Source organism: Onychostruthus taczanowskii, unplaced genomic scaffold, assembly GCF_017590055.1.
Source record: "Onychostruthus taczanowskii isolate IOZ18803 unplaced genomic scaffold, ASM1759005v1 scaffold7, whole genome shotgun sequence".
In the NCBI taxonomy this organism is placed as follows: domain Eukaryota; kingdom Metazoa; phylum Chordata; class Aves; order Passeriformes; family Passeridae; genus Onychostruthus; species Onychostruthus taczanowskii.
In genome coordinates this window covers 17,992,290-18,064,378 of record NW_024504786.1, presented here as the reverse complement: position 1 = coordinate 18,064,378, position 72,089 = coordinate 17,992,290, and the positions used below count along the sequence as shown (strand labels likewise).

The following is a 72,089-nucleotide window of genomic DNA, read 5'->3' as shown; positions in this document are numbered from 1 at the left end:
TTCCCCACAGGAATTCATAGGCCCTAGCAGACCCATACTAGCCCACTCCTTTAGTGATTCATACACAGGGCAGTTGGAACAGGTAATAGATATGAAGTGATTCATGAGCTAATGCCCTGGGGCCATTAAATTTCTACAAGAGAGTGAAAAATTATATGGATTTTGACATATTTATTAACATAAAAACCCTAATACTATATGCTTACACTTATGGATACCTTTTGTGCTTTCCATTTTTTCTTGTGGTTTTTCTTTTTGCTTAGTTTTCATTTGCTGTTGACATTTCCAGTATTTAATCTGGCACGGAATTAACTCCTAGTCTGTACAAGACCATATGCCACACTTAGAGAGTAGAGCAAATACAAAGAAGGACTTTCATCTAATCTCTATTTTAATTTGCAATGATCTAGACCACTGTAATATGAAGGAGTACCATACCAACACCAACATATAAAATCAGTAAAATACTCCAGACAGCACATCTGCTACACCAAGTAAATTGTGCCTGACCTCACCCACGTATAAATTGTGACTGGGTACAATGTGGGTAGCTTATCACGGGGTTCATAGGAAATCTATTTTTCCAGCAATTACACCTCTGAAACCTATAGAAGAAACAAAATGATACCCAGGATCTGTGCACTCCACCATTTTTAATTGGCAACAACAGTTAGACACAGTCTCAATGTTTCCAGTATTTGCTTGATAGCTCCTGGTCTGAGCCTAGTAGAGAAACCAGAAGGCAAAACTGCACTAGTTTTTATAAACACAATTAAAAATAGAGAGATAAAATCACTGAGTTTGGCACCACAGGAAAAAAGTAAGAATTGAGTAAACTTTGCATTGTCCAAGTAGACATGGGTAAATTCCAGTTAGCTGGGCTCATTCTTTGCTACACCTAACTGAGGTTTAGCTCACACATTTCATGACGCTACTTTGTGATAGCAAGGCAGCAGTGTGCACTCTTCAAGAGTTCTTCTTGAGAGGAAAAGACAGTGTTCCTTCAATTCTGACTGTGACTCAGATATTGAGATATAAAAGGGACAACAAAAACATCAACACAAATATTTTCCAGTATAAGGGACACTTCATCATCTCAGCAATTAAACTACATTTTAAGATCACTGTACCTTATACAAGGGGGAAAAAACCAAACTACTGTAACAACCATATCCTAAGGGTTTGCTTTCTTCTGCCTGAAAGTTAAGTGACATTAAATATTTCTAAGGCTCTGTGTTACACAACAGAAACAGCTTTCTTAGCCATGTATGCATGTTATATATGTCATTTACACTGACTGACAGTGACTTAAAGGTCAGCATCCAGGCAAACCAAGACTCTTGGGAACAGCATATTGCAAACTAATGAAGAGTAAATTTCAAAATGTTCCTCAATTTCAAGTCAGCTCCCCCTCTAAGTATGGAATGCCATATCCATAAAAAGAACGAAGTCTATGACACAGGGTTGTATCACAAGTCCTCACTGACTGAGAGTTGATTATAAATATTACAAATAAGGGATTTTTTTTTCATTTTCAGTTTTAATTAGTTGAAACTCAAACTTTATAACATAACTCAAAATAAGACAACTTCAGTAAAACACATGTTTTTACATGTGCTTAAGGTTGGTGCTTTTCAGCCTAAGTAGGGAATCAGAAATTAAGATAAAAATAATTTTTTAATTCGTTTCAGTTTCTGTTTTGCTTTGTCACTCAATATTTTTGTTTCAGTCCTTTCCCTCTTTTTTTACCTCTGTTCACAGCCGTTCTCCCTCTGTTACCTTCATTTCCCTTCTACAGCTATGTGTATAATAAATATCTGCACTGCACAAACATTGTCTAGAACATGACACCAAACTTTTTTTAAAAAAATCTCTAACTAATGAGGCCAGAAAACATCAAGACTAATCAAGAAGATTTCCTTCTACTTTGTACCCTCTAAGTTACCAAAACCCACCATTTTTCCTCACAAATAATGAAAACTGTTTAAAAACCCAGAAATACTATTTCAGTTCGTCTTCCCTCTGTGTACATAAGTTGTATACATATAAAAACAAATTAATATAAACAGTTTCATATGCAACTTTTCAATCAACCCACCTGAAGACTGCAGCTGAAATTCTGAAATACAAATAGCAGAATTTTATGCAAGTATTTCTAACATCTTCTACTAGCCTGGAGAGCTGTGCCATCTTTACAAATTTTTGTTGTGTCATGCAAAGCTTCTTGGGAAAGCACCTACTGTTTGTATCGGGTTTTGTTTTTTACAAATGCCTTTGATCTTGTTTCAGTCAATCTCACAGAATGGGAGACCAAAGTTGCATTAAAATCCTTAGCATGTTTCTAAAAGCCATCATTTAACATTTAGGAAAAAGTGAGACCATTATAAATGTTTCAGCAAGATTTCTATAGAGCTTTGATTGAAAAAGGTAGTTTTTAATTCTTAGATTAACAGCAATATAATTCATAGAATTAATATGCTAAATCTAGTTAGGCAACACATTTTCTCAATTTAAAATGAATAATAAAATCAAGATCCACTAGTTCAATGCTTGTGAACAATCAAAATATGCAGAATGTTTTTAATTTTATTTAGGTGAAGGCGACTAACTGGGAAATTACATTTTAGAACATAGCTAACCACATTCCTACAGAATCTAACAAGGAAATTTCAGTAACAATGGCCTCCTGCCAGCCAAGAGAGCCTGCTCTTTCAAAGGTAATTGTACTTCTCTATCCAACACATAACTCAAAAATGTTTGAATACAGTGGTAGTTACAGGTCTATAAGATAATACCATTTTGTACTATTCTAATATATTTTGTCACAGACCCATATAGTTTACAGACACGTATTGATCAATCTGAAAAGTGATATAACCCAGATATTCTTTTTCTAAGCATTTGTACACAGAAACTGGATTATTTAACAAGAAACCATCAAACCAATGTCATCGACTCCAACAGAATATTAATAATAAAAGATTAGGAATACTTCTCATTCAAAATGTTCTTGTTCAAGGACTGCTCAATATCAAATGCATAAGAGATTCCTTTGGCCCGTGACTGCTTCAGAAGTAAAGATATGCTGATCACCTTGCTAGCAAACAGAACACTGAAATGTAAGATCTCTCTGCAAGTAGTGCTCATGTAGGTCTCTCCTCACTTAGGAGAGACCTATACTAGGAGTACTTCTTAGTACCACCACGAATACTTTTCTCCAAAATTCTAATATTAAAATAATTTCTTTGACACATCTATCCCTTTCTGAAAATTGAATTAAATTAGCCAACATTTCATTTCAAAAAATTAAGGGGAAGATGAAGGATGGAAAAAACAAAGTGTTTACTTTTTTCTCCTGTAGGAAACAGGATCAAAAAACTCTGAGCTAGTCAACCCAAACACTTTCTAACATTGTTCATGCCATGCCAGTCTGCTACTGTTCAAACAGACCCCCAAAAAGAATCACATTATTTTTCCTCTTCTGGACAATTGTTTTCAAGTATTTAATATTCTTTTGAACTTAAGCCTCATACCTTAGCAAAGAAATCCTACACCTTGGCAGAAGGAAAAAGCATCTTCTCAACTAAAAGATACAGGGATTTGATGATTTCTCAGCCTCTGTCAGAAGTTTGTCTGGAGCCACTGTGTGCCTTCTTTGTGATTTCTAGTATCCAGTTATTTGTTATATAAATTTGTTATATAAATTTATATAAAATATAAATTAAACAGTTGTTTAATTATTATATAAACTGACAGATGTCCATAGAAAATATATTATTAAGGCAGTTAAGGGCTTCAGTAACTTTCCAAGTAACTAATTCACACAGAGAATTTAGAAGTCATTAAAAATTTACAAGCTGTTATCATTCTCTTCCTGGTTCACACTGCAGATCTGCCCATTCAGAAATTTTCCTTCTTTTTCATATTATGCTTAACTGCATTAAAATATGAAAGTCTATACACAAAAACTGACTACAGTCATTTGGACAGTTTTGATGATTTTTACAAGGCAAACAGAATTTCCACTGCAATGGATGTACATGTAAACTACTCAGCAGAGGCTAGACAGTGCTGATAACTTCTAACTCGATTGCAGGCGTCTCAGCACAGCAGAGTGACAGCTATAAAGGAATGAAACAAAGCTTACAGTGGTCCAAACTGTTGGCTTTCTTGGCTGAATGAATTAATCAAAACTAATGTTCATAGCCTGTCTGCAAAAAACCTTTAAAGCCTTCCTACACTAGAGGTAATTATTTTTCTTCGTTCATCTCATTCTTTCAATGTTACATTAATATTCTGAGCAGTGGTTTTATATGGGCATTTATTTTGTAACAAGATCAAACATGAGAAATCAAATATTTCCCTTTAAATGCAAACCAAAGAAAAATAGATGTTATTATGCGAATAAAGCTTTTCTTTCTCTCCAGTCCTCTTTAATCAGTTGAGAAATGAATACACCTGAACAAAGACAGGAACACTGATTTATGTATTGTGTTCCCTACATCCTGTCAAATATATTATAATAGTTTGTTCTTGACTTTTACAGAAGATCCACCTGACTCACACTCCATATTAACTGCAAAAATCAATTAGCTGGGGAATGAACCCACTATGTCCTATATTACAGGAACTAAATTTTCCACGGATGGGTGTAGAAGGGGAGCCTCTGTAATATGAAACATAGGGTGGAAACCCAATGTGGTTTCTTTACGGTTTGACTGGAAAGCTCTCTGAAGGTTATGCACATCCCTAGATCTCCATAAAAAATTTGAATAAGGCATCAAAAAAGTTTCAGAATTCTGCATCCAAAATTAACAAAAAAATCTGCAAAAAAATGGTTAGTTTAGAACTTAGTTCTAAGAGTCGGGGAGAAAAAAAATAACCTCAACAAACCTAGTTAAATGAAGATCCTATTTTTATAAATCCCTACACACACATTTCATCTGAATTGTAATAAATGCTTCACTTCATAGTGATGGAAATACAGACAGGCAACATTCTTATTAACTTCACTAACTGATGTTCCTACTAACATTATCTACGATTATAACTATGCATATAAACCTCTTCAGGATCAGGAGCTTACACTGCTTCAGAGAGAACATCAATTGTAATGAATGATTTTTTCATTAAATCAGTGAGCAAAAACAGCATGTTCCTTTATTGGCAATTATCTGTAACTAGATAAGAAATATCTACTCATTGGGAAATTTTCACAGTTTTCTGAACAAATTTTACTTGTAAGGTTTCTTGTGAGATATGCAGGACTTGGTACAAATCAGCAATTAGCACTCATAAATTAAGAGTAGTCTGTGTGATTGATTCTTTTGGGTCACAATATAATGATTCTTTTATGTTAGGTGACTCCAATATCTCACTAACCTTTTTTAAGTAAATGGAAGATAGCGAGATACCGATTTCTTGTCATATCTACACAAATGCCATCAGCAGGCTTTAAAATTCACTTTATACAAACACACAAACAGAAGAAATGTTTCTTGAACAGCTAAAAAGGAATATTTACAATATTCTGCAACAGTCAAAGTCTACAGCATTTTTCACACAGAAGAGTTCACCTTGACAGCCTTGGGCAAAATTCAGCATAGTGGAAAAATAAGACAGCATTTTAGATTTTTGTCTTAAATATCCCATTATTCCTGTTTCTGCAAATCTGACAAGATTACAATGAAAAACACTATGTCGATTGTAAAAACCAAGGGGGTTTTTCTACCTAATATGGCAATTTGTTTTACATAGTTATCATATGCCTTCATTATTTATTTTCAGAGTTTGATAAAACGTCATTTACTCCACACCTATGATCTGCTATTATAAAACAGGACCAGCCAAATACAAATGACATGAGTACTGGCATTAAATAATCACATTATTATTTGCTGACCAAACATTTGCTTGGTCATCCCCTTTATTTTTCCCTTCCTTTTTGCATGACCATTCATGGCCTAATCCCAGGCCCTGATCCTGGTGCCACTCAGATACACATTTGTGGAAATGTCATATTTGTGTTTTAATGTTTGAAACACTGGGCTTCTGAATTGTACTCTACTGGTTTTATATATTTCCTTCTTTTCAACATGGTTGTATTCTAGGAAGAAAATGATCTAATTTCACAATTAATTTCTACCTGCTGTGACAGTGCACCCTCAGGGTAAATATGATACTTTATATTAACACACTGAAAGCTTCCACTGTGATTGACCTTAAAGACACTCACAAATTAATTACTTTGCTCATCAATATGGCGTGGCAGCTAAAAGATTTGAGCAGATACCCAGCCAGTTAACATGCATGCTGCCATCTGCTGAATATGACAACAAGGGATTTGTACTACTCTCTCTGCAAGAAAAGCTGTCCTGCTTTCCAAGAACTATGTTATCAAACTCCTCATTCCCAAGTCAAATAATAACTGTTCGTGTTCTATAAAAGAATTGGTAGTGTTCTCATGGGTTTTTTCACCCATGGGTTTAAAACTAAAAAGGAGACTATCTCAGCAAATTCATTTAAACTTTGGGGTTGAGTCCACTGCTTAACAGCTGAAGCTAGGTTATATTCAAAAACATTATCAGATTTAAATGAACCCTCAAGCAATGCAGATGTGAAAAAGGAATTTCACAATTTATGTACCTCATTGTCCACTCTCAGTACTACTCTGACTTAAAATGCTGTCCTCTCACTTGGGACAAAAAAAAATTGTATTAATGTGTAAGCTGAAGTTCCTGTAAAACAATGATCAGGGGCCAGCACAGAGAAGCAACTTTTCAAAATAGTTAATTATGAGAGAGTTTGACATCATTCATACAAAGACTACAGCCAGCTTCTGAAAAAAAGCAGAAGTGTTGCAAAAACACACACATTTTCAACTTGTACAGTACCATTCCTGTAATTAAAATTCAACTCACACTGATCTACATAGCAATATATAAATATATATACACATATAAAACTATGTAATAGACATCATATTGGTCAAAAAATCCATACTGATGGGAAACGCAGCACTTTCTCAGACATGCTGAGGAGTAAGATAGGTGGCTGGCTCCAAGTCCTGCTCACAGCATGAGAGACAAGGCAGTTGTGCTCATCACCACCATACACATTGTTACAGGATAATTCAGGGTGGAGGACACCTCAGGAGGCCCCAGCTCAAACTACTGCTCAAAGCAGAGTCAGTTGTGAAGTCAGACTCAAAGTTACTCAAAGTTTTATTCAGTCTGGTCTAGGAAACCTCCACAGATGCAGATGGTATGGCCTTGCTGGGCAACCTGTTCCACTGCTTGGCTTAATAGTGAAAAAGTTTCCTTAATGCCTTAAAATGTGATGTATTTATAGTTTTTATACTTCCTGAGTATTAAATATTGTAGGTATTATTCACTCTTTAGACACACTAATTAGGGGTAGTTTTATAAAAGATAAAAATACTGGAATGGAAACCACAGTTTCAAGGAGAAACATGACGTTTTGCTCCAAAGCACAGCTTCATTACGATTATTTTTTATGGATTATTTAATACAGTTATTCCCTCTACCATTTACAAATGGGTTGATAGCTTACAGAAAACTGAGTAAAATCTTTATAAACTTTTTTCTCTAAAGAAGTGATCCTGTGTTTACTTTGACCGAGTATGATAGCCAGAGCTATGAGTGGAACTGGAACGAATGGAATCATCGTATCTGTCCTTCTGTGGCTGCTGAGCAACAGGATAGGAGAAAAATCAAAACTATGTAAGAGCCAACTCTCAAGCCTTGAGCTTGAGAATGCAGCTGGACATTGTGGAATGCAGAAGTAGCTGAGCTGTTCAGCCCAGCCAGCACAACTCTCCATTAGCTCACTGCACTGCTTTGAGACCCGGATGGAGCCACCTTTCTAAAGTATTTCTCTTCCTAACATTTACCTCCTGAAAAGCTGCCTACCTACTTAAACTGACCTCAGAGAGCACACTGACAGCTTCCTTCCACTGCACCCACATCAGTATTCAAAACCTCATCCTAAAGAAGCACCCGGGGGATTCCAGTAAGCATCATCTTGAAAAATTACTTTTTTTCCAAATTAATTATTCTAACATCTACCTGGAATTAAAATATCAAATATGTGTCAATTTACAAAAAGTACCCTAACAGTGCTTGAGTTTATGTCATCAGCTATAACAAGCCCTTGGCTATATGGGACAGAATCATGAATATTGTAATAGTACCACAAATAGCACCACACTGGTAGGTTCTTTTAAAAACTGAAACTTATTAAAAAATCAAAACAATGAACTACTGTATTACAGAAAACACCCACCTCTTAACCCACTTGTCTTTGCAACAGGTTCTTATGCAAACTTTTCTTTCTCCATTCCAGCAGAAATTTCTGCACTCAAGAAAGATTCTACATAGACTGATTCTTCATTTGGGGTAATATATCAGGTATGGTTAATTCAAAACCTTAAAAAAAAACAGAACACAAATTCCATCAGAATGTTTGCACCATCATTTGTAACCATTACCTAATCTTTCCCTTAATATTTAATGCATCCTTAAGTGATTATGACAAAGACTGGTATTGCAACTGAACTTTTAGTAGCAATTCCTTATTATTAGTTTATTACTTTGAGATCCAGTCCTGCAAGATGCTGAGTCCCAAGAACTCTACAATGATCAATAGTTGAGGATACTCTGGCCTTTCAATTCCCATAAACTTCATGCTACTAGACCAGAATATTGCAAGCAGCCTCTTTACTACGACTCTTTGGTCAATAAATATTCATATAAATGCTATGAGACACAAACTAGTTTTGCCTGCATATAAATATTTAGAGAATATACCAAAATAAATTCATTCACATCTCATCATACAGAACACTGCTCTTCGTTACTTCTGCAGTTGTATTTGCAAAGTACATTAAAAGTACATAAATTATAAGAGGTATTTAATATTAAACATTCTACAGATTCCTGAGACTGATAGGGAGACTTAATCAGCTACTTAACCCAACTTTAATTGTGACTTGACAGGCTAAAACTTATGTGTTTTTAGAGATAATAGTCAATTTTAAATATTGCCAAGTGAGTATTACAGCATTTAAAAACAATTTTATTCCTACTCATATCGAGTTGGACAAGCCATATTCTATCAAAAAACATCTAGATTTTTTCTATCTGCATTCTATTCTAAAATAAAAAGGATTTTAATCATAATTCTCCAAGTTTCATTTATTCTACGGGATCATACTTTTTTGTAATCTTGTAGAAGAGAATCTTAATCCTTAAATTTTACAATACTAAACATTATAGAAGTCATGCATAACCAACAATACAATTAAAGGCTACTCTGATGGGATGTGTTGTAAAGTACTTGTCCATACTGGAAGGGGAAAATGCCAGAAGACTTGTGAGCAGAAGACTTGTAGCCTTCTAGGTAAAGCATTTTTGGTGGAGGTACATTCTTTACAGATGCTGTCACTTTTACAAAGAATGTCCTTCCTACATGTCACACTGATGAAATCTTTAATGACATTTCCTCATTTCTATTCATAGTGATTAAAATATAACTGAACTATAAATCTGAGTATCCTATAGCTATATTTTACTCTAAAGATTATGTTAACTCCTAAAAGGCCAGAAAGAGGATTTATTTTATAGATTTGTTTTTGATGCATTAATGAAGCCCTGGATTTAAAAGTAAATAAATAAGGATGGTGTTTGAAAGAAAAAGCAAGCTAAATCACAGAAATGTTTAAAAATATTAATCTTAGATTTATATACAATTTAACCTTCCACAGAGTTAAGTCTTTCTTGTACTTCATAGGAAGTGTAAATATATGTGAATACTTTACTAAGGCCATTTCTTCTCCAATGAAAATTAAGGTCAAACTTAAACTTTGCTAAAAGTAAATTCTAGATACAGATTAGCTTTAAACAAAGAGTTAAAGAGGTGCATGACTCACTGGTTCTCTGTTAAACCTGTCCACAGCATCCAATACCTAAATATTTCTGTCCATCTCTCAGGTATTTCATGTTTGTTGAGGGAAGCAGTAACATTTCTGCTGACTCACAGCTCCTCACATCACAGCACACCTCACTACTGGCATCAGCACGAGCTCACCAGGAAATAACAGCACTGCACTTCTGCAGAAACTTGGATTTTAACTTGCAGTGCACTCTTGCACAGATATGCAAAGAAAGGACATGTTCACAAGTTCCTAAGACAACTCTGAGTAACAAAGATTCTTTTAAAAGTTTCACTTCTAAAAAGCAAGGAGTAGGAAAAAACATCAACTCCTAAATTTATTTTCAATAATTGTTTAGTCACCTTTTAATTCTGATAACATACAAAAATCAAAATACATTTTTCAGGTAATAGTAGGACTTGAAAAAATTCTGTTTAGAAAAACAGTCATCACTAGGACAGTTACACAAAACATGCTTCTAAAGCCTCATTTTGGTATTTTAACTAATATAGATGTGGATCAGAAAGCAAGGTCATAGTATTGACAGATTCCAAAAATTAGTCTCTTAATATGACTGATAATTATAAATTGTACTTCAATCTGATGCTAAAAACTATCCAAATATTAGCAAAGTTAATATTTAAAGTAGTCCCACCATGAATTTTGTGCAATATTCTTATATTTTATTTAGCATCTATATACTCTTCACTAGCTAAAATAAACTAATTTTTTACTAATTTTTATAGTAATCTGATTTTTAAAAACTTCATCTGTTCTATTTCTGTCATGTTCTTTCCAAATGCAAACAAATACACTGTGTCAAAAAAAAAAAAAAAAAAGCTTAGCTTCTGTACCACTGACAGCTTAGTTTTGATTGTACCTTTTTTTCTCTCTTTAGCTTCCTTGAGATATCAAAATCTTTCCTGCAGTGAAGAACAAATTTATCCTCTTCAAGGACACTTTAGAGCAGCTAACATCAACAAGGGTCAGTATTCAACCCTTCTTTCCAATTCCCTAAACTTTTCATTCTCACAATCAGAAAAATGCCTAAAATTCAAAATTCAGACCACCTTCTTAACCTAGTAGAAAATTCAAAACCTATGAAATATTAAGTACAAAACCAATTTAATGAAGAAGTTTCCTATTTGGAAAAAATATTTCTTACCACTGCAATTCAAAAGTTTTCAGATGTTACCTGCTACAAACCAAGACTGCCTTTCTATAGAAGCACATGTGAGGTATCCTTTTTCATAACTCCCATCACTACTTTCCAGCTGCCAAACTCAGACTGCAGAACTTCAAACTTATTTATGTGTAATTTGGCACCTAGAGCCAATTCATCAGCTTTACTTTCCGTGCTCCCAAGTGAACAAGTCTCTGTCTTGCTCCAACTGCCAGCAATACATCTTGCAATCTGCTGTGAAGGAAAGTTGCTGTAACTTCAGGCACATCCCTCCCCATCCACACAGGCTGCATTCACAGCATGCCTCCACTCTGCTAATGCTGTGTCCCTTGATGCCTGCAGGAAAGCTTTGGGTGTCTCTTTTCTTCTCTCTCACAACCAGGTATTTCACACTGACTGCAGCAGTCAGTCTCCAAACAAAGACCTCAAGAAGAAATGCCATTCACACAGAATTTCATAGGGTTTTAAGGATGATTAAAAGCTTTGCTAGAGAGAGATCTTCACTATCAGGTATCCCCTTGCCACTTCAGGCATATGGCAGAAATAAAAACTTCTCATGAGAACTTGAATTTTGTTTAATTTTTCAGATAAACTTTAACAAACAGAATTATTTCAGGTACTAATTGCTAATGATTCTCACCAGTCTTCAGTCAGTCTTTTCTGTCAAAAAAAAATTACTTGTCAGATTGCTAGAAGGTGGCAGAACAAGTCTATTACATATTTTCATTTTCTTCTGAATAAATTATTAAAATCAAGCAGAAAAGAATTGGGCCATTTTATGCTATCCTTTCGAAACTTATTTTGATGCCTCTTCATATATCAAACAAATTATTAGTTTGTAACACATAAAGGTATCTAAGAAGTTCAGGAGTTCTGAAGGCTGATGTTTTTAGGGGAACCACTGGTTTTATTTTTTTAACTTAACTCTTCAATATTTCACTGATTTCAAAGAGAGATATTCCAAGCAGCATCCGGAAGTGGAAAAACATACTGCATCACTGAGCCGCCTTAAAAAGTTTACATTCTATGATTAATTTAATAGTTCATATTCTTTGCCAACTTTGTCTATGATGAACTGAGAAAAAAAGAAGGGAAGAAAAGCATGGGGAAAGTAAAGCTAGGGAAAATTAGAGAACTAGGCACTGAGGTGCTCTAGAAAAGATTTAAATACCTTCAATCTTGCCTTGGCTTTGAATCTATTCTTCGTTCTTTTTTCATATGAAATTGTTTCTGCTGAAAGCACCATTCACTTTGTCCTTTGGACAACCTGAGGTTTTCAGTGCATTGGTACCATTACTTTTTACTGAATTCATATGAATATACATGGCTGTCCCCTTTTATATTTTTTAGTGCCATTTAATAGAAAATAAGGCTTTTACATACTTTCTACAGGAGGGAAAAAAAAAAAACTAATCTCCTTTCTGTATCTTTTATATTTTCCTGGTAAAAGGTAATTCAAAGGCAGCTGTACCAGAGGGGAGTCTCTTTCCATTGTTGACCCTGGAATGTCAATGAAAGCTCATTCATAATTTCCTTTCCATGCCATAAGGAAACATAATTTATAGATCTACCTTCCAAGGAAATGAAAAACTGTATAGCTGTAAAAGACACTGCTGATGAAAAGGGGGTGTCAAAGACATCTTAGCATAAAACATACATTTTCATTCACTCACAAAACAAAATTTAGTTACTGCAATCCTAGAAGCAATTCAAAAATGTAATGAAACACTGAAAATTACAGGAAAAGTCAGCATTTTTGATCTGGAAACATTATGCCAAAGAGGTGCAATCTTTTCAGATAGCCTGTAAGCACAAAGCTCCATTTGTCTTTTAGCAGTGGTCTTAGCTCAAGGCAAATGACACCAATCTTGTAGACTTGGAGGCAGAAAATCATGTTCTGTTCACATTTGCCCTAACACCCTCTCAAACTTGGGATTTTGTTTTGTCTGGAGTTCGGTACTTTAACACTAAAGTTTTGCTTTTTTAAGGATATTTTTTTAGCCCAGTTTTCCCTTAGTTAAGATAATATAGCACCTAAAAAAAAAAAAAAAAAAGACACAAGAGTGTTGGCCTTTCTGTACAGGATGCTTAAAAAGCACACAGTGAACCTCCAGAGAATCTAGTTAAGACCAAAAAATTCCCAACTGTAAAGTTAAAATAGATTTTTACCACACAAAGCTGAAAAACACATTCATAATAATCTTAACTGTGTCATAAATAAGATTACCCTGACCATAGGTCTTGAGTTTGAGTCTTCTAAGGGAAAATAATTGAACCATTAAGATGCTTCGCCCATGTTAACAGGATATTTACACTTGGGCCACGCTCAGCTGTGCTGAGCACACATGCCTGAGGAAGCCAAATCCCATCGTTGTGTGTCCTGTGAAATTGACTTGTGAAACTGCCCTGTGAAACTGCCCTGGGAAACTGACCTGCACAGGCGGACAGACAGCAGCCAAGCCAGAGCCCTGCCTGGCGAAACAGCACTGTCTTAACTGCAAAGATGCTGGCTGATGTAGGGAAAAGGAAAACTCCTGATTGCCCTTGGGAAGGCCTTCAAGGGTTCCTCTCAGCAAATGACCTCCACCTGCTGCACCTGCTCAGGCTTTCCCACCTCAGCTCACAGGCCAAACCAAGGAGACACGATGGTCCTTTGCTGCCCATGGGCCAGCAGGAAAGCACAGGTGGCTTTACCCTCACCAGAGCTCAGCCAAGCCCTAACTTGACTTTCTAGACGGAGATGCGAAAGGGATTCCCCTGAGGAAAAGCCTCTTCCCGCGGCTCCTCACATCAACCCACCCTTGCCATGGTGCCAGGCGCTCGTTTCGGGACAGCGGCTCCTCCCCGCTTACAGCTGAGCTCCACAGAGGAGCGGGCCGCCTCCGGCCATTGCTGGGGCGATAACCCACTGCCGGGGCGATAACCCACAGCCGAGGGCGATAACCCACAGCCGGGGCGATAACCCACAGCCGAGGGCGATAACCCGCGGCCGGGAGCGGGCTCGGCGGGGCCGCCCTCACGGGGGCACCGCGCCCCCCAGCGGCCCGGCCACGCCTCCCCTCACCCGCGGCCGCTGCCAGGGGAGGGGCGGGGTGGGACGGGGCCGCGGTGCCGCGCCGCCAGCTCGGGCAGCGCCGTCCTCGCCCGCCCTCCCCGCGCCGAGGCTGCCCACGGAATGAGCGTCCCCGGGGCGGCTGCCGCTGCCGCCTCCACTCGGGCTCCGGCGGGCGGGCAGAGAGCGCGGCTGCCGGCGCGGTCGCTGCGGCGGGAGCGGAGTGAATGACCGAGAGGAGCGGCGCGGAGAGGCAGCCCCGGGATCAGGATGCGGGCGCCCGCCAGCATCCTCAACCTCCTGCTGCTGTCCTTGCTGGCCGGGCTCGATCCCTCCAAGGTAGGAGCCGGCCGGGCGGCAAGTTCGCAGCGGCGGAGCCTGCCCGCGCACGGCTTCTGCGGTAGCGGGCGATGCGCCGGATGGCTCCGGGGAGAGGCGGGTGGTGTCCTTGGCTGTCCGAACGGCCAGGAGGGAGAGGGAGCCGGTGTCGGGAGCGGCTGGCCCCGGTTCCCGGCGCGGGCGCGGTGCCCGCCGTCAGCGGGGCCCTGGGCCCGGGCGGGCAGGGCAGGGCAGGGCGGCCCGCGGCCCCGGCACAGCCCCGCTCGCAGGAGCGCGCTGTGCCCGCCGCAGGGGGACGGGGCTGCCCAGCCCGGTCGCTGTCCAAGGCCGGTCGCTGTCCAGCGCAAGCCAGCGGCGATCCATCCCGCTCCAGGCAAAGGGGCATTTATAGCGCTGGGGGACTGCAGCAGTTCTGGGGAAGCAGCGAGGCGCTGGAAGCAGGGATCGGCAGCCTCCGACTGGAAATGCATTTGTTTAGAGTGAAACTGGAGGCGTCACGTGAAGAAGACACTGAATTTAGTACTACGGCCACGCTTCGGGCTGCTGCAGTTCTGTTATTTACAAACGTGTTCGAGTCGCCAAGAGATCGCAGCTGAAATTGAAATAGTGCTAAAAGTAAACAACAGATTTTAGCCGCACAGCCTGGCTGGTGAAGGAGATTTCAGATGAAGTCGTTTAGAAAACCGGAATTGCACTCTACCACTTACAAGCAGTAATGACTGAAAGCCCCCGGGTCTGCAGATGTCTGTAGTGCTGTATTTTATAGATGTAGAACTTGTCTCATTTGTCGGGGTTTTTTTGTGGCATACAGTCTTGTAATTGTCAGCATTATAAAAATGTGACAAGAGAAAACATTGCTATAGCATTGCAGTCTGTCACTAGCAGCACTCCATGCCATGCCACAATTTACATTGCATGGCGGTGAATGTCATTAATGGTACCAGTGAGGTACCAGACAAAGGTGTGAGGCAATGCTCAGCTCTTCTGGCAGGTTTTCCATTTGAAATAAAGATATCAATCTGTACATATACAAATATGTACTGAATGGCCAACAATATGGAAGGGATGCTCCTCTTTGAAAACAAAAACAGAACCTAAAAAGCAATTCAGTGGAAATCTGATTTACAGCTGCAGGATTCTGACTGTTTTTCAATCAGTAAGTTATAGTGACAACTTAAAAAGGCAGGAGGTGATAGAGGATTAATAACATTAACTAAGAAATTAGTTCTATCAGCTCTATTAAATAAGAGCTATTTGGAAGTCAGGTATTGCCTGTAAGGAGACTCATCAGGCAATGCACACACAGGAGTTTCACATCTGTGTGAACAGCAGCACATGGTCTCATCGTAAGTAAAGGTTTCTACACACTCATTTTTTTTTATTTTTCTGTCTTCTGTTACACTTAGCAAGATCTAATAAAGAGACTGCATAAAAGCAGGAAAAGCAAATTTATATCCTTCTCTGTCCGCACAAGAGTAAAACCACTAATGAAGCAAACAGATCTGCCAGAACAATTCTTTTTAGTTCAGACCCCAAAATAACACTGGGAAAAAATGTTCCATTTTCTGTCTGTCACCATCCAGCACTGAAAAACAGGATGAGGCTCTGGAATGAAATGACACAAATGAACTTTGGAAACTGTGCTTCTAGCCCTTTTTGCTGTGCCATGCTGTGCAAAGGGCATGAAAATGGCCTTTTATTCATCACTCTGTGTGACATTTTCAGAGATATTCAGATGTTTTTTCCAGGCTCTTTTGACTTTGTCAAGGGTCAGGAATAAAACAGCTCAAAAGTTCTTAAGATTACATTAAAATTGGAAATCTGTTTTTTATCAGAGCTCATTGGGTTTTCATAAATTAAAAAAGTGAGATCAAGTGGATCCTACACCATATTAAACATAAAAAGGTGTCACATGACAAACAGTAATTTTTGTTTACTATGAGCAATATATTTCATATTTCTGTGGAAAATTATGTATGTAAAAATTTTAACATTTTTCTAGCAGAAAAGTACAAGTTCTGAATGAACACACTTCAGAAATGAAACTAGTGCTCAATTATTTATCTTGCTTTATGCTAAATTGAAGTAAAATAATAATTTTCTGCCCTGCAGTTTGGAAAGCAAATCTATGATATGAACCTAATTAGCAGAAACAAGGGAATGGTAAACTCTTTCTTTTCTACAAAGAATTGTGCTGTATGCTCATGCCTAGAAAGACAACTTTGTACCTGCCCTTGACACTCACAATCTACTTAGCTTATGGAGATGAATCACAACAGATATTTCTAGTATACACAATACATTTCTAGTCATGTCCTACATAATTTTCAGGTTTTATTGATCAACTATTTTAAAATAATGCCTTGGGGAGAAAAAAAATCTTTATTTTAGTACCAGGCTATCACTGACTCAAGACTGCTGTCTTCAGGCACTCATATTATGACAGAGATGTTGTGCTCAACTTACTCAGTTATTTACTGATAGTAAAGTGTTTAAGTATCGCCATCTTATGGTAAAATATGTAACAAAAATGTATGTATTGTTTATTTCCCGGTCTCTGAAACATCAAGATTTTGTTTCAACCATAGTAATTTATTGTCCATGCTCTTGAATTCTTTCTTTAAAACTTGATATAAAATATTGATCACCTTTAGAAGTTCTTCTTTAACAACTGGAAGACAGCTCACTAATGATAAATTTTAACACAGTGCTAATTACTGAATTTCAGTTTAAGATACTTATTAAATGTTATATTTGTTGACTTTATTCTATTTTTTCTCTGTATTTACATAGGAATTTTTTTAATTATGCAAGATAATATATTTCATTAAAGATTTATTTCCAACAGGGTGACTAGACATTCAGCAGAAAGCCAGCTACAGTGAAAGGATTTGGATAGAAAAATCTTCCTTTCTCCTACTCATAAGTGCAGTGTCTTGAAAGAAGGAAGTATCCATAGGACACTAGAAAATTTCTAATAGTTACTGCTAGATGGCATCTCTGTGCTGCTTTTCTCCACCTGGAGTTTTCTGTAATGACCTTCATAGTATGTAAATTGGACTTCTTTTATAAGGGTTGCTTTGCTTATCATTTGATAATCACAGTGGTATAACCAAGTAAGCATTTTGTAGTGTGATAAAGCTGTTCCACATAGAAACCAAGCTCAACATTTTTTGAAGTCTAGATGGCATTTTGTAAGTTTAATTTTATAAGTCTAAATAGATCTGATAAATATCTTCATGTACCAGTACAGTTAATGACCTTTAGGCCTTTACATTTTATAATGGCTTTATATCCTACATCTATTTATTTTCTATTGTTTGAATTTTGCAAAAAATATTTCATAAAATGACTGCCAAGTACAATCCCAGACAGAAACTAAGTACAGTATTATTAAAGACAGTTACAGAAATGAACTGTGATTTATATTCATTGGATGGAATAATAGCATGCTTGGGAATATTAACATTAAAAAACAAAGGCGGGTTTGAAATCAGTCATCTGTTTTTGAATGCTTAAACTTTGCATCTTTGGAATGGCTGTGTTTCTAGATTTTAAAAACTTATGATTTTCACACATAATCAGACCATACAAATAGCCACTAAAATCTTTATTTTTTCTGGATTTCAATAACTTGTCAGTAGGAAAAGTGCATGGCTTTAACGCTGATTAGCAATACAAATTAATTGATCCCTATTGCAAGAATTTACAAAAATACTATATACAGCAAAGGGTTACCACAATAAACTGTTTTACTGAAAATATGACTCATAGGACTACAATACACTGTTAAATTAAATTTTGTTACCTACTTGGAAATTAATTTACTTTGTTTCCTACAGTATTAGTAGTTAGTCAGTATGAAAATCATTCCTATTTATTTAACCTCCAAGGTTTAAGAATGCTCTAAATCATTAATTGCTGACTGTGGTCAAGTCTCACTTGGTGTCTGCTTTACTATTTCAGAGGAGCCTGACTAGATAGCCATTGAAGAACATCCTATTACTGTCAATATGCCCTAGGGACTCTCCCAGGTGTCATTCCACACAGGTATTCACTACATCATTTTAAGTAACATATATTAAGGCATTGGAAGACAAGATGCAAAAGCACACGTTAGTGACATCTGCACGAGTGCTAACTCCCCTGTTGCTATCAGATACCACATGGTCTTTAAGGGCTTTTTAAAACTGTTGATGGGAAGAGGTCTTTTTTTTCCCTCTCTGGTTAAAAACCAATTCCTCTGTTGCTCATGGCTATTATGACTTTTACTCATTTGAATGCACTCAAAACCAATTATATGTTATACAAAATCTCCAAAATAGTTGTATGTGTATACATATACACAGACATATCCTCACAGGAAACAATTATTTCTCCAGTAGAGGCATACTGCCTTCAGGTAACCAGGCTTCCTCCTTTCTTCTATGTTTGGCCAAGTCATGAGCCAGTGAAACAGAATCAATTCACTAAGTCTGCAAAGAGGAAAAAGGTGAAGCAGAGAAGGCAACCGTCAGGAACAAGAAATGCAGTCTTGAAGCTATTAAAACAACATCAGCTCTAAAAATGGTGTTTCTAGTTGGCTGTAAATTTAACACAGTTTTGTTAAAAGTGCAAGTTCAAATATGTGAAATCCATAAGGGACCTATTAAGAAATAACAGGGAGTCTTCAGAGAGGCCCCAGTCTGTTTGGAGCACTGAAATCCCCTTTTTCAAAACTGCAGTATGGCAGAAATGGTTCAGGGCATCACTTAGGCATTCTTAGTGAATCTTGACTGAAAGCCAGGGAAAATTCAAAAGCATTCTGTAAACCTTTGCAGCAGGAGTGTGGGACAAGCCCTGTCAAGGACCATCTTCAACAAGAACAGCAATCTATCCTACTGCTTCACTCCACAAGGCAGTAGATTTCTTGTCTATGACCAAACCTAGAGAAGGCAAGGACTTTTTGTGCCTAGGTTTGAGTACAGAATTATTTTCATGAGTGAGAATTCAGAAACAGTGAAAAAGTAACCTTACTTTCAGAATTTCAGAACTTCTTAGATAATTTACATACTGAAAGGTTCATGGTGGAATACTATCATACTATGCTATGCTGCCTTCAGCTTCATGACAGAGGTTTGCACATCAGAAAAGCTAAAGAAGCAACCAGGTATATTTTTTATAATTCAGTAAACAATCTTAAATTGGAATTTGAGTAATAGCCAAAAGTAGATTGAATACCAGGCATATGGATATAGCATTTTGTAGATTCCTAGCCAGCTACTTCTGCAGCTAAGTCTTTTCAGAAGAAAAACATTTTATGTAATTACTCATAAAATATGCAGTCCTCTTTATTTAAAACATTCTTTTTCCTCAGGAGGAATTAAAGAAACTTTAATATTCTGACCTCTTCTGAGCCTTTTTAAGACTTTTAAATCACTTAAGTAACTAACCTAAAGCAGCCCCAGATAACAGAAATGCAATGTTTTTCATGCTGTGTTCCCCTGAAGACCAGTCATCTGTCTGCTGTACTGCCTTCTAACCAAACAAATCCTTATAGCTGTGATTTAATAATTCTGTTTACTTGTTTCACTGAAAAGCATGTATCAGTCAGCATAGCAACAGCCTAAGCAAATTCTGAGAGCAAGTAGCCCTCTTCACTGCTGTGCTTTTGGGAAATAGTGTTTGTACCCTCCTCAAGCTGCAAAGTAACCCATAAGGGGGCAAGCAGAACAACTGGAAAAAACTAACTCCATTCTGAGTGAGAACTGAATGAACTCTCTTATTAAGTGCCATTCATAGTAAGGTGAATATTATTCTTAAATTATTGGGGCATGTTATTAAAATATAGTTTGTAGAGATTTTCATGGATTTGCTTTCTTAGAACCACAGCTAGAGGAATATACTTCAAAATTTGTGTGTCCCTTTGAAGGACACAGCTAAGCACGTTTGTAGTTTTTCATGTATGAAATTGTAAATGCTATTTGAGTTTGGACTTTAGATTTAAAATCCGATTTACATAAATATGAACTTCATTTAGAAACATTTAGAATACATTACTACTTGTGATGACAGCAAATATTATTGATCTGAGGTCTCATAAACACAAACCTATCAAGCCCTTCCTTACTCATATTAAATGTGGTTGTTCAGTCTCAGCTTCCCTACTACAATTAGTTTTTTTTGTATTATTTTTGTATAACCTCCTACATATTATTAAAACGATTTTACCTTCTTATAATAAGACTGTTTATTTTCAATATATGGTATTGGGATGTTTTTCCCAAGAAAATTCGTAGAAGGCAGTATAGTTTTAACAAACTATTGTACTGAGTAACCATCAGTACACAGAGTAGATGATGGTACAAAGAACATTGATCCAGTCCTGAAACCATGTGTGACAGGTTTGCATTTATAATGAGATCTCAGATCAATATTGTTTGCTGTCATCACAGGTGTTTCTGGGCACCTGCATAAAGAATATAGAGATGCATGTCAGGCAGAGTAGCCTAAATACAAAGATTGCCACTGACCTGTTTTCCATCCTGTCCCTAAATACATCATTATCAAAACACTAAAAGCATACATGTTAACAATCTCCCATGAGAATCAGCTTTAGCCACAAGCAAAGAGGATGGTCTGCTGCATTTCTGACTTTCTAAAGCCTCAAGTTCACTTCTGACTGTTTAACCTAGAGGCAAATCCTACTGCCATCTCTGCCTGCCACAAACATGTGGGAATTTACTGACTTCTGGATACATCCTCAGTCTCCAACAAAAATTTTGTGAGTGCTCTTGCTTTTCTTCATGTCTAATATGTTGATATTAAAAAAAATAGAATTTACTATTCAACAAGCTCAGTATGTACGTACAGTAACATGCAATTAAACTAGATATACAAAAATGTAGCTGGAAAGGCAAGTGGGTAAACTGGAAGCTATATTCCATATATATCATACAAAACTTAGAGTTTTCAGTCTTACAGAAGTCTCCTGGCCCTGAAAAATACACTGAAACCAGTGTATGCAAAGATGCAAAGAATAAGACAAGTTCCTCTAAGGTAGGAGCACATGTAAATAGTAGGAGTGGCTGTGTCTTTACCCTTCTACTGAACTTTCATTTTAAACCCTTCAATTACATATATACTACATAATCCAATGTTCTTTGATGTAACAGGTTCACTTATGACATAAAAAAATCTGCCAGCTGTGGCTCATACAAGGTTAAATGCCTGATATGCATTCTAATCCTTTTCAAGAGAAAGTTTATAAAAATAATTTTAATGAAATTCTGCTATACTAATTCTGCAGATACTGCTAAAATAAATACTTCCATATTAGCAGATGATACTGATATATATTTCTACCTTGTTTCCTTTCCATACATCTTGCTGTGATCAGCAGTCTGTCCAGCACAATTCAAGAAGCTCAGATTTCTGTGCTGTAGTGGGTTTTTTTGCTGATCTTTGCCCTCTGGACTTGCTTTCCCATAAAGCCACATATGTCTGCTGTGAATATCCTCACTGTGGTGACAGAGTAAAATAAGTGTATCCAAAGTTCTGGGCCTTGCGTTTACATATGGTGCCCTGCTTTAAATGTTTGCTGTTATCCTTATCTGCAGTGGATGTTGCTTGTACCATTCTATGAGATCTCACAACACCAGCAATGTTCTGTCCTTTCTTTAAAACAGCAAAATACAACTTCAGCCTACAGACACATGCATATATACATAGTTCCCCTCTTATCTGTCAGTGAAAAAGAGTATGCATCTGAAAAAAAAACTTTGAAGAGAAATATTTACTGAATCAGTGTTCTCAGAATGCCCAATTTATGTAGACCATGGTGTTTTATCCTTTTTAGAGACAAAGTTCTCCCTCTTTAAGGTGGTCTTTCTCATCTCAGGCACTCAGTAAAAAAACTGTATTGACTAAAACATTTAATCATTAGAAGTATTTCATGAAGCAGTAATTTGATTTTGTGAGCACCACCAGGGACTAGATTGTGGCATTTTAGGGCAGGCAGAGAAGTAGTTTCTTGTCCCCAAAACACCTTTATTTATACTTCAGTCAGTGCTAGCTTTCCCCCTCTTCCTCCTCCCGCTCTGTGCTTCAGACAGCAGCACATGAGGATGACCACAAATGCCACACATCTGTTCTTCCAACTCCTTCAACATCATCTGTGTGTGCAGGGATGTACAGGCAGATCTGTTTCTCTACTTGTCAGACCAGACAATGAAATTATCCTGGTGGATATGATGCACAAGGGGAAGGACTGTGTTGGCTCACTTAAAGTTTCTTTCAGTCTGCATGAGAAGTAAAGAAACATTCTTCCTTTGGACATTTCTGGCTTCCCTGATGTCTTTGACAAAGCTACTGTGCAAGAAGCCACCAGGCAACACGGAGAACCTCAAATTTTGATTTTTTGAGAAAATGAAGGAAAAGAGATTTTCATAGATATGGCAATACTGGCAGTAGCTGAAGTATTCCAATTTGTCCAGCTCTAGATTTGACAAGTGTGCAAGCTACACTAATGGTTAAGGTCACCACTGTTGTTTATACAGAAGAAAAATTTCCCCGCGTGTTACTGGCATTCATATTACATTCACCAGTGTTTTCAGGAATCAAATTATTGCTGTTGCTAATAGTTCTATCCCATTTAGAAATAGCACAGAAATTAAGTAAGGTTAAGACTGAGTAGGTCAGTGGGTCCATGTCTGTACAAGGGACATGACCCTTGTTCAGACCCTGACAACAGTTCATGTTTTCTCATGTTTTCCCCAAATCACTTTCTAAATGGATGGTGAGAGTGATGCTGATTACTGAAAAATATGCCTGATAATCCCTAACTGCCCAGTTCTTCTGTTAAAGAGACACAAGGTCGCATCTTTTCTCCTTCAGAATTCTCCCAAACCACATGCAAGTAGATACCATCCAACACTCACATTCCCATTCTCGTTGGCATTCTTGGATATATGCTGTTTGTATTTTGTGATTTTCTGGTTTTAGTAGCCTCTAATACTTAAGTATGACCAATGTTGGTACCTTTTCACTTTCTAGTCCCTCTGGGCTCCTACCTTCAGAAACTATTCTTTTAGGCAAGTATTTCTGTGTTGAATTATCATCTTTGTTTATCCATTGTCATAAGTTTCTTACAGTTCTAGTGACTTACTGTATCATGTCATCATTAGTTTCCCAAACTGAGGCAGATTTTATGAAACTAATAAACGGGATATTTTTCTTTTCTAGTATTTCTGCTTCCTCTGCAAAAAATCTGCTATCGTTAGCTAATTTAATGCCAAGGTCCTTAGGCTTCTCCTTTCTTCTCTCTCCAAAACGCTGATTGTTATTCTGTACCCACACACTTGTTTGCAATCTTGGAATGCTTTCTGACCAGACATGTCCCTTAGAGATCCCCCTAACAGCTAGGGATTTGTGTTTGCCACACAGTTTTCTTTAGAGGATGGATTCTTTTTCTAGGAATTTTTTGATACTTTTTGGCTTTGAGAGATTGAGAGTTTTGCTGAGTTATGACAGATTCCTTCTATATTATGTCATATGCTGAATTTTGTTTTTTCAATTTTCTTTAACAGTAATTGAAATTATTTCCTCTGAGCAGCAAATAAGAGCACGTCAAGTAAAATGCACTGTTTATCTAGGAAAAAAAATGTCCCAGACTTACAACAATTGACCACATTGTGGTTCATGCCTCATATATGTTTGATTTTACTTAAAAGTACGTAACAGACAGGTCTAGTAACTTATTTATTGGACTGGAAAGACTTTCAGCTATCCTTTCAAAGGCATATATCCAAATTCTCAATCAGTTACTCCAATTAGTATCACCTTAATTACACTGCTTCATGTCAGGCATTGGGCAGGGTGGGAAGTGGAGGCAGGGAGGGTTCTTTACCACAGGCTAAAGAAGCGATTTTTTATGTATTTTTTCTTTTGGAAAGGCTTTTTATAACAGAAATCTGTTTGAACATAATTGACTGTAACATGAGGAACTAATGATCAGCTCACCTACCACCATAAACTTAAACACTAGGTAAAGAAACATTTTTAATAATCTACTTGGTTCTTTCAATTTTTTTAAAAAATAATATCCAGTCAGACAAGGCACATTTGGAGATCAGTCATATTACTTCAGAGTCTCTGCATTTTCCACTGAACTCTTTGAATTCAGAACATTTTAAAAGTGGCACATCCTATTACAGACATCTTCACACCAAACAGAGCATGTCTTCTCCATTTCCAGTAGGGCACTGCACTTCTGCTTTCATTGGGAGCAGCGTGCTCAGACCCACAGACACTGATGCTTGGGAATTCTTGCCTGACAAAGCATCAGGGGTGATTCCACAGTATAAGTGAGTGCCATGGTTTCTGTTCATTACAAGTCTCTGTTTGGAGATCAACTTCCTTGAAGAGTAACTGGCTGAAAGACCAAAGATAGCACTGGAGGTCATGGGGAGGTCAGAACAAACCCTTAATGCCTGAGTGTGGATGAGGGCTATGCCACTGCTGACTGAAAAAAGAGCTCTAAATCTAACTCAAAGCTGCATGCAAGACCCCCTGCACTGCGTTGTCTCTGTTGTCCCTTGAGACAACTTCTGTTGTCACATGGCACCAAAATGGTTTGGTTTGAATTGTGTCATTTGGAACATACATACATTATAAAAATGCACGAGATATGAGCCTCACAGGATAAAATGTGAAATCTATCTCAAATGAACAGGATGTGAAACTGAGTTTGTGATGAAAAGAAGGATGAAAGTAATAAGCTAACTAGTGGACACATTGTGAAAAATGTTCTAGGTACTCTGGAAAGAATAGGCTTAGAAAGGGAAGATAACAAGAAATCCAAATGATACAATGTGAGGTTAAAAGAACTAATTCTACTGGGAACAACCTGGAAACATTGAAAATGGGAATATCTGAAAAAACTTGCTAATACCTGAAGACTATTTTGTCTTTCATGAAGGCACTGACCTGTTAATAAAAATAAGCCTAACAGTACCCAAAAAGATTGGGACTGGGATATATTTCATTAAAAAATACACTGCTGAGTGCCTGAAGAAAGCCCTGTGGCTGTATCTCCTGCTGCCCATCCATCAGTTGTGAGTTAGAGTGTTTCCATATCTTTGGCTGCATCTGCAGGCCTGTGCCCATCACAGATTGTGTGGACAGAAGATTATTGTGAACAAACATGTCAGTGCAAGACACCTATGAAGAAAATGAGGATGAAAAAGCAAATCATTCAATATTTGTATTTCCTAGCACCCTGCCCTCAGTAGATAGGAAGGAAAACAGAAGTGAAATCTTCCACAAATGTCTATTCCAATTTTTAAACAAGTGTAGGTTAAAAATTGTTTGTACTACTTTCCTATCAAGCAAAATCAATGACGAAGCAGAATGTTAGGTGAATACTGTCATTTTGAATACACATTTATAATTTGTACTTGCATATGTATAAGATAACAAATTTTTTGTACTCACTTAAGAAATGCCAATATATTTATGGTTTATCAATCCAAAGTTGCTCAAATTTTAGCATTCAGATTTGTGAATTATTCATAAAATAGCTGTGCAGTAGGAATTATTTATAGAAATGTTGCTGAAAATAGCACTCTTTGTAGACTGATTTTAGTAAAAGAGAAAGCTAATTTTGTTAAATTGTTTAGATCAAATTATCTGCTTAGCCTTATTATTGAGAATACAGTGCAGTCTATTTTTAACTACACAGTAGGGCTCTCAGCACTTCTGAGAAGAGTGAGATAGAGCCTAACACATTCCACTGCTGCTGTTCTGGAGGCCTGCTGTGAATATGCAATTATGAATGGTTTCAGTGTATGAATTTTCTTTGAACTGTACTATCTTGTATTGTGTTTCTGGGAGCTGTTAAGCCATCCTGTTCTGTTTCTATTCAGAGTTCTGTCTTTTGAGGATATCATACTTTACTGCAGAAGAAATAAAAGAAATCTTTTGTAAGAGAAAGGGTAGGCAGAGCAAACAACATGACTGTTTTTATGGGATTCACAAGGGATTTGTATAGTACAATCTCAAGAAAATAGATTTTCTTATTCTATAGCTAGAAAGAGAATGTGTTGGAGTCTCAGGTACCATTAAAATGTGTTAGGAGCCCTAGGCCAGTGTTTCTGTAGAAGAACCAGTGTAGTTACAAACACTACCTGCACTGCAGCAGGGAAACAGTGGCAAAGGCTGAGGATTGACTTCTGGCCTTATCTCTGGTCTCTGTTTCTAACTGAGAGATGCTGCAGCCCCTGAGCACTGTCAGAAGTCAAACAAGTTATACCAGTTGAAGAGCTGATCCTAACTAAATTCCCAGTTGTAATTTTGTGGTGTTACTGAGTCTAGTGATGCTGCCGTCCCCAAGCCAGTAATTACTGGCTGTGCCTGGGCCTGACATCAGCACAGCACTAAAAAGTTAGATAAGAGAAAACCTGTCCACCATTATTTAATATCCTTGCCCCCATTTTCTTCCTTCCCTCCTCCTCATTAAAGGAATCCTAAGCTGAAATAACAAGAGACATTTTTTGCATTATTTCTGTCACCAGCAGTTCTCAAGAGAAGTCTGGCTGAGGACCCATTCTAGTGCTGGAAAGAAGTCTGTTTTTTGTGTAAGGGAATTCTTAATTGCCTTTTCTCCTCTCCTTGAAACCTTTTTAACAAAGAAAGTCATGCTGCTATTTACTCCCTGTTCATCATTAGCTAAATAAAGTTCCATAAATATTTCATTCTGGTAAAATCTTAATAGTCAAATAAACCAACATACTCCAGCAAACACATCAATTATTGCAGATTACTCTGAGTTCATCAGGCATGTATAAAGATTTTTTTCTGCCGTAAACAATAGTTATTTGTGTTTTATGTTTGGGAGGAGAAGAAGATAATGCTGAATGTCTTCATTCTATTTGTCTGGTGAACCAATGAGCAAAAGCAATTTCCAGAGGAAAAAATGGTGATATCCTTAGTGTAAGCACCTCATGACTAGGTACCATACTGAAGACAGTCACTTCAGGGTTAGTACTAGATATCAGAAGACACAATGTGCCTCTATAATTTTTGAGAAGACAGATACACTTGCATATTACAGTGACTTTTAATGCTTAGAATCATCACTTGCAACCACCTTAAAGAACACTCAGCACTGCATTTCATACACAGAAATGTTTATGGGACTAAGGATCATTTATATTCAGTAAGGATTTTGCTCGTCATTTTTCTATTAGTTATCATGCAGACGCTATTTCATTTTTTGCTAACACCAGGACTGGATATCTACAAAATACAGATATGGTAGTTTGAACTCACACTTCTGGGTTTTTTTTTTTAGCTCAATTTCCAGTTACTAATTTGAGAACAGTGCAATAGCAGAGTGTGAAAAAGAGAATGGTTCCATTCTTTCTGGGCACAGTGACAGACAATGTCTTTTACCATGCACACTTGTAACCAAGTAATTAAGTTTGGTAAACAGGCAATATGGAACAAAATTCTTAATCCTTATCCTGTCTAACTGAGGAAGAGTTTAGGGATTTAGCTCTTCGTAACAGTTGCTTCACATTATTAATATAAGATTAACTTTACCCTGTGTAATGGTGAGAGAATGTGTTGTTACCTAGTGTTTGGTATTTATTGTACTCTACCTAGAAACAAAATGCATTTTTATTCTTCATACATTGTGAAATAACATATAAATGTGCTACTTCCCTGTACACAAGTTATATATTGATTATACCAAATCTGCACCTCACTGGCTAAATTTCACCACCAGTGTATTCAATTACAATCAATACAGGTCACTTCCAGTTCTTCCTCCCTTGCTGTCACTCCAAGGTTTTAGCAATTTAACTGTAGGTTCATATTCATGACAAGAACATACATTCTTCATATCACATGGAAAACAACAGGATTTTACAATTCATCTTTGTTGCTAGGCTGGACTGAACACATTAAAATATTGAAATTAAATATTAAAATTTGAAACATAATGAAATAGAAAATAATTCAGTCAGACTTGTTCCAGACTTAAATACTTCCTGTGAATTCAAGTTTGGTTGACCAAAGAACCCAAGCTTGGATAACCTAAGATTTGCCCTTATGAAGCAGTTTTGTGGTGTCCCTCTGAGAAGCTTCCATGGCCCTTAGGAGATGGCTGATCAACTGCACTGCTGGTGCAGCTTTCCCCTCCATGGAGTTTCCACAGTGTGCCTATGAGGAAAACTGTACTAATAGCCTACTCTTTACTGACTGAACCTGAAAAGATGAAAGTCCCAAATGACACAAGTTGATCCCTTCTCCTTATTGAAAATTGTGTTCCAAAATCGTCAAGCTTTTTTAGCATGTATAGTTACAACTCATTTCCAGATGAAGTGAGACATTCATTCTCTGTTTATAAAATTGTAAAGAAAGCCTTTGGAAACCGTATAGGTCATCTACTTCCAAATTATGCCCTGGGATACAATTCGCAATGATCATTAGATTGGTTTACTATTATATGAACAGCACGGAGAAAGATTTGTTTCCCCCTTTAATCCCAAAGATGTTAATTATTGCTATTAATAAAAGAAAGTATTTACTATTCTTGTCACACTGCCTCATTTGCAATGGCTTATTATCTTGGGAAGAGAATTGTTTTTGTATTCCTCCCTATTCCGAAATACTCTATAGCTCCCTGTGGGAAGAACAAAAGAACAGGACTCATTCTTCCTCAGCAGTCACACAGCTGATCTCACAATATGATATTGAGTTCATAATGCTTCCAAGTGTTTACCAAAATAAGAGAGAGAATGATGTTTCTTGTGTTTGATTTCAGATTATGAGATTTCAGGAGTATATACTCCTGTACCAATGAGAGGAAGGAAAGACTGATCCAGAGCTCATTTTGGTTTTTAATGTTCCTTGTTCTTTCCAATCTTATTCCTTCCCCATTTAGAAAAGCAATAATGTGGAAGAAAAAGTATTTGTAAAGGGACACAGGAGGGACCCTTCTTTTGTTCACTCTGACACTTACTTGGCATTTATTTTATCTCATTTTGGCAAAATTACATTGCAGCTGTCTGGAAGTGATATTTAGTCTGTTATGAACCCTGCATGAAGTATTTTTAGATTTGATTTTGGTAAGCCTTCTCTTAGTAAACTATTTCTAATTCACATGAGTTGCATGAACCTGAGAGCTCCATTAACCTTCATTATGCCTTCTCCTCACTTCGTAGTCTGAGCTCACATACAAACACAAAGAAAATATTGAAGTGAAACAGTGTCTTTAAAAAGATTCCAAACTTAAACTACTGATTTAAGGAGGCACAGCTACCTTACCTACGCTAAGAGCCCACCATTGTTCTGCTTGACTGCTTTTGGTGGACCAGAGCCCAATCAATAGTTACTGACATTAGCCTCGGTTTCTTGTCAGCTCAGAAGAGCTCACTTTCTGTCACTCTGCTGCCCTCTAAAAGCATTGCTCATTTCAATGGTATTTTGGGGGATCCTATCCCCCCACTTTAATCTCAAATGGAAAGCAAAAAAGTCTCTTAGGTACTTCAGAAATTTTTCTCCTTCCCAGTTCACTCCCTCCACCCAGAAACAAATCTTGTGCTCCCTACTTTCGTCAGAACACTCACAGAATCATAGAAGATAAACTAGAAACAGAAGCTTCAAAATGCCTTTAATCCATTCCTCCAAAACAGAACAATTTAGCATACTTGCATCATAAACTCTTAGCCCTGCATCATCCTAGAAATACAGCCAAAATTTCAGTGCTTTATACTGACAGATGATGTCATAAGAGCATTTTCTCAAAAGTAAAATGAACACATTTGTCTCAAATGAAGACTTCTTGCCATTGCTCTAGTGTCTTCAAAATCAGTGAATTAATCATCTGAGCATTACAGAGTTTTCACTCCTCCTAACTTGCAACTATGCATGGAGCTGGCTGATGGATTGTGCAGGTGTGATTGAGGAGATCTAAATACTGTGCTATGGAAAAGAAAGGAAAACAGTTGATCAAGTTAGTGCTTGATCAAATGTCACAAATTATATGCAGCCTGTAGTTCAAGAATGTTATTCTAAAGATATCTGGCATTCCTTATGTTCCCCTTTAGGCTTATATCACTTCCAGTTCATTAACTCCTTTGTTAGTGTTGTCTCAGTTGCAAAAGATGGTAATTTACTTTGTGACTTTTAAAAACATGTTCTAAAGAAGGGTCTTGATCCTGGTTTCCTAGGAAAGTTTTTTAGAGCCCTTCTATTTCAAACAACAGGATGCTGCTTGCACTAACACAACCTGAGCCTCCCTCCTTCAGCAGTGTGCAAGGTCTGGGTTCAGAAAGTGGGAGTGTTGCTGTCCTCTGGAAGGGCTCTTCTCTTTAGTGCAGCACAGGATGGACTTGCCTGGTTTACCTCAGTCTCCTGTTTCAGAAACTCACTAAAACACAGATACCTGTGAAGTCAATGGTACTTGGTCATGTAATATTGCAGTGAAATGTACTAATTGATTGGAAGTATGACAGAGTTTCACAAGTTCATATTATATAAAACTCTTTAAAAAGCTGCAGTACAGGTTCTTCAAATCAAAGTGTTCTTTTCAAAGAATAACCATTAATTTGCATATTACTTCAGAGGCAGAACCCTTGTTCAGAGTCTGGCATGTATTCCTTTAGTTATAGGATATCCCTGAATCTGTGTAATAAGTAGGCAAAAAAAGTGCTGAAATAACAATCAGTAAGGTTCCATAAGGTGAAATATGAGGTTTTCTCTTGTAATTTCAGGGATTAAATAGTCAATTTATACAGAAAATTCTGTCCAGTTGTTGATTAGAACAATAGATGTTTCACTGAGCCACAAAAAAATTTATTCATATTTACATACCTTTGTGCTTCAGTAAAACTAAATCAGCCCAGGGTAGTGGGAATCTTCCATGCATAGAATAAAAACCATCAAAAAGCACCACTGTACACAAGATTCATAGTGATATGTCCACACCCCTTATCTATTGATAAGGAACTCATGAGAGACAATAACCAGTCCTTTTCCCTTAAATTTGTATCTCAGTACTAGAGGCTGGCATTTCTGCTGCATTTTCCTAAAGATTACAGGTTTGCCTTTCAGGACCCTCTGACATGTATCCAGTGAAAACACCAGAGGAGGACTGACAGGGTCATCAATCACTCGCTGCTGCAGCCGGGCGTTGCCAGGAGTCCCTGCTTATTGCAGCATAACCCGGAGCTGAGTGCAGCCTGTGGTGCCAACAGATGCCTCCAGGAAGACAGTGAGGAAGAGAGAATCATGTAATCCAGAGTTTTCATGCTCAGACATGCCTTCTCTAGCCACAGCTAGAGAGTCCCAAAGCATCCTCACACAAATCAGAAAGCTCCTGTTTCTTGATTTTTGTTAGCCTTCACTCTCACACTTCGATCCTGCTCTCTCTGAAAGAGCTCAGTTTTCAGCTGCGGTAGTTTTCTTTGGCAGACTGTAAGTGTATTACCCCGTAGGAGCACCATACTAGACTGAAGAAAAGTCTTAAAAAAGGGTCACGGAGGACAAGGAATAAAGAATATTATCTTGTTCAGTGTAATCTGTTATTTTAATTTGTATTCTTCTTCCCTTCTTTCTTCTTTAATCCTATATTAGAATGTGAAGTAATTTTTTTCTTTTTTCCTCTCTTACAATAGATTGCAGACAACTGTTTGCCAGCCCAGAAGGCTTAAATTACAATATCAATACAGACTGTGAGTTGCCTTAGATTCTTCACAATTACCGAAGACTGACTTCGTGCAGCAAAGTAACTGTCTGTATAGAATGCTGAAAGGCTTTTATCCTCATGGTTACATTCGGAATGCATAAAACAGTGTACTATTACGTAGTTACAGACAGCTACACTGCAGTTCTTATGCCTTTGGCATAAGCAACAGTGTTTAGTAATTTGCAAATATCATCAGTCCCTCAACATCTCATAAAGCACGTTCTTGTTTAGGGGTGCTTTTCTTTTCTAAGATACTGATATTCCCAACTCAGCCCTTTCAGTGTCCATTGCATTTTTAAAGGGTCTGTGTTGTTATATTAGCCTCTCTATTTTCCTCAGATTGTCTTAGAGATAAGTAATATTTCATTATCATCTCTAGAGGCACCTAATATTTAAAAATTTTTGCATGCAGACTGTAGGGTCAGTTTTCTCTTTTTTTATTATTTGTAAAGTTCTTTGAGAATTCTTTTCTCTAATGGAGCAGCACTTTGTGCTCTGAAACAATGTTGTTTCCAATTCATTACATAAGGAGAAATGAGGCATCTTGTGAAGTAAGCATTAGAATATGAAGTCAGAAAGTCTGCACTGCTAAGCCAGATTGGTCTTTGGGGAAATTGATATTTCCACTCCACTAAAAAGCTATTATAATAACATTCTTTTGACTGCCAAGCAAGCTGCACTAGAGACTTCATTTGCTCCCTGCTTAATGTATCTGACTTCTGATACCTCACTTTTGAGTCAAAGCAAGAGATTTTACTTTTTTTTTTTCTGTGAATCTCTTGCACCTGCTGACTCCCAGCCTTCGTTCCTATACTGGTTTAATTAGTTTCTAGTATTCTTGCCAAGTCCAGGACAACATAAACTTGCAGCAATACAGGAACAATATCTTCTGAATTAAACACTAATTCCTCCAAGACCCAAAGTGCAAAGAGAAAGAGTAAAAACAATAAATTACATTTGTATCTAGATAGAATTTGCATTATACATTATACAACCTTGGCTTTCCAGCGTTATCTCTAGAGCACAGTGCTACCAAGGTAAAAGCTGAAGCCTCATCTGCCTTGTAAACCAGGGTTTTATCTCCTCCATTCTGCCTTCTTGCTCTGGTGCATTACCTGATCTTGTTACATTTTGAAAGAAATATTTCCAAATCCAATATATTCTGTCTCTGAGACTGCTGATCAGCTCAAGGGATTTATAGCAGTGCCATTTCCGTACATCTGGGAATTCATAGCAGAAATTAAAGTCTTCAAGGATCTCTGAGATACTAATTTGTGTTTTCCTAGCTGGTCTACATGTAGTGCACAGTCCAAAATTTATTTATAGGTACTTCATTATACCCTCAAGGAACAACGAGGAAAGTCCAAACGAGGAAGGCTTATCACACTAGAAGGATTTAGCAAAGCTAAATCTACAGCCTAATGCCTCAGTTACTTACTACAGGTACCCTCAAGCTCCAACTCCTAGGAGAGTCTTTGACCCTGCAAGGGAGGATGGAAAATCTGGAGCCAGAGTTCTGCAAAGAGATCTGTATCTGTGAATCTCATCTGAGCTCAATTGTTCTAACCTCCAAAAGCCAACTGTAGCACAGAAAACTAATACACATTAAGGGAGTGCTCCAGGTTCATGTGTGTATATGAGCCAGGTAACATTTTTAGGAAGTTGTATCATTTATTGAACCAACAGATAGAGAAAATGGTTTGCTAAGGGAAAAAATCAGCAATTTATATGGCTTAAGAAAGCATAACCAGAAGTTCTGAAGAATCAAAAATACACAAGAGCTGCAAACACCTTCTGTATAGCTCAGACTTGTAACTTAACAATAAACAGACATGAAAGACTGCCAACAGCAAAACATGAAGGTAGAAATCGAAATAAAACAAGATTGCTTGAATGTCTCCATTTAGGTGTGTTTTTGTAGCCTGCTTTCCAGGCACTGGAGCATTCCCACAGACTGGGTGTAAGCAACAAAAGCATCAAAATAAATGTATTTCAGGTCTCAGTCAATTTTTCTAAAGAAATAAAGTGCCTAAACTGATATTTATTCTAAATGCTTTAAAAAATAATTTGTTGTTTGGCCAAAAATACTGATTCTTCTTACTAATAAGCCATTGAATTTATGTGAAATAACTTGATTGACAAGTTTCTGAGGATCAAATGTCATTTACAACCTAAGGACTTGTCTTTCACCTCTTAATAATTTATTGAAAGGAAACGTTTTGTTTTGTATCAGTCATTTAATAAAATCCCTAATGATAAATTTAATATTTTAAATTCATCAGAATATTTTTAATTCATACTATGGATGAAAAATGGGCATGTCACAAACTTTATCTACTGAGTTTCCCTTTAACTCATTAATTTCTCTTTGTCCTGAGTTCACTGAACTATGCATCAGAAATTTCATCGTCCAGAGCAGAGCTTAACAAAGTGAGCAAAGTTACAATGTGCAGTGTAATCTGTCCAAAGCAGGAGGGTTGTGATGGAGCTCTGGTGTAAATCATGCAAGTCACACTCAACCTTTAAAAACTGGTTTTGACTATAATGAGCACAAACTGTCTGCAGAGTGACTGTCATGTAATTAAGTTACTCCAGAGTTTAAATGTAGCACTTTATTTCAAAACTCTCCTTAAACCCCTCCAGGAAAATGTGGTATAAAATCACGTTGAGTTTTGTTGAAGTGCCCTTCAGGAAATGATTTGTATTGTCTGTAAAATGTGTGTGTGGTAGTAAAACAAAAACATCTTCCAACAGGGTTAATTTAGGAAAGTATTATTAACAGTCTTCAGGCTAAGGTTGTCATCCCTTGCATCAGATATATGACCTGCAGAAGTCTGTTTCCTGAACAGTCTAAAGCAGATGAGAAGCTGCAACAAACTAATGCTTGGTTTCTTGGGGTTTATTTCTTTTGAAAAAGCGAGTGTCTTTTAAATTGTCTGTTACTGCCTGTTTATTGGGAAGCTTTCCTGTTATTCCTGATGGTCCATTTCATTAATCCTGCATTAATGTGCCTGCCTGCCCTCCCCTTGACCACAAGAGAGAAGTAGGAACACAGGAGATGTTTCCCTGCTGCAGCCATATTTTCATACTAGAGAATGTATTTTCACCTTCTTTTTTTCTTCCTTATATGCTACATTAAAAAAAACAACAACTAATTCTTTCAAATAGCCCTATGGCATTCCATCTGGCCCCAAAGACAAATATTTTCCCAAAGCACTAGCTGAAGTCGATTCCATCTGGAATCACTTTTTTCCTTGTTTGTGACAGATTGACTCTGTTGTATTCATAACAAAACAAATAACCAATAATTTGTTCCATCAAAAAGTAAATAAAAAGTATGTGTGAAATACAGTATCTTCAGTTTCCCACTTTTGAGTTCCACAATATTATCTTCAGCATCTTTCCATTTCTGTCAAACCATCTCTTTTTTTATAGATTTTAAATCATTCTAGTCATAAATCTAAAATGGATTTTCAAAGCTAACAATTATGAGCCTTAGTGCTTTTTTATTGGTATTTAATTGCCTTAACACCACAAGCACTTTGACAAATTGGCAAAGGTTTTTTTCTCCAGTTTTATGTTGGTAGTTTTTACTGTTAGTGTTTAATGTTTTGGTGCTTTTTATAGAAGCAGGAGATGGGAATCTTGGCTAGGAATACATTAATACAAGACAAAAACTCAGAACAGAATTTTTGCTTGGTCAGGACAGAGGGCTATAAAACACAGATAAGAACTTTATAGTCTGAACTGTACAGTGGCTTTGATTGAAATTTCCTGTTCTTGTTTTGTGGTCCTTGATATGAATGTGTGCATGTTTTTAAAATTGTATTTTCGGAATGAAAACACTTTCAGGAGCTCCAGCACAAGTTTGTGTCCAAAGTTATTTTTTGCCCTTGTACAAACAGCTCTACTTTCTGTAGCACTGCTAGCCAAGCTGCAGAAACTAATTACTAGATTTAGTAGAAACATTTTATTAAATTTCTCTGCCATTTGCTAATAAGTTAGTTAAATCTCCCTGTAAAATTAATATCAAATCTTTAAGGTTATGTAAATGACTTCATTAATCAAAATCTTGGCCCTTTTTTATTAATTAGATCTAAAAGCTTATGTAAAACTTCACCAGCACTGCAGAATTTTATTCTCATAGGCACGTTGCTAAGCCATCCTTTAAAGACTCACTGACTTTGTGATTCTCAATTACTGAATTTCCCCCCATTAAAGCTAGAAAGAATGCCTGCATTGAACTTCCTGTAGACAGAAACGTTTTTCTCTGTAAATGAAATCTTTGCTTCTGAGCTGTTCACTGATGCTCACTCCTCACACATTTCATATTTTTCTCCTGTGAGATAATAGTGGTGTTTTAATTTTGATATTGTAAAGAGAGGATTATGACTGCACATGGGGATTAAGTACTGGAGATGATACAAGAATAGCCTAAAGTGCTGAAGAGACATTTAAAAATATAAGTTATGGAGAGTGTCAGTAAACAGAAGGCTTCTGATGGGGTATCACCTGAGTCTTCATCATTTATACTGCACTGTTGTCAGCTCACTAAATCCCACAAAACTGCAGAATTCCAGTCATGTCTTAAATTAGGAATTACCTTGTTTCCTTTGGTCATAAACTGCAACTGTAAAAGAATGACTGTAATGTGACTTGATGTGCATTGTTAAGGTTTTTTTAGAATACATTTTCATCTTCATTTGGAAGACAAAAAGTGAAATTTTTGTGTGTGATAAGTCATTGATTGGTTTGGTATCAGAACTGCCTACTGAGCTGTAACAGCTTTGTTCCCTTCCACTGTCACAGCCTGGAGTATCAGATACTGCTCTGTAGGACTGCAAAGGCACAAAGCCCAGCCATTTCCATCAGCTCCTCAACTGCTGCAGTCCTGGTCTCTAGCAGCTGAAAAACCACCCAGTATTAGTCCAAGACCACAACTTCCCAACTCAGAGAACAGGATTCAATGCCTCTTTTACAAGAAGGGGGTAAAGGATAACACATGACAGGGTGAAGAATCATAGATGTTGAAATTCTTTAAGTACCACCATGCAAGCTATACTTACATTGTGAACATAGTTGTTTAGATTATGTCTCCAGTTTTAATTTTCCACAAGTTTGAAAAAATACCTATATTTATGTCAGTGTTTACTTGGGCTCACAGTTTTCTGTGCTAGTTTTACAAGAACTTTCCATGTACACCACTTCTTGTAATCAAAAAATTATGGCCTCTCCCAGTAGATCCTAACTGCTGCCTATATGGATTTTTCTGAGCATTGTGCTGATACTAAAAGTCTACAGATTTGTGTGGCAATCACACCTGAGTCAAACCTCTGGTAGGAATGGAGGAAGAGAAGTCAGAATTCAAATCACTTCTTTCAAAGCAATGTAGAGATCTCTGGTTTTCCAACACATTTGCTGAGCCTGAGATCCTGGAATATCATGAGCTGTATGAATGACAGAGCCTTTGTCTCTAAGAAGAGGCAATTAAGAATATTAACCTGTTCAGGATTTTGTAAAGTCTCAAGGAAGAAACTCAACCTTCACACAGCCAGCAGTGTGCCCGAGGTGACAGAATGACCAGGCTGAGGATGGGCACACTACCATGGCTGCCACTGTGCCCATGCATACATACTACATTTAGTTTAAAAGGTGCTTTGAATTGTCTTTTAGGCATCTTTCTTTCTGTATATTCAAGTGACAAGGTAGGAGCAAAGAGGCAGTAATCCCTCATAGCTCACCACTAAATATGCCTCAGTTTTTTCAGAGCTATTTTTTCCCCATTTCTTCCTTCCTACAGGTCTTTCTTCCCTCCTAAGGGTTTTACAAAGTTGTTGTAAACTTTTCATGTTCAGAGTAGATTTTACTATCTTGTTTTGCACCCATATGCAGAAATCTCAATCATCCAAATCAAAGCTCAGAAAATTGGCATTTTGTCATTTCAGGGAAATGGTAGCCAAGATTAAACCACACATTATTTAGTTTTTTATTTATTTATACAAGCCACTGCTACTGCAGTGGCTTGTATAAATAATAACACTGATCTTCAGAAGATCTGGGACACATTTGTATAAATAAGATTTGTATAAATTTCTTATTTATACAAAATTCTTATTTGTATAAATAAGAACACTGATCTTCAGAAGATCTGGGACACATTTGGGTTTTTTTTATATTTATATTTAGTGTTCATTGCTGTGCATTACAGAACTGCATTTCCCATAGTACCACCTTCAGACAACAGCACCAATGTAATAAATTTCTCTTTTTGCTCACAGGGGGCTGAGAACAGAACTTTGGACCTTCAAATTTGACACTCAAATTCCTCATCCACGAGAAGCTGCAGTTGCTAATAGCATTCTGGCCCTCAGCAGTCCTATGGAGGGCAGCACCCATTCCTTACAAGGATGGATTTAACTCAACCCCTGAGGGTCACACACCAATTTAAATGATTTTAGTAAAAAATGGGAAAAAATAGCGTAAAGGGGAAGATTAGTAGAAATGAGCAATTGAATCCCTTAAAGAAAAATCTTATTTAAAACTTTTATTTCTGTTCTATAAAACATAAATAGGAAATCTAAAAGGCCGCAAGAAAAAATATGCCATAACTTCAGTAAGGTTTGTGGTATGTCCTCTATTATTTTTCTTCAAGTAATACAGCTTTGCTTCCCAAATAGATGGCTTCAGTTCTTAGAATTATTCAGTTCAGAAACTTCCAGGATTGTTACAGCCTTAGAAAATAGCAAGTGGTTGCTTTCTATACCCTTATTTAAGCATAGAAGTGTTTTACAACATCTGGGATATGCTTTGTGGCATATCCATCCATTGTTTTACCCACTACTGAAAAGCAGCGTGTTTTACTGAGCTGAAACACAGCACCTGGCTCATTGTATTCAAAGCACTACAGAGCATTTAGAATAGGTTAGGTATCCAACTGAAACTGCAAGAAGCATTTTGCTCAACAAAACATAACTACTGGAATTTGGTGATGGCATTTGGATTTACACCTCTCAAGACTGCCCATGGAATTTTCTCAATATTCACTTACACTACTTGTAAGTTTTCATCCCGGTTTAAAAGTAAATCAGGCCTTCCAGGATGGTGTCAAGACACAGAATACATTAAGAATGGATTTGCTTGCAATGAGACACGTTCACAAAATCTTGTTATTTTAAGATTTTGCAGGAAATGTGTGGAGCATTCTCAACAGAAATGTAATTTTCTTTCTTGGAATTTCTGCCTATAGAAAAAGATCTTTATATCTCAGGAAGGAAATGTTGTTAATGCCACCATTGTTAGAAAATCCAAACAGGAAGATGCTACAGCCTTTAAATGCCATTATCAGTGTCATGCTAGTTAAATCTACAAACTTGGTTAGTACTGTAGTCTGTGGGTTGCCAAACCACTGCTCAGCTTTAAACTTCTGAAGAATTTTTCCCTATTTCATCTCTACAGAGTATGTGACAGAGATATGTTAGAAAAGGGTATCAGGATGATGTGACAGTTTAAGACACTTGCCAAAAGAATGTATGGAAACATGGCGGGATGAAGGGCAAGTCAGCAGGATAACCCTCCCCACCTTACTTTTTATTAGTCAGTCTTGACAATTATCTGCATTGGGAAATGTAGGCAAGTGTTTCTGTAATGCAAAGCTGTAAATTTACAAAGAACAGACAAAGCCTTGCTTGTCAGAATGCAGCAGAAATCAAACAGTACATGGTTCCTTTGCTCTCAGTTCCAAAGACAGCACTTGGCCAAATGCAAATACAGCCATACAGCATGCAGCTGCTAAATAAAACAGAGAGGAGCTGATTTCTGGGCTCTGAGGGACAGCTCTTTTCCACACAGCAAAACTACTCTTTCCCTCTTGAAATGCTGCATCCGTGTCCAAACCACCCAACTGAATCATGCCCAGGCATAAAAGGAAAAGGTAATTAGGGTGTGTGGCACCAACAAACACTATGGTTTACTGTGGGCCAGCATTCAACCCCATACCACAATGCTTTTGTATTTGTAAATGCAGACACACCCCACTAAGTCTTTTACCAAAGACAAAATTCCCCTTTGACAGGGAATTTTGTTTTGTAAACCCTTTCCACTTTCTTCATTTCTGTCTTCCCACTTGCAAAGATTCAAGGAGGTTTTAAAAAGGCACTGAACAAATTTACCTGTATCTATTAAATGTGACAGGCAAGCTCCGGTTCAGAGGTCTGTAAGGGCTGACTGCAAAGCTGTAAGCTTGCATTAACCAGAGGAAGGGCCAGTTACACTGCCCATTCTCACAGTCTAAGTGCACTTTGGCTCTAAGTAGCTTAGACTCTGTTTTCAAACATCTAGTTGCAGTCAGGGCCAGCTGAAACCACTTATTTTATTAAATTACTACAGAATTTACTGATTTTCATGGCTCAAGCTCTCTCCAGGATTATATATGATCTAGTTTCATGGGGAATTTCAGTTTCAGCTCCTTTAATTTCTTAAAATTTACTGTCAATGAAAGCCAGTTCACCTACCTCATCCAACCTCAATAGAAAAACATGTATTTTCAAGATGGAAAAGTAAAATTGTGCATATGAGAATTACTCCAGGAGGAATTCTGTATAAATTCTCATATCCAATTCATAGAGTTTTCAAAAGAAAGCAAAACTGTAACAAATTCCAGTCCCAGAACCATCCAACATTGCATCCTGCCATTCTGTGGGTGTTTGGAGCAAGATAAGGGATCCCAGAACCCTCTAAAACCATACAGATTTCCAGCCTCTGTTAAAAGAAAAAGGACTGTCTGCACAATCTTTAGCATTATCTACTAAATAGAGGTCTCCATATATTTTAGAAAATATGCTCTTTCTCCCGTTAGATCCATCATCATATAACACATTCGAGGGAAAAGCTTATGAGGTCCTACTGAGTACCTGATATAAATGTTATTGAAAATTAAAATGGGAGGAAATCAACAGAAGAAGCTTTTTCTTTTTATTTCACTTAGTCCTTCCCCACCCATTTGTTTTTCCCAGCTGTTGCAATTAATTGCAGACTTTCCTAAAGCAGACTGCCCATTGTGCTTCCTGCTTCAGTCAATTCCCATAATGAACTAATTCTTCTGTAGAGACACTACTTTGTTATTCTGTACACTTGGGATTTGCTAACAGCAGAACACAAGAGAATAGGTGTGAAAAAAACATGAAAATGTTCTTTAATGTCTTCATTCAAAAGAAGCTCCCTGAAGCCTGAAAAATTAACAAGCAGATAGCTAAGACCATTTCAGAAAGGTCACCTCAAGAGCATTAGTACAGAAGAATGTAATGGACAACAGACTAAAAATCCCTTGCTCAATACTTCTCTAAGTGGAGACACCTGACTGCAGAATGTCACTGTATATGCACTGATGAGCTGTGAAAAGAGATTTTCTAGAAAGGGCACATACCTCTCAAACTGCCCTTAAAAAACCTGGCTATTGCTACTCACAAGCAGCACTGCAAAGCCACAGGGTTTTGTAGAAGAAAACCAGAGTAAGATGAAGAAGGTGCATTTCTCTAAATTCAGAGAACTGCAATTGAACTGATAGCACAAGTCTGTGCTTTCTCAGTCCATCTGCAGCTCTGTGGATGGTAATTGCCATTCCAGTCCTGAGAACTTTGCTCTGTGCATGCATTAACCTAATGTGAATAAATAATCACGCTCAGGAACATGACTAATGAAATGCCATTTTTTAAACCAATGTACTACTGAGCACAATATATCACATGAAGATAAAGGACTAAATGTACTGCAGAACAACAGTGCAATGAGGGAAGCCTTGGCTTTTCTTCTTGAGATCACTTTCTAAACTGAACATGTCAAAGTACAAACTTCCTGAGATTTAAGATTCCTGATTTTGCTCTGCTTCAAAGAAATGTAGTTAAGCCACCTGAGCCATGAGTGTGCAATCGCTTCAACATAAAATGCAAGGTTTCAGGTGTTTACATGATAGCATTTACCCATGAACAAATTTTGAATTGTAAGATTTTGTTAAGGTAGCACTGTTTTTCACATACATTAAATACACTGACATCAGGGTTAAGTGGCTATGGCTGAACTTCACAATTTCCTCTTTCTTGCAATCAATGCTTTCCTCTGGCCAGGAGGTGATTAGTTTTTGGGGTGGGTGGCTGGGTATATTTTCACATGTTGCTGACTCAGGACATTTGCTCTGTTGCTGTTCCTTATACTGATGTTAATGACTTTTTACAGTACAGAGGTACTACTACTTCAGTTGTAATAAGGTAATGTTGGGATGTATTCTCATTTTCAGTAGTCTTAATCCCTATCAAAATGTAACAGGATCTCGAAGCAAAAGTAAATATCAGAGACTAGAAGAGCCTTTAGACTATTTATTAAATAAGGCTCTTAAATAATACCTTTAATGACCCTAGTAATTTGTGATATAGTAATTGAATATTACAAGACTAGCATACAGTAACATTAACATTGAAATTGCTACAGATTGACAGACTTTTATGTAAGATCAAAACATGGCATCTGAAGTTATTGTGGAAGGATGCTTCAGCTCTAACTGACTTCAGAAGTTAACTGAAAGAGGAAGTTATCATACCAGCAGAAATTTAGCGTAATATAGAATATTGTTCACATTTTAGAATTGCTGTTGCATTCTAGCTTTTGTTCAGAGCAGTTTGTTATAAACTAGAAACGTGAAATTGATCTGGGACACATTTGGGAAAATAAAAAAAAAAAAAAAAAAAAAACCAAAACAAAAACAAACAGAAAATACAGAGCTGAAATGAACCACAGATCATAAACTTTTGTTTCTACTTTCTAACAATATAAGAACAACTCTTCAGTTATTCTGTGGCTTCAGGTATGACCTCTGTATATGTGACCTCAAATGTAGTAGAATAATTTTCTACTCTTTGTTTGCCATTTTTTAATTTACCCAATTATTTATAGTAAAATACAGCCAAAATTATTTTAACATTTCATTTCCTTAACAAAAAGGCCATTTGAGCACTTACACAGTTCTGGTAAAAACACAAACAAAACATAGTTTCATTAAGTAATCCCACTGTTCAGGAAGGAAACATTTTTGAGACTGTGTTCCCATGCACATCTCTAGCAATAGAAGCAAGGATTGCTCTGGAGCAATACCTGACAAATGGTGCACGAAGTGGGAATCTCAGATCCGTGGAATATTGACAGTCCCCCAGAGCTGTCCCTGTCCGTGTGAGCACACCTGGGGCTGCCATTACATTTGCAGCTGCCGTGTATTGGCAGCCCTAGAAGAAAGGTTTCCAGCTTCCCAGGGTGAGCCTCGCTCCTGCAGCCCCTGGGCTCCCAGACACTTGTACAAGCTGCCCTCATCCCTGCACTGCAGCACAAAGGGCCTTTAAAGCCCCTGTGCAGCTACAGCAGATCTGACTTCAGCAGCATGGGGATGCCAGAGCTGGTAAAATGTTAAATTATATAACCAGCCAAGAGGACTAGAGAATCACCTCCTGCTGAGTTCTGTAAAGATGTATCCAGCAGCAGTACTGGGAATCACATGGCAGCGAGCTTTCTCTTCTGCAGTTAAACCAGCTGCAAGAAAATAAAGTGCTAAACTGCATTCATGAATATTCTGTCACAAGAACCAAGGAGCATATAATCTGTTAGGAATAATCATAACAAACAGCATTCTTTCCAGGAGCTGGCAATACCCTGGATGAAGGATGATCAGTAATTTTTAATCTGGTCATCACAAAAGTCTTTTATTGCCTTTTGAATGTATTTTGTCCAATGTTAAAATTCAGGAGGAGACCAATACCATTCTTCTATGAAACAGCAAGTGTTGGAGAGAAGAAAATCAAAAATGTCAAAAGGTGCAATTCAGTGTGGTAAAAAATTATATCATTACATTCAGGACATGTCCTGGAACTGAGGGAATAAGTGTGCTTATTAGACTTCTGAAAGAGAACAGGAATAGAAAAAGGTGATAAAACTGATGAATTGGAATTTTTTTTTGTTGTATTAAAGACACTTCAGAAGAATCTAATAAAATTGGAAAATTATCCAACATTATCCAATGTTGTCTAATCCATATTGGAAGTAATCAGTGGAGGTCCTTGGGAAACTGACAAATTGCCAATGAAATGTGACAGTTCAGCAAAAAGCCTCACTTTTGATGTCAATCTGGACAGTTCAGTTTGCACTTGTGTTCAGGGGACAGCTTTGAGCCCCTCTCCACAGAAACATTGACTCAGGGAAAGGCTCAAATGCCTCCTTCCACTAAGCCCTTCATCAGGCTTGACTCAGCTCTCAGTCTCAAAAATCATCATACAAGAATGGACCACAGGGACTCTTTCTACAGAGAAATGTACAAAATTACCACCATCAGGCAATCCAAGTTTACATGAACTTTATCTCCTGAAATACAGAAAATATTCTGAGCAAAACAGCTGTGATCATACAGTCTTTCTCAAATATGCCATCTATGCACAACTTCTGGCAACAATGTATTTCAGTGTGTTTCACTGTATTCAGATCTCTTCAGTGAATTAATTTTTTTTTAGTATTTGAAACATTTCACAGCTCACCATACTGTGTAACTACCACAAGATACTTAATACCTGGATATTCATATTTTCTATATTCTAATGTTGGGCGATTCCTTAAGTTTATATAATAGCTCTCAATGGGTTTTTCAATTTCTTTTTTTTAAAAAATAAGTTTACATGTGTCTTCCTTAAACTGCAGAGACTTATGGAAATCATTCTGAATGGATATTGAAAGAGAAATGTCTACCTGAATGGGTGCACAGCTCTAAGAATCTGAAAAACTGTTTGCAGAGTTACATTAGCTTTAATAAATATATCCATGTTGACATACACCCATAAATATACATTCCTTCAGTATCACTGCATGCAGGGTTCCTTCACAGCACTGCCAGGAGTCCTTAAGAAAAAGTAATTTGCTTTCTGAAGCAAATTCAGAAACTAAGTCCATAAGTGCCCTGGGGAAAACGCAGTAGCCTGTCTCTCAGCAAACTTTATGCAAGTTTTCTCTCAAATAACTGCCATTAGAAGTCCTCGCTCAGCACTTCTTTTACAAATAATTCTTAAAAAGTAAAACTGCCCCTATGGCACAATGAATTCTAGACTGTTTCTTCTTTCCCCCCCCCCCCCCCCCCCCTCCCCGCCCAATATATGAGCAAGATAAATTGCAACAGAACCTGCAGCTCATTCTACAACACTAGGGAGCAGTAGATTTAACAGCAAAGCCAAAAGAAGTCTCAAAATGTGGGATCCCCAATGTATCTTCTGTTTGCATCCCAGCACCAACGAAGACATAGTGAGTCTGCCAACCCTGGGAGTAATGCAATAACTCTTGGTACAAAAACTTGTAAACTAACAAGAACACTGAGAAATGTGACTCTTCACAGCCTCAATGGTCTTTTATGAACAATAAAGATCTTAATAACAAGCTGTGCAAATGATAATTTCTCTGATGTTTGTAATTTATGAGACATCAGCAAATCACAGGAGGTCCAGAAAGGTTTCTGGTGCTTTGATGAGCAGGCTGACAGTTCTGCCCCTTCCCCGTGGACAAGTACAGAACCATATTTACTAACAGACTTGAGCATATTTCTGCCAAAGCACTGATGGGAAGTGGGGGGGTTATTTGTGCTCAGGCTTTTGCATTTCAGACAGGAACACAGTGCTCTGCCTGGACTGAACTAATTAAGGGCTAATTGACTGTCTAGCACCTATAAAGAGATAATTCACCCACGCCATCTCCCACTGGAAACTGCAATGACTATTAGCATAGAAAGCATGGTTTATTTAGTGGTCAGCATAAGACAGTCATAAGTGTTAGTAAGAGCAGAAAGAGGGCAGATGAGGATATGGATGTTTTTAATGGATGATTAAATCTGGGTAGCTTGATCTCCTTTCATGCTGTGGCTGTTGTGTGCTGCAGTCACGCCTCTCACTGCCAGCCTGCGCTGGGATGATAATCACTCACTATGAAAACTCATTAGCTCCACAGCAATGAGCCCTCCACTGCTGAAGCTTGGTGCTGTTCTTAGTACCATGGCAATGATCTCTAACTGGATGTCCCAAACTCTCCCTTCTCTGGTAGGACTAAATACCACCAGAATAACCACTTCAGATACTCTAGTAAGTAGCTGTTATATGTTGCAAGCTATCTTAATGTTGAATTAATATATAAGTGCCAGCAAAAGCGTTAGTTTCTTGCCTCTTTGTGAATCTCTTTTCTAGTTATAATCTTCCTATCATCTCTTAATGCATGCTTCTTTTTGGGCATCATAAAACTGCACATTGGTGAGCATGTTGTGGTTCCCTATGAAAGGGAAGGTTTCAAAATAGTATTTTTAAATATGTAAGATCAAATGCCTTCATCTTGGGGATGAAATGCTAAAAAAGCAATGTCTTTTCATTTATCTTGACTGTTCTTCCTATCTTTACTGCTCCAAAAAAATGCATTGTGTTGTTTATAATATTATACCTGGCAGTAGCTTTCTTTTTGAAAATTAGATAATGTTACCTAGTAACTATTCACTACAATATGCAAAGGGTCTGATTCCTTCCCATTTTTCTTTATTGGAATACAGTTAAACAAATAAATAGCCTTTAGAAACAAAATATAATTGGTACTAGGAGGTTAGATACCAGAATTTTTAAAAGACTGATAATGGCAATAATTCAAATGACAGAAATATCACTTTGTATCATTGATGCTTATATACAGCAGCCTCAGTTAATAAAAACCTACAGGAAAGCTGTGAATAGAAGCCTACAAAGCCAAGTAACTTTTTACTTTAGAGGGAGCACTATCCTGGTATTCCTAAATTAAATTAGAACATAATTTTCCTAAGTGCTTAGTAAAACACTCCTGTCTATGTATCTTTTTGTGTAACTGCAATCAGACGTTTACATAATAGTAGATTATGTAAAATATAAATGTAATTATTCTCAGAATTCTCAAAACTCAGAATTTTGTAACTAAAAATTATGCATTTACTAACTAAAATGGAATAATTGAATATATGCATGCAGGAAAAATACTGCTGCAGAAAATCACTGTATTTAGTTTATAAATATTAAAATTACTACTTCAAAGTTAAATATGTTGGAAGAAAAACTGTTATTTTTTAGAGCAGCAAGATGAGAATACAAAGAAAAGCTCTATTTTCTTTAAATGTAATTTCATTTCACTGAGTCACAGTATATACTGCTAGTTCTTGTGGCTGTATTTTATAAGTAAAAGTTCCCTATCACATTTACATTCAAGTTTCAAATTGCCACTGTGTAACTTCAAGATGCACATTAGTTATTATGAGATATATATATAAATTATACACACACAAATATATGCGTTTGTAATGATCTGTTCCGATTCCAAGTAGAACAAAACTGCCATGCTCCCCTTGGCTACAACAGGGCACTGCTGACAGAAATGCCTTCTAAATATTATTTCAAGAATGCTCTTTTCACCGACTGAGTTGAGCTATATGCATATTTCTTGTTTTGCTAAGGGTAGCAAGAGTGCCAGTAAAGCTGGGAAAGTGATGATAAAAATTTGATAATCTGAGCTTGGCAACATCTGCCAAATAAAGAAAACATGAATTTCAATCATGTAGGGTTCTTTTTACACAAAACTGAGCACCACAAATCTGGTACCTTTCTCAAAACTGTAGATGTTGCTTGAAAGAGTTTATGCCCCAAGTGCTCAGTAATACTAGAGTCATCACTGACTGATTTTTGGCTGCCATCCAGAGTTTCCCACTTGCAGCTTCTCCAGTGAACTCTGCAGCAAAAGCACTTTTCCAGAATTTCTCTCCTAGCACAAACACAGCTCATAAATTGTGTGTATTGTACAATGTAAAAAAAGAACAAAACCTCCCAATTTCCTGCCTTAGCTGGAGGAATTGTACAAGGATGTGGGGTCAGGCAAAGGGCCTCCTCTTTTGAGCTCTGTTTCAGGACCAGGGTTGAAACTGCAAGACAAACCAGAAAATACTGTTTATGTTTAAGCAAACACCCTAAGTAAGGTACTGTCCTTTGACCTGTCACTCTACCAACAACAGAGGTAGCTGTAACAGTTTTGTTAGAATATATGAAAGTGGAAGTGAAAAAAATAAATCTTTCAGAAGTGATCTAAGTCTTTAGTACAGCAGGCTGCCGTGGCAGCGTTAATATTGGACTTTAGAGGGACTCGTCTGTTTTCCCCAGATTTTCAATAACTGGTAAAACTTACTATTGTTGTTTCCACTTGTTATTTCTTTTCTTTCTTGTTTACAAAGGCATGTCAGCAATAAGCCTGTATTTGAAAAGTTGATGCAGTAGCTTCTGTAAGGTTTTGATGACTTTTAGCTCTTTTTCTGCGCAACAGTTTCTGCTTGAAGTAGGGATTAAATTTCAAAACTAAATAACAGAAAGATAAAGCACACCTTTGCACACATGCATGTTTTTCTCTTCCATCACTCATATTACCCATCCTAATTAATGAAGGAAGCCTGAAATTCCAAATAGAGGAATAATAGAAAAATTCATTGGACTGTAGCCAAAATTGTGGTACTATACAAGTGGTTATTTTTTCACAGGCAGTCAATAACCATGCTCTTGGTTAACCAGTCTCTCACTGTGAGAAATATTTTCCCAAAGAGAAGTTACCTTTTTAATCAGATGTATTTTAGACACCATAAAAATGTCTGCTAAGTTAATCGTTAAAGTGTTTTTTCTTTCCTTAGATAAAGCTAGAGAGACACTTAGAGCCTCTCTGGCATAAATAAGTACCTTTGAAAATTCAGACTGGATTATACAGCTTTACTATGGACTGCATGATCCTGGTGTCTCATACATTGTCCGCTGTAGAACACTTATTGAATCCAGTGAAAACAGTTGCCCCCAGTCTAAATGTAGCAGACATAAGTATCAAATATAATAATTTTTCATGAACTTATATTAATTACTAAAGGAATTATAATCACAAGCTCTGGGTTCCTTAACATGTTCCTGAACTTCCATAAAAAATTAAGTTTCCTTGCTGTTGCATGACCACACTGTTTGGCCAAAAATTCTACAAATGTGGAAACTACTGGACTATATATAGCTTACACTTTTCAAGGGTTACAGCCTTCAAAGGCTTCACTTGTTAAAGCTTGCAATTTTAGTAGCTTCTCAAGACCATTTAAAATTGTCTCTGCAGATGTAATTTTATTTAGTTTTTATTGTTCTCCATGTCTTAAGCTAAATTCCCTTTGCTCTGAAAATTAAGGTGCAGAGAATGCCATAGAAGCAGTATAATTTAGTCCTGAACCGTGGTTGTTCCTTTCTAGCAAAAGCTCAGGCAAGATCATCTTTTTACAGGAGAGGGACAATGGGCAAGGTTGCAAGGGACCACAGTGGGTCCTGTGGTCCAGCCTCCCTGCTCAAAGTGATCCTAGAGCACTTGGCACAGGGCTGTGTCAGACCATTCTGGAATGTCTCCAGGCAGGGAGACTCCACACCCCCTCTGGTCAGTCCGTTCCAGTGCATGGTCAGCTGCACAGTGAAGAAGTTCTGCCTCATGCTCAGAGGAGCTCCCTGTGCATCAGTTCCTGCCCATCTCCTCTTGTCCTGCTGCTCAGCCCCACCGAGCACAGCCCGGTCCATCCTCTGACACCTCCCTGCAGAGAGACATTGATGAGGTCCTCTCTCAGTCATCTTTTCTCAAAGCTCATCAGAACAAGCTCCCTCATCTCTTCAAGTCATCTACATTATAGCACTTCGGTTTTCCTTGCAAAACATGGCAATAACACAATTTTTATTTTTCTATTAACTCTGCAGTAGACAGTCACTGCCAACTTCAATTACTTCTTCAGAGGAGTCACTGTTGTGAAAAGCCTGTGCTCTTTTCTTACCTCAGTCCATAGAGATACTGGCACCTCTTCAGAGATGAGGAACTCTGCAACTCCTGCACTAAGCTGCCAGGAAAGCATCAGTATCAAAGCTTCCCAGTTTAAATAATGGCTTTCTCTGCTGGCACTGAGTACAATTTTATAGTATAAATAGCAACTGATTCCAACTGTGTCCAGACCAAAATTACTTCAATGATATCCATTAGCATCTCTGCCATGAAATTCATCACTCAGTACAATATTAGGAAAAATTAAAGCACAATATTAACTTTAATTTATAGTTTAAAAACAAAGTTCAAAAACTTTTTCTTGCATCTATTAAGTTCCATCACCTGAAGGCTTTCAATCATCTCATTATATTGTTTTCTGTCATTCCTACTATTTCTGTACATCCCATTAAAGAGATACCAAATCCCCCACAAAGATTAAATGCAGTTCAGTGTTAACCCTGTTCTGCAAACAAATGTCTTTTTTTAAAAAAAATTTTGTTTTTTTTTTTTTTTTTTTTGCCTTTCTTTCTTGGTCGTGGTTGCTGTAAAAAAGAACAGGTTAGGAATTTCCAGTTTTCTGCTGTCCCAGTGAAGGACATGCAGTGTCTTAATCACTGTGGCTTGCTTGCCATGAGCCCCATTCCGCTGGCCTAACCAGACACTTTTCCATCCCACCCAGAGCAAGCCCCTGTTCCCTGGCTAAGAGCAGTGGGGGCCCGGGGAGAGCAGTTCCTGTGAGGTGCAGCTTCAAGAGCAAACCTGTCCCCCACCTCCAAGCTGCTGCTGAGCCATTTCCCACCCGTGAGTCACACACTGCGCTCTCCCCAGGCTCATATGTTTGTTCTTTCCTGTCTTTGTTGTTTCCATTAGTCTAAAGTAAAAGTCATCCAGGCTGAAAGGATGTGTTTGTTCTCTGCTGATGAAAAACTGCAACGTCCCTTTGCAAAGAATTAAATCACCTGATTTGTGCTGAATCACAAGCAGAATACCATTCTCATCCACCCTGGAAATTGTGTGTGCTAAACTCCTCTAGAGAACTATTGCAAAGGTGTGAGATGTGGCAAAACTGGGAAACTACCAAACTAGTTAGGGAAGAGTAATAATTGTTGGCTAGTAGGAACCTCATTGCAGACATGTACTGCAAAAATAAAAATATTCTGCTGCAGTGTTTTTTTCAAACAATAAAAAATCAGTTCCATTCCTTTGATTGTTATTATTTTGTTGTTACAGACTCAGATTAGCCCCAAGGAAGGGTGGCAAGTTTACAGTTCAGCCCAGGATCCTGATGGCCGTTGCATTTGCACTGTTGTTGCACCTGAACAAAACCTATGTTCAAGAGATGCTAAAAGCAGGCAACTCAGACAACTACTAGAGAAGGTAAGTCTTCCCAAAAAATTCCTCCCCTTGGTCATTAAACTTCCCATGGAAATCTACTGCTTTCCTTCTCAGTTAATACATAATCAACTAATGAATGATAAAAATTGTTCTTGAACCCTACCTGTGTTCTCATCTCTGATTGTTATTTATCTGTTTTCCTTATATCACACCTTTCCCAACCCAAGTTACATCATCTCTCTCTCACTCCTCCCAAATTCTTTCCTACATACAAGAGGACAGATTTTTCTGTGTAAAATCAATTACAAATCCCACCTCAAACTAGCTCAGGGATTTAAACTACAGCTTCTGCTTCGATCATATGACACTGCTAAACGCCATTTCTTATCTCTTTTCAAAAAATAATGAGAGAGACACCACAGCATCTTGAAAGCAAACTGTGCAGAGCATAAACAGTTCTAATTTTTTTCATTGTTTTTTTTTCTCAAGTTTATTTATTTATTTTGTGATGGTGCAAATTTTCCCCAAAAGCCCAATTCTTAATTCCAGTATTATCCACTACTGCATATATGGTGAAACCAATGAAGCCTTGTTTTGCATGAACAGAAAAATGCTGCAACTATGAAAACACTAACAGTCTGCATTCCCTGTTTAAGTAAGCAAGGTTATAGTTACTGTATCACAGCTAGTGGTACAGAACCTGAGGCCTGAGAGAGAGCTTGAACAGCACAAAAAATCAATATAAAATGTAGACTTGAAAACACTTTTTTACCATACAATTTTTAGTATTTTTCTAGCTCTAGAAAAGTCATTCCAGTGTTGATATAATGCCAGATCCCCATAGATTTTTGCTCCTTGTGCTTCCATGAACTTGAGACGGGACAAAGTTTCAAGTTGACAGAGCCCATAACATGAGATGCATGGAGAGGACTTTGATGGGCCACAGAGGGAAAAGGAGCTGCCGCCCTTCATGCTGTCTGTTTACTTAAGAAAGGAACACTCCAGTCTTTGCTCCAGCATATTCCCCGAATACTCAAATATTACTAAAATAGCCCTTTATTTTGAGTTGGGGGCTGGAGGGGTATGATAAGATCACAACAGAGTTTTTGAGCTGCCACAGAACCTAAATCATCAGCCTCTCAAACCTATTTTCTTATGATTAGGACTGTAGCAATCATGGATGTGTAATGGATATCCATTACATATCCATTACATATAAAGGAGGTATTACTACTTCTCTGAGTCCATACAGTCCTTTAATTAGAGCCTCTATGTGAATGTTTCTTTTGCCAAATGGAAATTCTCAAAGTTCTTCCAGCACCCAAAGCACTTTATTTGCCTGCTTACAACAATTAGATAGCAAAAAAAAAAAAAAAAGCCTCTGCTTTTTTTATTAAAAGTCCTTTTTCAGAACTGTTAATAGCAACTGTACAATCAGTAATACATACTATTTTTAAGAGTCGTTTCTAAATCCATACATTCTGTAGATCATAATGAGTTAGCTCCAAACACGAATATCCCTTGAAATATTGCATTTCCTTGCAAACCACAGAGTACTGCTGGGTTTGTCTTTCCTTAGGAAGGTACAGTATGTCTTGTTTGAACCAAAACTTCAACAAGGTGCCAAATACATTTACAACAGTCTAGTTTTCTCATGTTTTAGGAAAACAAAACACTTGATGAAATAGAATAACTACTATTGCTTTCATAACATGAACTTTTAAAAGTATGTGTAATTTACTCTGGATGACAGTTACTTTTGCATCACTGTGGTAAATGTCCTCACTATAGCTACAAAGTGACTTGATCTATAAAAGTTACCTAAGCATTCACTACTTTTCATCTGAAAAAAAAAAAAAAGGTTTTCTACCAGTGAGGCAATTGGATAAAATTTCTAATTTAATTTTAACCAAATTATGGGAAAATACCTCTGTAATGATTAACACAGTCCAGCTTATCTCTGGGTAGTCTTATGAATGCCTTATATTGAGTGATTCTATAGATGTCTACTAACAAGGAATATCCTGCTCCTCTTACTGAACAAAATCTCCAAATTTCAGTCCTGTCCCTCCCAAAGTGCCTGGAAGGAAATATATGCTATATGAGCACCTTCTGAACCACAGTCACATCTACTGCAGGTCTCAAAGCAGACTCTACTGCCTCACAGCCTTTCCTGAGCCCAAGGAAAATGAGGCTTAAAGGCTTTATCTCGCTCTTTACCTCTAAGTAGTCCAAACAATTTTTGGCTTCAAGGCCTTGCCCTCTTCCCCACTATTTGTACCATCATGCAGTTACAGAAAGTAGAGCTGTACTGTGGTAGAAATGACTCACAGTGAATTGACAGAAGTGCATTTCATTGTCTGACATTTAACCAGGGAAAAAAACAAAGCAATGAAAAGTGCATTTAGAGAGTTTCTTCTTTAACAGGTTCAGAATATGTCCCAATCTATTGAAGTTTTAAATCTACGGACTCAGAGGGATTTCCAGTATGTTTTAAAAATGGAAACACAAATGAAAGGGCTGAAGGCCAAGTTCCGGCAGATTGAAGATGATCGGAAGACATTAATGACAAAGCACTTTCAGGTACGTCCAGTTTTTACAGTAACTCCCAAGCTGCTGGAAACAACGTACTCAGTGGCCGTGCATGGCCTGCTAGGGTCTCAGCTGGAAATGCTCCTACAAGGATGCCATTTAAAAGAAAAGCATAATAAATCTTCCTTTATGATGATAATCTTTTGCTCTGTTCAATTTAATTGTAATAGGGAGGAATTATTAAGTCATTAGAGAAATGTCACTACAAACAGATTCCTGTCCTTCCTGTATCAATGTGCTTGTCATACTGAGAAATTTGTATTCTTTCAAGCTCCAATGCTAAAGGGGGAGATCCAGTGGAATTAACAGCAAACAAGTAAAATTCTGTGCTCATAGTGTTCCATGACATTTACTGCAGTTGAAGGGAAGAAAGGCTACAATAAATCAGTTTGTCATTTTTATCCAGTACAATTAAGATCTAATTTTGTGTCTGAAGATCTGCTGTTTTGAGTTTGGGATGGGGTGGAGGGCAATCACTCCCAGTCTTGTTTGTGTGATTAAAAAAAAGACTTCCACTGAATCTTAATGACAACAAAAACTACAAGGCAGTCCTTTTATGAGGAAAAAGGGTTGCAGATATTACAAGTAACAATTGTGTATTCTGAAAAAGCTACCTGAAGTACTCTTCAGGAGAAAAATATTTCAAGAGTATATTTAAATTCCTTAAATATAGTCTGACAAATTGATCTTTCAAGACTGTGAGACCACAAAATAGGTGCTAGAAAATACATTCTGAGGATTACATTATGTTAAGCAAATATATATTTTTTGAAGTGTTTCTGAAAGTTCACATAAAATGAACCCAATATTCCAATTGGTGCTAAAGTTAGATACCTAAATAATTACATAGCCAAGAGGGCTAGGGGTTTTTTTCAGAGCTACTGAATATTGAGTGGATCTTAATAACATCAGGAATTAAGTACATTAATGATCTGACTACCAAAATTTAGAAATTATATCATTGTTCTTACTTTAGAGCTGATTGAGCACATTCTTCCAGATTTTTAATTAATAGAAAATATCTCCACCTTTTTTTCTCTTTTATCACTTATTGCTACAATAACAATACATTTTCATAATTCTATTATATATCCTTTCTTCTAATTTCAGTTTTCCTTGGGAATAAAATACCCAAATTTGAATGTCTGATACACAATATCAGAGGTGGAAGAATACTCCAGTGCTCTAGCCTTTTCAATATTCAATATTTCTATTGGCCAGTCATTTACCTTCATTTTGCCAGGAGTATAAAACAGAGTTCCAGCCAACCCAGCTACAAAATAATTTTAAAAGTCAAAATAATACAGTAAGTTGTTCTGAAATTTAGTCTACTCAAATTCCAATGCTTTATCTTTCCTGAGACAAAGAAATCATGTTGGATATAACATAACCTTTCATATCAACTGCCACAAAGTGCCAGAACACATCTACCACCTATCTGTGCTGCAATAGAAATTAGTTCTTGTACCACTCATTGCAGCAACAAGCTCTGGAGTGTCAGCAGAAGCCAATTTTTAAAATGTATTTATCATCAAAATATGAGATTCAACTTTATATGATTTACTGAAGTGAGATATTCTAAATCTGTGTATTCATGCTGACCAGAACCAAGGAGTACAAATTTGGTCCAGATCACACTTAAGCATATACTCAGTCTATGCTTCACTTTATGCCAGGCAGGAGGTACTTGATTGCCACAAAAAGTTACAGCAAGTTTGCTCAAATATGATACATCATGTGGGATAAATCCTACCAGGAATATATTACCTTCACTAATTCAAACAGATTTTATCTTCCTGAGTTGGCCATTCACTGTCCCACAGAACTGAAGCCTAAGTTCATAATTTCAAAATGAAGTAACAAAAACTATGGTTTCTGGAACTATTCTTTCTCTGTCACAAAGCCTACTTTTCCCTTGTCATCAAGGAAAAAATTACTATTCATTTTAGCAGGCATAAAGTAGGTTTAAGTTAAGATTTTATTTAAAACAGCCAAATAAAAATAGTTTTAACTGTAAACAAAAGGACTTTATTTTTTGTGCCCATTTTGGTAACTGCTGCCATAATGTAATTGGAAGACCCTTTGGGAACAGAATCAACAGACGTAATACTCTGAAATCCATATATAATACAGCTGCTACATTTCAGTAAAGCAAAATCTCTAGACTACAAGGATTCTTTGAGGTTTTCTACACAATAGTAACAAAAAACAACTTCAAGCAATTGGTTTAAATTTAGTAAAGCTTCTATTAGTAGTACTTTTTAAAAGAATAATTAAGAAATGAGAGATGGGCAACCAATATATGCTACAGATTAAGACAAATTCTCAAAGCATGAGTCCCAAAAAATTCTGAGAAAAGGGAAGTCTGGGATTTCAAGACGGAGCCTTATTTTCTTCAGTCAGTGTTTAAGAATATGATTGGCAATGCAACAGCACATGGCAAAAAAACTATTGGTGATATTCCAGAAGAGATGTCAACTGAGCAAGTTCAAAAGAATTTAGTGATGCAGCTAGCTGACAAGTACAAACCACAGTTAAGAACCATGGATTTTTACTTCAGAAAAAAAAGTTTTCTATCACTGTGGCTGGAAAAGAAATAAACACTTTTCAACAGACATTGAGAAAAACAAAGAATTTAGTACTTGTAGGGAATGAAGTAGAGATTACCAGCACATCAACGCTGTATGACAGCTCTGTAAACACTACTGTGAGTTCAGACCTGTTCTTCTTCTGATGAAAGACACTTAGGGGTGGTTTATATCCCCTAGATGGAAAGTCAGTGGGTTTGGTTCAGATAATTTGAAGATAGCTCTTTACTTTCAATAGAAAGACTATTCTCTCATGCATTGAATCTCCTGCTTACTACCATTAAGTCTGAAGTGTCTGAGACTTTCACAGTAGACTAATAATAGATTTGTAACTAAAATAATCATTTTCAAGTTGTTTTAATAATCAGGCATAAATATTACATTAAAGGAAATTAGGGGATTGAACTCCTTTAAACATCTTTAATGCACATATGATTGCCTTTAACAGGAGTTGAAAGAAAAGATGGATGAGCTCCTGCCACTGATCCCAGTTCTGGAACAATACAAAACTGATGCCAAGTTGATCACACAGTTCAAGGAGGAAATTAGGAATCTGTCTTCTGTGCTCACTGGGATTCAGGAAGAAATTGGTGCTTATGACTATGAAGAACTACACCAGCGTGTAGTCAATTTAGAAACCAGGCTTCGTGACTGCATGAAAAAGCTCAGTAAGTTAACAAGTTCATGGCAAATTTGGTCCCTTGGCTGTGCATTTTTAGCTGTCTCTCTTTAGAAAGATTAAGGTTTGGGGGAAGAGGAAATTTGTTTGTTTCTTTGATGAAAGACTGCATTATATGCTGATCTATGCTACTCTAATCAAAGACAAAAGTAACTCAACCTAAGGTCAGTTATATCATTCTAAGTACATGACATGATGCAATGCCTTACTGTATATAGGAGGTATTACATGAAAAATTATAACACATAGCAAATTCAAAATCTGAGGTTTAAACCACTTGGAGAGTTACAAATATTCTTTCAAAAAAGCTCAGACAGACACTGCTACTAGAGTAATCTTTGGGCTGTCAACATGGAAAAAAAAAAAAAACAGTGAAAAGTAGAATGGAATCAGTTTTGAGATGTCCACATCATAACCCTGGCACCTTGCTGTATCACCTGAGAGGCCACTCTGACTGTAATGTCTTTAGCTTGTACCATTAGTGTCAAGGATATCTCCCATTCTCCAATTAGCATTACAATCTAACCAAACTTCACATCTAACTTAAGAGAGCCCAAAGCATGATTTCTGCAGGATGCACAGCAGCAATCCATTGCTACTGCTGCACCAGGTTTACCTCAGGCCACATCCACCTTGGCTGCTCCCATGCTGCCTTTAGAAGTCAAACGTTGAGCATTTTTGAAAATCAGCACTAGCTCAGTACCAGCTACTAAAACTAAGAGACTGAAGGATCAATATCAAGTGTCAGCCTCAGCTTCTATCAGGGATAGGTAACCTGCTTTACAAACACAATGCAGTCTTCTCTCTCCCAGTCTGTCCATGCATTTGGAGATTTCTGAATGGATCACTATTGTAACCTGGATACCTAAGCAAACAATCCAGCCCCGTTATGAAAAATAAACACTTTACAATTTACCTAACACTAAACAATTTACTTAACACTAAACATGAATAAACTTGAAATTCCAAGGTTTAGGTTTGAGACACTGATTAGTGTCCCAGTTATCAAGTGTGGGATGTTTACTTTCAAATGCTACCCAGGACATTAAATATCTTCTTAACTGGATAAGCAGAGGCTCCTTATTTTTGTGACGCAGTAGAATGAGAAAAATCTAGGTTAAGTTAGCCTCTTAAATAATTTATTCCTTTATTTTATTCTGGAAATAGCACAGTGGTGATGTGCTAAAACACATGAAAGACTTCTTCAAACAGAAATTTCTTATGACCCTATTTTCCCCTCAGTACACACACAAAATAGCACATTACTGCACTGACAGAAGGCAGTCAGGAGAAAACAGCTGTGTTGCAATACTGCAGCAAGCAAGAAAATTCTTGTGAATAAACAGTATTTTCTGATAGTGAGTGTTCCAGTAAGTTATTAGATACCAAAAATCATCAGTTCAACAAGTATCTTGTTTTTCTTTGCTTTTACAGCACCTTGTAACAACAGTTAGTGAAGCAGTGAGTGCGAGATATATTTTGTACAATGGAATTACTAGGTGTATTGACATCCTATCTATCCTGAATTCCTGCAACGCATTCTAATCTCTTGATGTACCTAATGAAAAAAAACATTAAAATTATGTACATTAGCAGTGGAGAGAAAGTTTTTGTGTAAAATAAATTATTAAGCATAGCCATTAACAAAAGGGAGTGGACCTTCTCAAGATGTAACACAGATTCATTCATCCTTATTGGCATTATTCCCTGGTCTTAGACACTTAAAAGACATTTATGGTCCCCTACTAATGGACTGGCTGTTTTTCTGGCCTATCCCTGTGTGCCTTTTGAAGTACAAGCAGCCTCAGTTTGGCTTCCTGTAACTGCTGAGAGCTGGGACTGGGTGCTCAGATCAGAGAGCATGAGGGGAAAGCGGCTTTCATGCCAACACCTGCTTTGTGGCCACACTGGCCGTGCTGGAGATGACCCAGCTGTGCCTATCCATGCCAGCCTGGCAGCCAGAAGCCAATGGCCCCAGTGTGCCACAGGATCTGGCTTGAATCTTCACAGTTTTTGTTGCATTTCACAATACAATTTTCTAATCAGCGTATGCAATAGCTATTCTTCTCCCCAGCAGGTGTCTTTCTGCAGTATAATGCATTATTTATATTGTCCTGGCCACTTAAAAGGGTTCTTCCATCTGCACTGGCAACACTTTCAACACTCATTGCAGTACAGTAAGCAGTTCTCTTACTCTCACTGAGGTTTAATGATTACCACAACAGTTGTGATGACTGAATTTTGCTCCTTCTCTTTGGAATAAGAGAAAATTCAAGATGAAGCTGCTGGGAAATTAGTTGACAAAACTTTTAAAGGGTGCGTGCAGCTAAACACATAGAAATAGGGTTCATGTGATTACACACACCCCAAATTCACACGTAATTATGCATGTATGGATCCTTTGCTGATAGTCCTGTAAGTCATGGGTATTTATAAGAGAAGGCAGGTTGCACAGTATGCTTGGAACCCTCCAATTCTTGTCAGGACATGTTTATGGAATAAAACTTCTGTGGGTAGCATTCACAGAAGCCAATACTCTGACATATAATTAGAGTAGATATAGATCAGATTAAGATCTAGGTGCATCTGATTATAATGTAGACGCTGAATAATATTTTACAGTAACATTTTTTTTAAAAAATTCAAAAGTAGAATATTCTATGTATCCAAAGAAGTTCTATTACATCAGTGGCAGAGGAGCTATTAGTGCAGGCATGAGACTATTGATTGCAGTGGTACTTCTACTTCCAAAGTATCCTTCCCTTTGGGATTTGAAGAACTTTACAAATATCATTTAGCATAAAACTGGGCAATAGAGATTTAGATTCTTATCCCTATTTTGTAGATGAAGGAACAAGCAGCCCAAAAGTATAAATGGATTTTCCAAAGATTACACACCAAGTCATGGCACATATGCAGCAAAATCCAGGGACTTCCTCTCAGCAAACTCTAATAACTATATTATAGTGCTTCCTGGATTCATATTGTGCAGGAAAATAGACATACATTCAATAAGAACTAATTCTTCATTCACTGATTTTAGTATGTCATGACAAATTGGACCGTAAGCAGAAAAGTGAAAGCAGTAAAACACTTGGAATGCATTTGTACAAGTGCCAAAAAAACCCTCACTTCATTTTCCCTTATTTATTACCAAAAATATAACCACCCATAATAATGATGCTTATGAACATTTCAAGAGAATGTTGTGGTTTTATTTCCCTTGCCAGTCCTTCTATAAATTACACACTCAGTTGCTCTATATGGCAGCTACCAATATCCAGTCACATCACAGAGTATGGGACAATTCACCCATTTCTAGCTATTCCAGAACAGCTCCTCTCCAGCTGCACTATCACAGCCTTCTCCTGATACTTGCTCACTTTAGAGCTTTCCAGACACATTCTGCCTCATGTACTTTCACAGCCTGAAAAGACCATAACTGTGCTTCAAAAGATGTAAATACAAAAATATATATCAATAAAATTTTATGTGTATATTTTTGCAAATTTATATTACTCTTCAATATGGCAAAGTTCCTCCTGTGAAGGTGACAATCAATCTTCAGCATAAGCCTGAATCCCCTGGAGTAGTTTGTATGTAGTTTGGAGCATTTAGTCTTGTGCTCTGACATCAAGGAGAGTTGTGCATTAATGCATTTGTTTTTTTCATTTCAGCATGTGGCAAACTGATGAAAATCACAGGCCCCATTACAGTGAAGATATCTGGAACCCGATTTGGCGCCTGGATGACGGATCCATTGGCATCAGAGAAAAATAACAGAGTATGTTAAGGCACTATCTTTGTGTCCTGGAGTCTTACTTGCTTTTTTAAAATCTTTTAAAAGATATTTTCCCCGAGGAAGTTACATTCCTGAGCATGTTTTTCTACTTCAGTCATTTTCACACTCAAACATCTCCAGAGAAAAAGCAACAGTATTTTTGGAAAAATATTGAAAGGCAAAAGTTATCTAAGCACTTTTGTGCCATTTAATTCAACTTTTTTAGGGTTGACAATCATCTATCACAACTGACAACCCAATTTTTTTTCTTATTTCCTAACGTATTTAATTGTGCTTAGGTCTTTTAAAAACCAGAGTAATCTACAACAAACATCAACATTTTTACCCACAAACACAACCCATAATGCAGCACAGTTAACATTGGCAGGATTAGGCCCCATGTAGGCTCTAGTCAGATCATTTCCTCCATCATATCCACACTATGTTATTGTTTTGTTATTTGGATCTCCATTAGGATGTCAAATTGGCTACAGTTTTGAGAAGATGCTCTCTTCATCAAAGAGCTTTGGAAGTCAAAACACTAGGTTTCATTTGTATGAAACCCACAAGATTAATTTTTGAATACTGAAAAAACTAAAGACAACAGAAAAAGCAACAGAAAAAATGACAAAAGATAAAGATTTGTGTGCAGCTCTCCCCTGCCCACTGTGTCCATGCAGGTTTGCTACTGATTCCAGAAATCCCAGTTACCTTTAGGAGAGCAACAAACTCTGAGAAACTAAAAGGAGAAAAAGCAAATTGCATGAAGGAAAAAAATGGGGGAATGGAAAGGGCATAAAGAACATTAAAAAGAAGTAACAATTATTTTTTTAAGGGGAAAAAATTGCTTTGAAACCCTAGTGGTTTCATTACTATTGTTTTTGTTTCCTTTACTAAGAAAATACTTTTTTTCTTTGAATAGAGAATCAGCTGAAAAAAATTTAACCACATTTATTCCTAAGTATAAATTCAAGTTTATCTCACATTCCATTTCCCATCTCTGTCTCCTAGATTATTAGTCTCTAGAAATACCTTTAAGCAAGCACAATATAGCAGAGGCCCAAGCACTGAATAATCCAGTATTAAATTTCTCTGAAAATGCAGACACTGTAGTTAGTAACAGTTGTGTCAAGAGTTCACCTGTACAGGAAAGTTCGATTCAGAAATTCAAGAGTTCATCCTGCTTTTGTGACAGGAATGTGGGTAATGTTGCACTTTCATAGCCTGCTGCACAGCTAAAACTTGCTTTCCTTCTTTTTCTGCAAGGTCTCCATCATGCCATATCATGATCACATACCACACACTTTGTTTGAGATGGTCACTCCCAATCTTTGTTTCCTTTCCAGGTCTGGTACATGGATAGTTACACTAACAATAAAATTGTCCGTGAATACAAATCAATCGCAGACTTCGTCAGTGGGGCCGAATCAAGGACATACAACCTTCCATTCAAATGGGCAGGAACCAACCACGTTGTCTACAATGGCTCCCTCTATTTCAACAAGTACCAGAGCAACATCATCATCAAGTACAGCTTCGACACGGGGCGGGTGCTGGCGCAGCGTAGCCTGGAGTACGCTGGCTTCCACAATGTCTACCCTTACACCTGGGGTGGCTTCTCCGATATCGACCTGATGGCAGATGAAATTGGGCTGTGGGCTGTGTATGCCACCAACCAGAATGCAGGCAACATTGTCATCAGCCAGCTGAACCAGGATACGCTGGAGGTGCTGAAGAGCTGGAGCACGGGCTACCCTAAGAGAAGTGCTGGAGAATCTTTCATGATCTGTGGCACCTTGTATGTCACTAACTCGCACTTAACGGGAGCCAAGGTCTACTATTCCTACTCCACAAAAACCTCCACTTATGAGTACACAGACATTCCTTTCCATAATCAGTATTTTCATATATCCATGCTTGACTACAATGCAAGAGATAGAGCTCTCTATGCCTGGAATAATGGACATCAAGTCCTGTTTAATGTCACACTTTTCCACATCATTAAAACTGAGGATGACACATAATTTTATTTCCCTTACCCCTCCCTCCCTCAAAGTAGTCTCATTTGTGATTAACTCTAAAAGCATCCATCTCTCTCAGTTCCTTTTAATTTATATTTCTTTCCCCATTAAACAAAAGCAACATTTTCTACTATGTAATGCATCTCAAATATGGCTGAACCTGTCAAAAATGACCTGTCAGAAATAAAAAGCATCTTAACTCATGATTCTGCAAGGTCTGTCAAGACCTTGTCTTGAAAAGCACTAAAGAGGATTTAAATGGCTAAAGAGAGTTTTTAAAAGATTATGATCTGCCTTATTTTAGAGTCAGAGACTAATGGTGGCTTAAATGCATGAATGTCTTTTTTTACCTCATTTTTTGTTTTAATATATTGCTTAACTTCAGGAAGTATTTCAGTAGTGTCAGACACATATTGCACATTGTATTTTTTTATTTATTCAGAAAAAAAATTAGTAGGAATTTAATTTTCTTAGACAAAACATATGATTCATTTTGCCATCATCCAATTTCAGATGTGGTGCTGTACAGTATGTTTTTAAATCTCTTGCAAACATTTTATCAACAGTATGTATTTCTACCATTGTAACCACCATTGTGCAATTGTATCTCTTCACTTATGTGAAAGTAAACTAAGACTATTTTTTATAAAATATATTGAAGCTTAATTGCAGTTCTGGCTATGAGTCAATTGAAAGTGGTAAAAATCTGATAGAAAGTTGTTATTTCTGAGAAAGACCAGTAGCTTCTCAGATGCATGATTTCTATTTTCAGCTTGGCTTCCTAGATCCCCTCTTCTCCCGTGTTGCTTAGTGGCATATTTGCAATTTTGAAGCTTCATACCAGTTCCAGCTTCACAATTGTTTGCTCTGCCCAGTTTTTATCTCCTGCTCCTGGCTTCTCTCTCTCTCTCTCGGTCTTTTTCTCCTACTTTCTTCCCTTTCTTCCTTGACTGCCCTTGTTTATGCTTATCCCTGCTGTGCACTTTACAAGCCAGAAGCTGGAAGGAGCTGGTGCCCACTAGATGAGAGTGGGAGTGCATCCCATGTTTGTGCTGCTCTGGGGCACTGAGGAGCAGTGGTACAAGCAAAGCTGCTCTCCATCTGCCTGTCTTCTTATTCATAATAGGAGAACATTAATCTGTTGACAAAACTCCTCTCTGGGATGACAGTAACCACAGAAAATACAAGAGGGAAGGTGCAAAGCCCAGATGATCAGTGTGGCCCCTGGTATTCCCCAAAATTCTTGTTAGGGAATAACATCGAGGCCAAGCTCTTGCCAAGAGGTTTGGGGCTTGCTGGCAGTAGAATTGCTACACCCAAACTGATGCCTTCAAGAAACAAATATTTTTGAAAACTGTGTGGGTGGCTGTACTATCTCATTAGAAACTGAGGGGCAGGGAGAGGTGTGCATAGTTGAGAAAAAAAGGAACGAGGTGCTGTGTACCTCTTCTGGCAAAAATAGAAAGAAATTAACATTAAGCACTAGTAATCAGACTTTTTTAATAGCTGGGCTCTAACATAATGGTAGAAGACAGGTATCTGAAAAAAATCAGTGAAAGCTGTGTTCCTCACACTGAGCTTCTATTTTTATATCCTTTAAAGCCAGTTTTTTGTTGGGTTGTTTTTTTGTTTTTTTGTTTTTTGGGTTTTGTTTTTTTTTTTTTGCTGGTTCTTCTAATGTACCAGCTGAGTTCACCTAAAGTATCATTAATGGTTTTCATTCTTATAAATATGTGTGTCTATATATGTTCACAAGTATGCTTTATAATACAAGCCCATGTGAAGCTGTACAGATTGCCTTATTTTTCATACCAGTTGCAAAACAAAAAATGCTAACAAGTTTTCAAAAACTGATAAAGGAGGCAAAAAAACCTGAAAAACAAACAACTAATTACATTACAACATGACCAGAGAAAAGTTACTTTCTCACTTCCATCTCCCCCCGCCTGTCTAGATCAAATAGTAGCTATTATCCCATGCAATCAGTTACACAGAATTTGGACAAACTCAGTTCAGCTAAATAGACAAATTAATCACTTCCCTCCTGGAACCAACTTTCCTGTATTGACAATGAAACCTCCTCTGTGACATGTGAAAATGTATATGACTATTTATTAAAAAAGGTATTTTATGTTATACAGGGATGTTTTACGAAAATGGAGTATGTTCAGATTTTTATCAAAAGCCATAAAAAAACCCCAACCTTTTCCCTGTAATTTCAACAAAATACAAGTTTTTTTTTACCAGTATAGCATTTGTAAAATCATTAGTCATTAAATTGAGAAATTAAACTTTCTACTCTGTCATCATAAACTTGAAGAATAGTCACAATCACTTCATCTGAAACCAATGATTACTACCATATTTCTTTATAAGAATTTCATACTGTGTAATTAGCATACATACAGGTTGATAACAGTTCTTACACTAAGATTACTCTCACCTGATTTCAATACCATTTACAAGGTAATACACCTGTTAGTGAAAGGAAAGAAAGAAACACTACTACAGGGTGCTAGAGATGGATGGAAAAGAGGGTTAGGAAAAGCACATTTGTAAAGTGGTTTGTTGAACCAAGATAAATCCTGTTCTTCTAAATTAGTAACAACAGGTTGGATTCCAATATTTAAACATGAAATAATAGCTTCCATACAATCAACACAAAACATGGTGAGACATTATCAAGTAACATGGCTTTCTGCTAAGGAGCACTTGTTTTTCTGTGAATGTGTTGATCACCTGTCTTTTCAAAATTGTAAATACCAAAGTAATATTCCCATAAGGCTGAAATCACCATGCCTCAATATAATCAGATTTCTGTTACAAGCTTTGCCTTCACAACTGGGCAACACAAGCAGAAAATCTTCATAATGTCGAAGCAATCTACAAGTTTTACAGGTGAAGCATTTGCTTTTTATTATGAGAATTATGATAATGGGATACCAGTAGTATGTAGGGGAAAGAACATATCCCTAAACATGAGGAATTTAATTGTAAAGTCTGTTTCAGTATCTTAATGACCTCCTGTTTCAAGGGATAAACATGAAAAAGGACCATGTCACTCCTCCACCCAAAACAGGATACCTAAATTTCACCAAGCTGTGCTGGCAGCAGAGGGGAATGCAGACAACCCCAAATCTACTGCAGGAACACAAGTCTGCCAATCCTGCAGGCATCCTGGCCTGAAGGAGCCTAAGGAACATGAACGATGCACACCACAATGGCCATAGCACTCTCCCTGGAATGGACTGACTACTCCCCAGGACAAAATGGGCAGAACAAACCTTCCCAGAGAAAGCTTCCTGCACAGTAATAATCCGTAGTTCCTTCTGGCAATTTGTGCCAGCCGGTAGCTCCCAAGTCTGTTGTGACTCACAAAGGCTGTGCAGCGTGCCAAGCAGAGCCCTGGAAGGGTCATGTGGAGCCTCCCCAGCACTGTAATCACTGCTAGCAAAAGATGGGATTCAATTTGAAAATTTAAAAGAAAATGGCTGAGTAAGATGGAATGATACAAGGTTTTAATCGCAGATTGCTTATATCTAAGAATCCTCCTTTTCAGACAAGCCCAGGGGCACTAGCTGTCACTCAGCCAAGCAGGCTGGATCCACAGCAGAGGCTGTTTGTTTCAAAGCACAGCCTGAACAAACCTGTTACCTGGTAATTTGTCATAATCAATTGCTTAGAAAATGCCAGAGTAGAGATGAACAACCATTCACAGCAAATTACTCATCCAGTAAATTGTATCCTGCTCCAGTTCAAGAATTGCCAGGGAACAGTCTTGATACATACTGATGTTTGTGCCAATGAAAATATTTTTTGGAAATCATTTGAATAAGCACCTCTTCCTATAAATCACCCGAGCATTCCCTGCTGTGAATCTTATATCCTTGACATGCAGAAGGCAATGCTAAGCATTTGGGCATCTTTTCCACAAAAGGCAAATGAGGGCTGCAGCTGCAGATCTGTGGGGCAGAGCTGCATCACAGCCTGCTGTGCTGACAAGCTCCCCACACCACTAATTCTCAGGAGAACAACTCCTGCACCACAACAGTGTCACAAATACATCCCACCAGAAGCTCACACCCAAAGGAACTCAAGCTTGCAAACTACCTTCCACAGATCATAAAGCCAAATCCTGAAACTCACTTCCCCACCAAGAACAGAGACCACCTTACTTCCAGAACTGAAAGCAAAGCTTGTTTTCTAAGCTGAACTTCCCTCATTAATTCTCCAAACACATGATCACATACATGGACATCAACATGCAAGCAAATTAAATTAACTATAAAATAATTCTAAAATTATAAAATAATGGGGTTTTTTTCTACAGAAAAGACCATTTAGATTATGCAAAGATCATTTTTATGAGCATTTCTGCATTCACTTAATGGGAAACTGAGGAAAGACAGTTACCCAGCACCAAGCTGTGGAAATTATACAAAAAATGACTGCTTTGTATAGTATGGCTTTTGCCTGGCCCTAGAAAACAGAGAGTCTATATTGATGCAGTAGTTATGACCACAGATTCACTAAACTGTGGTGTGCAGTTTTCTCAAAACTGCAAACACATCATCCTCCTGAATGTTCTGGTATTATGATTAATTACCATTCTTATAATCTGTGGAATCCTGTAGACTTCTAGCTGTGGTCAATCAGTATATTTAGTAAGCATTTCAAGATAATTTCTACAGTGCTACATCTCTCTCTTTTTCCTCAGAAGCCTGTGACACATGTAGCACACATTGTCTCAGGTCATGAGGCTCACCAATACAAGGGATACATCTTTTCTGCAGCTCTCATTACTCAGGAGGGATGATTCATAAATATAGATATTGACCCCTTATATCAAAACTCTGTTTCCTCCAATACCACCTCTAGAGGAAATCCTCACTCTTAAAATACAAATCATTTTTTTGATTTAATATGAAGTTGCACCAGCTTTTCATAAAAATGTCTAACCTCTTAAAGACCAAGGATATTTGTCCTTGAAATATAGACTGAGCAGAAAATTCATATTTTCTTAGAATCAGAAATTTCTACTCAACTCGTACGCTTCTTGCCAGCTGAGCATCAGCAGAAGAGCCTGTGGACTTTTCCTGTATCTACTGCTTCAGAACATTCAATTAAAGTAATTACATTGCAGAAACATTTTAGCAGTCCAAGCGAAACAAAGCTTCCTCAGGATTTTGTTTCGAAAAATGGCAGAATTTTAAACACAGCTCGCTAAATGAATAAATGAATACAATATTTAGATCAGCTGCATTCTGGCTCCACCTCTGCATCCACTGTACAGAAGTACCATTTTCCCTAGAAACTGTGTGATTGATGCACCATGGCAGCACATGAAAATATATGAAGACAGATGAAAATGACAGCTAACAACTCAGATTTGGCACCTCAAAACATAATCTATTTTACTGTGCCTTTTGTACAGAACTTTGAATTCCAATTTATGCAGTTCTTATAGTGAACATAAACAGGAAGAGCCCACTGGGCCAGAAATACCCATTTTTCCCTCACATATTATCAGCCACATGCACAAACCAACCCAGCTTAATGTTTTTTTTGTATTTTCTCTTCTTTTTTTTGGTTCTAATCTACTTGATCTTCACTTAAACCTGCTCCAACCCCTCTCATCTTGTAGTATGTTTAATGAATGGCTGTTCAGATAGAACTCAAACTGCACAGAAGATTTATAGTACAGCAAGTTTCATCTGGAGAAGGTATAAATTTATTTTTCCAGTTTAGCTCTAGCTAGCCCATAAAACTGCCTACAAGCAATACTGATTGCATATCATAGATTGCTCTACAGAAACAATTTAAATCAGATTCAAGAAACTTTCTTCCCTTTTATTTATTTTAAAGTAAATATTTTGTTTCATATCTGCCATGGCAAGAAATTCATTCAAATTAAATTCATCATTGTCCCCAGCAGGTTTAGACATCCATTTCCTTCTGGATGACAGCCTCAAGGTGGTCAGCAGCACTTCCAACTCCAGGAAAGCACGCCTCACAGTAATTAAGTGTGCAAGCTGTCAAAGGTCCTTACACCTTTAGAGTTAAGCTCCAGGTCTGTGTCACACCATGCAAGCAGGCCATTTATTCAGGCTTCCCTCATCTTGCTAAATTTGGCTTGGTGTCACCTCGAAGGACATCCCAGACTGATGAGGCTCAGGGCTGTCCCTGTCGGTGCAGCACGGGGACAGACAGGTGCCCTGGGGAGGTGAAGGGAGCAGGAGAGCCACGGTTACTCATTACCGCTGCTCTGGCAGTCACTCGCTCTGGGGAAGAGCACACAGCACCTGCCCCTCCTGCAGCAGCCACCTCCTCGGGACTGCCAGGTTATTTACAGACACTAATTCAGACAGTTTCCATCAGGAAAGACAGGACATTTGATACATATGTCATTGTTGAGGCTGGGCACCTTGGACACAGAAGTGCTCGGCTTAAGCCCAGCAGCGCTTCTTTGGCTCACCAGCATTGGGTGTTAGATTTTCAGTTCTCAAGTCAGCGTATTACTCATTAGCTCACTTCTGCTGAGAAATGTGTGTCCAAAGGTTCAGTTCCCACACTCTTACACTGATTTTTAATGCTCTGCCTGGTTCATTTTTGCTCTAGTAAGGAGGCCTGTGTCCATCGGTAAAGTGCAGGTTAATTCACAGTCACGGTATGCCTACCATGGGTGAGCCCTTCCAGTAATTTCTGAGGAAGAAAATGTCACTTTATATGGAATTACTTTGGTCCCTGTACGGAGGAGGAGTCCAAAGGTTGCTCCCACAGCAGGCAGTGTCAGGGATGGGCATTACCTTGGGGACAGAGCTCTGTGCCCAAGGTAATGCCCACCCCTGGGCATCAGACCCACAGCACAGCCCAGCCATGATCAAAAGGAGCAGCAGGTCCCTGCCCAAACACATTTTAGGCTCTTATGTCTCTGGACTAGCTCTTCTCATAGCACAAATCTCATCAAAGTATTTACAAAAGCAGTTCTGCACACCAGGCCAAATGAGGGAGGAAAACATAACAATTTTTATATGCCTTGACACTTGTTTGGGAGATTCACCGGCCTCATCCTGGCCCTGTGCCCAGGAATGAATTACACTCTAAAATACTAAACTGCACTCTTATGGCAAGTGCTAAAATGCTGTTATTCTAATAGCAAAGCAATATCATGATAGAGAGCAGAAAAATGACACACAGCAGAGCTCCTAATCTGAAAGACAATAACACTGTAAAATATAACACATTAAAAAAAATTATCCCTATTAGTGTTTCCCAATATATGCTCTAGCTTAATAACACTCATAGTTTTTCAACAGAATACACCAAATACCAGCTCAGTTGATTTTATTGGTATTACTGAAAAATAATATGCATTACATGTCTAGGTAATTATGGAATTGAATATTTATGTACCATCCAAAAATTAATACTTACATCATTCAACAGACTCACAAAAAATTTTAAAATCCTGTAATTATGAGCATGGAACACTGCTCATATGCCATATTAAATTAGAACAAGAAAACACATGTAAATAGAAATATTTTATGCCACAGTGTAGGATGATATTTCTATTAAAGATAAAAATTAGAAATCAGTGTATGTAGTGCATCAAATACATATGGATGAAAAAGCTATATAAATTTCAGGTTTGCATTTTCCTTTCTAAACTGCACTTAGAAAAAGCACAAAATCAATTTTTCAGATAATACAGACAGATGCAGATGTAAATAAAGACACATGACTGTACCTGGGTTGTACATGATATTTACAACCATGCCTGGAGAGAATATAGCATGTGTGGGCAAGAGCTTACACACCGACTGAAGAAATAACAGCCAGAAAACAATCCAATATGCAACATAAGAAAACTACTCCCCTGTTAGCCAGACTTCCCAAAATGGAGATATTTCTTCTACCTGGAACAAAATTAGTCATGCCTTGCAGAGGCTGCAGCCAGCCAAAGAGATTGGGACAACCACAGCCACCAGCGTGCAGGCAGCTGCCACACCATGCAGTGCAAACAGCAATATATGCATCCTGGGGAAACTGGGAAGCTCTCAGCAGGTAGTCCTGAGAAATCCTAATGTTCCACATAATGGTCACCCAAATAATCAAGGAACCTTTGTAATGAAGCCAAACAGATTGTACAGTGAGAGGCTTTGTAAGAAAACAATCTTAGTCTAAACAGCTTCTAAGTTATTTGCAAAGCTTTGTGCCACTGTCTAGCTAGTCCACTTGGCGGCACAGGCTCAGGAACATTTTGTCCATGATTGCCACCTGGCCACCCAGGAATTAGGAGAGAAAGACTGAGGTGATTTATTAGATTACAGAAATTCTGTAAATAAGCAGATAGCTACAGCAATTCTAGAAATGCTAATTAGGGTTTTTAACAACTTTTTTTTCTGATTTGTATTAATTTGGAATGCTTTAGTCCTCTGCTACTAAATAGGGATTCCTCTGACCTGCCAAATAACCCATTTTAAATAGCCTACACTTATATATATTGAAATAGAAATTGGCCCCATTGTCATGCCTCAGTGTCTTGTCTGTGTGAATGCATCTATCAATATTAACAGCTAAATTATCTTTCACTGACACAACTGGGCCCAGTCCTGTAAAATTTCAGAGCCCTTTTACAAGGTGTTTCACTAAGTTACAGAAAAGGGCCTTTGGCATTTCAAGTAATTAATTAGAAAACTCTTCAACAAATATTCTTCTGTTTCCCTTCTACATAAACAATGCTGTCTATTAACTTTAAAAGAGGCATTAAGAAACCATATCTGAAAATATTTTTGTACCAATAAGAGCTGAAGGAGAACTGACTGAATTATTTGTGTACCCAGTGATGCTGAGGATGTGTGAATGGTGGGAAGTTTCACCTCCGTTTTGCTTCAGTCAATCCCCAACTATTGGACTCAACAAAGAACCAATACTGGAGTCAATTTTGGAGAAG

The 72,089-nt window shown here is 37.6% G+C and overlaps 1 protein-coding gene across 1 annotated transcript; it reads left to right on the top strand.

Annotated features, from left to right (window-relative positions):
- The first annotated feature begins 14,224 nt into the window (after positions 1-14,224).
- OLFM3 (olfactomedin 3) lies at positions 14,225-63,804 on the top strand. The gene is made up of 6 exons (XM_041421828.1): positions 14,225-14,526; positions 51,368-51,514; positions 53,900-54,055; positions 57,101-57,320; positions 61,009-61,115; positions 62,459-63,804. The coding sequence occupies exons 1-6, from the start codon at positions 14,458-14,460 to the stop codon at positions 63,134-63,136; spliced, it is 1,377 nt and encodes a 458-aa protein (XP_041277762.1). The 5' UTR covers positions 14,225-14,457; the 3' UTR covers positions 63,137-63,804.
- Positions 63,805-72,089: the final 8,285 nt, after the last annotated feature.

Coding starts and splice junctions, on each gene's coding strand:
- OLFM3 (XM_041421828.1), top strand. CDS start 14,458: ATGCGGGCGCCCGCCAGCATCCTCAACCTCCTGCTGCTGTCCTTGCTG. Junction 14,527..51,367: donor CCGGGCTCGATCCCTCCAAG/GTAGGAGCCGGC, acceptor TTGTTGTTACAG/ACTCAGATTAGCCCCAAGGA. Junction 57,321..61,008: donor TGACTGCATGAAAAAGCTCA/GTAAGTTAACAA, acceptor TTTTCATTTCAG/CATGTGGCAAACTGATGAAA.